General features: G+C 40.6%; 2 protein-coding genes and 1 pseudogene across 3 annotated transcripts; 1 reads left to right on the forward strand and 2 right to left on the reverse strand.

The window, feature by feature from the left end:
- Positions 1-7796: 7796 nt before the first annotated feature.
- On the reverse strand, positions 7797-8528 carry LOC128577962 (induced myeloid leukemia cell differentiation protein Mcl-1 homolog). Its single transcript, XM_053580311.1, has one exon. It carries the CDS (start codon positions 8511-8513, stop codon positions 7797-7799), a length of 717 nt encoding a protein of 238 aa, XP_053436286.1. The 5' UTR covers positions 8514-8528.
- Positions 8529-33466: 24938 nt separating this feature from the next.
- LOC128577408 (dynactin subunit 4-like) lies at positions 33467-35172 on the reverse strand (annotated as a pseudogene). The gene has a single exon (XR_008377571.1). The product of XR_008377571.1 is annotated as a dynactin subunit 4-like (transcript).
- An 18939-nt stretch (positions 35173-54111) lies between these two features.
- On the forward strand, positions 54112-56592 carry LOC128577462 (cullin-1-like). Its single transcript, XM_053579697.1, has one exon. It carries the CDS (start codon positions 54112-54114, stop codon positions 56434-56436), a length of 2325 nt encoding a protein of 774 aa, XP_053435672.1. The 3' UTR covers positions 56437-56592.
- The last annotated feature ends 15497 nt before the right edge of the window (positions 56593-72089 follow it).

The following is a 72089-nucleotide window of genomic DNA, read 5'->3' on the forward strand; positions in this document are numbered from 1 at the left end:
ACCAAATTTTTGGAACAAAACAATCAAGACACAAATTACCTGAACCTCTGGGATACTGCAAAGGCAATCCTAAGAGGGAAATTTATAGCACTGCAAGCCTTCCTCAAGAAAAAGGAAAGAGAGGAAGTTAATAAATTAATGGGACATCTCAAGCAACTGGAGAAGAAAAAACACTCCAACCCCAAACCGAGCAGAAGACAAGAAATAACCAAGATCAGAGCAGAATTAAATGAAATTGAAAACAAAAAATTATACAACAGACCAATAAATCTGAAACTTGGTTGTTTGAAAATATCAATAAAATAGATCAACCTTTGGCCAACCTAACCAGAAGAAAATGAGTAAAATCTCTAATTTCATCAATCAGAAATGGTAATGATGAAATAACAGAAGACTCCTCAGAAATTCAGAAAATCCTTAACGAATACTATGAGAAACTCTACTCTCAGAAATATGAAAATATGAAAGAAATCGACCAATTCCTGGAAGTATGCCACCTACCAAAACTTAGCCAGAATGAAGTGGAAGTGTTAAATAGGCCTATGTCAAGTTCTGAAATAGCATCAACTATACAAAATCTCCCTAAAAAGAAAAGCCCAAGAGAAGATGGCTTTACATAAGAATTCTACCAAACCTTTAAAGAAGAACTAGTACCTATATTACTAAGCCTCTTCCAAAATATAGAAAAAGAAGAAATATTACCAAACACATTCTACAAAGCAAACATCACCTTGATCCCCAAACCAGGGAAAGACCCAACAAGAAAAGAAAATTATAGACCAATATCACTAATGAATATTGATGCCCAAATACTCAATAAGATCCTAACAAACAGAATCCAACAACATATCAAAAAAATTATACACCATGACCAAGTGGGATTTATCCCAGGGTCTCAAGGCTGGTTCAATATATGTAAATCTATAAATGTAATTCAGCACATAAACAAGTAAAAATAAAGACTATATGATTCTTTCAATTGATGCAGAAAAAGCTTTTGATGATATCCAGCATCCCTTCATGACCAGAACACTTAAGATAATTGGTATAGATGAGACATTTCCTAAACTAATAGAGGCCATCTACAGCAAACCCACAGCCAATATCGTATTGAATGGAGTTAAATTGAAATCATTTCCACTTAGATCAGGAACCAGGCAAGGTTGCCCATTGTCTCCATTGCTCTTTAACATTGTAATGGAAGTTTTAGCCATTGCAATTAGGGAAGAAAAGGCCATCAAGGGTATCCATATAGGGTCAGAAGAGATCAAACTTTCACTCTTCACAGATGATATGATCGTATATCTGGAAAACATTAGGGATTCTACTACAAAACTTTTAGAAGTGATCAAGGAATACAGCAACGTCTCAGGCTACAAAATCAACACCCATAAATCTGCAGCCTTTATATATCTCAACAATAACCAAGCCGAAAAAACAGTCAAGGACACTATTCCTTTCACAGTAGTGCCAAAGAAGATGAAATATTTGGGAGTACACCTAACAAAGGACGTGAAAGATCTCTACAAAGAGAACTATGAAACTCTAAGAAAAGAAATAGCTGAAGATGTTAACAAATGGAAAAACATACCATGCTCATGGCTGGGAAGAATCAACATTGTCAACATTTCTATACTACCCAAGCAATATATAATTTTAATGCAATCCCTATTAAAGCTGCACTATCATACTGTAAAGATCCTGAAAAAATAATACTTCATTTTATAATGGAATCAGAAAAAACCTCGAATAGTAAAAACATTACTCAGCGATAAAACACAGCAGGAGGAATCACGCTACCAGACCTGAGACTGTACTTTAAATCGATAGTGATCAAAACAGCATGGTATTGGCACAAAAACAGAGAAGTAGATGTCTGGAACAGAATAGAGAACCAAGAGATGAATCCAGCTACTTACTGTTATTTGATCTTTGACAAGCCAATAAAAACATTCAGTGGGGAAAAGATTCCCTATTTAACAAATGGTGCTGGGTGAACAGGTTGGCAACCTGTAGAAGAATGAAAATGAACCCACACCTTTCACTATTAACTAAGATAGACTCTCACTGGATAAAAGATTTAAACTTAAGACATGAAACTATAAAAATACTTGAAGAAAGGGCAGGGAAAACTCTTCAAGGAATCGGCCTGGATGAATATTTTATGAGGAGTACTCCCCATGCAATTGAAGCAGTGTCAAAAATACACTACTGGGACCTGATCAAACTGAAAATCTTCAGTACAGCCAAGAACATAGTAAGTAAAGCAAACAGACAGCCCTCAGAATGGGAGAAAATATTTGCAGGTTATACCTCCGATAAAGGTCTAATAACCAGAATCCACACAGAACTCAGAAGTATTACCAAGAAAAAAACATGTGATCCCATATCAGGGTGGGCAAGGGACTTGAAGAGAAATTTCTCTAAAGAAGATAGATGCACGATCTACAAACACATGAAAAATGCTCATCATCCTTAATCATCAGAGAAATCCAAATCAAAACTACTTTGAGATATCACCTAACCCAGTAAGAGTAGCCCACATAACAAAATCTCAAAACCAGAGATGTTGGCGTGGATGTGGATTAATGGGCACACTTCTACACTACTGGTGGCAACGCACACTAATACGTTCTTTCTGGAAGGATGTTTGGAGAATAGTTAGGGACCTAAAAATAGACCTGCCATTCAATCCTATACTTCCTTTACTAGGTTTATACCCAGAAGACCAAAAGTCACAATATAACAAAGACATCTGTACCAGAATGTTTATTGAAGCCCAATTCATAATTGCTAAGTCATGGAAGAAGCCCAAGTGCCCATCGACCCATGAATGGACTAGCAAATTGTGGTACAAGTATACCATGGAATATTATGCAGCCTTAAAGAAAGATGGAGACTTTAACTCTTTCATGTGAAAAAAAAAAAAAAAACACTTTCATGTGTACATGGATGGAGCTGGAACATATTCTTCTTTGCAAATTATCTCAGGAATTGAAGAAAAAGTATCAAATGTAGTCAGCCCTGTTATGAAGCTAAATTATAGCTTCACATAAAGGCTATAACCCAAGTATAGTACAAGACCATGAGGAAAGGGCCAAGGAAGGGGAAGGGAGGGGGGAGGTTAGGGTGGAGGGAGGATAATGGGTGGGGCCACACCTACGGTACATCTTAGAATGGGTACAGGTGAAACTTACTAAAGGCAGAATACAAATGCCTACATACAGTAACTAAGAAAATGCCGTGAAGACTACGTTGAACAGTTTGATGAGAATATTTCATATTGTATATGAAATCACCACATTGTACCCCTTGATTGCACTAATATACACAGCTATGATTTAACAATAAAAAAAAATCTAATGATAATATGTTCCAGGGTTAATCTATAGATTCTGTATTCTATTCCATATATCTACATCACTATTTTTATGCCAATACCATGTTGTTTTGATCACTACAGATTTGTAGTATAACCTGATGTCTGGTAGTGTGATGCCTCCAGATTTGTTTTTATTTCTATGTAGTGTAATGGCTATTCAAGGTTTTTTCTAATTCCATGTAAAACGAAGTACTATTTTTTCAAGTTATTTAAAGTATGACATTGGCGCTTTGATAGAGATTGCATTAAATCTGTAGATTGCTTTGGGTAATAAGGACAGTTTAACAACGTTGATCCTTCCAAGACAGGAGCATGGTATGTTCTTTCATTTGTTAATACCTTCTGTTATTTCTTTTGTCAGGCTTTCTTAATTCTCTTTATATGCACTTCATTCTTCCTTATTGTTAAAAAATATTCCATCATATGAATATATCATATTACAGCTATCGAATCGTCTGTAGAAGAAGTTCTACTGAAGAAGTTAACTTCTAATCTTAGTTTCTTTTTATTGTTCTTGTTGCAGTTTTGGCCGGGACCTTCTGTATATGGGGCCGGTGCCCTACCCACTGAGCCAAAGGCACTGCCCCTAATCTTAGTTTTTTAATTGATGTTCTTTTTTTTATTATTAAATCATAACTGTGTACATAAGTGCAATCACCTGTACCCATTCTAAGATGCACCATAGATGTGGCCCCACCCATTACCCTCTCGCCACCAAAACCTCCCTGCTCCCTTCCCCTTCCTTGGCCCTTTCCCCATAGTTTTGTGCTATAGTTGGGTTATAGTCTTCATGCGAAAGCTATAATTTAGCTTCATAGTAGTGATGAGTACATTGGATACTTTTTCTTCCATTCCCGAGATACTTTGCTAAGAAGAATATGTTCCAGCTCCATCCATGAAAACATGAAAGAGGTAAAGTCGCCATCTTTTTTAAGGCTCCATAGTATTCCATGGTATACATGTACCACAATTTGCTAGTCCATTCATGGGTCGATGGGCACTTGGGCTTCTTCCATGACTTAGCAATTATAAATTGGGCTGCAATAAACATTCTGGTACAGATGTCTTTGTTATATTGTGACTTTTGGTCTTCTGGGTATAAACCTAGTAAAGGAATTATAGGATCGAATGGCAGGTCTATTTTTAGGTCTCTAAGTATTCTCCAAACATCCTTCCAGAAGGAACATATTAGTGGGCATTCCCACCAGCAGTGTAGAAGTGTGCCCCTTCCTCCACATCCATGCCAACATTTCTGGTTTTGGGATTTTGTTATGTGGGCTACTCTTACTGGGCTTAGGTGATATCTCAGAGTAGTTTTGATTTGCATTTCTCTGATGATTAAAGATGATGAGGTGTTTTTGATGTGTTTGTAGATTGTGTGTCTGTCCTCTTTGGAGAAGTTTCTCTTCAAGTCCCTTGCCCACCCTGAGATGGGGTCACGTGTTCTTTTCTTGTTATTACGTTTGAGTTCTGTGTGGATTCTGGTTATTAGACCTTTATCGGAGGTATAACCTGCAAATATTTTCTCCCATTCTGAGGGCTGTCTGCTTGCTTTACTCACTATGTTCTTGGCTGTGCAGAAGCTTTTCAGTTTGATCAGGTCTCAGTAGTGTATTTTTGATACTGCTTCAATTGCCTGGGGAGTCCTCCTCATAAAATATTCACACAGGCTGATTCGTTTAAGAGTTTTCCCTGCACTTTCTTCAAGTATTTTTATAGTTTCATGTCTTAAGTTTAAATCTTTTATCCAGTGAGAGTCTATCTTAGTTATTGGTGAAAGGTGTGGGTCCAGTTTCAATCTTTTACAGGTTGCCAGCCAGTTTACCCAGCACCATTTGTTAAATAGGGAATCTTCCCCACTGAATGTTTTTACTTGGCTTGTCAAAGATCAAATAACGGTAAGTAGCTGGATCCATCTCTTGGTTCTCTATTCTGTTGCAGACATCTACTTCTCTGCTTTTGTGCCAGTACCATGCTGTTTTGATCACTATGGATTTATAGTACAGTCTCAGGTCTGGTAGTGTGATTCCTCCTGCTTTGTTTTTATTGCTCAGTAATGTTTTGGCTATTCGAGGTTTTTTCTGATTCCATATAAAACGAAGTATTATTTTTTCAAGATCTTTAAAGTATGACAATGGAGCTTTAATAGGAATTGCATTAAAGTTATATATTGCTTTGGGCAGTATGGACATTTTAACAATGTTGATTCTTCCCAGCCATGAGCATGGTATGTTTTTCCATCTGTTAACATCTTCAGCTATTTCTTTTCTTAGAGTTTCATATTTCTCTTTGTAGAGATCTTTCACGTCCTTTGTTAGGTGTACTCCCAAATATTTCATCTTCTCTGGCACTACTGTGAAAGGAATAGAGTCCTTGACTGTTTGTTCGGCTTGGTTATTGTTGGTATATATAAAGGCTACAGATTTATGGGTGTTGATTTTATAGCCTGAGACATTGCTATTTTCCTTGATCACTTCTAAAAGTTTTGTAGTAGAATCCCTAGTGTTTTCCAGATATACGATCATATCATCTGCGAAGAGTGAAAGTTTGATCTCTTCTGACCCTATGTGGATACCCTTGATCGCCTTTTCTTCCCTAATTGCAATGGCTAAAACTTCCATTACAATGTTTAGGAGCAATGGAGACAATGGGCAACCTTGCCTGGTTCCTGATCTAAGTGGAAATGATTTCAATTTAACTCCATTCAATACAATATTGGCTGCGGGTTTGCTGTAGATGGCCTCTATCAGTTTAAGAAATGTCCCTTCTATACCAATTTTCTTAAGTGCTCTGATCATGAAGGGATGCTGGATATTATCAAAAGCCTTTTCTTCATCAATTGAAAGAATCATATGGTCTTTATTTTTAAGTTTCTTTATGTGTTGAATTACATTTATAGATTTACGTATATTAAACCAGGCTTGTGACCCTGGGATAAATCTGACTTGGTCATGTTGTATAATTTTTTTGATGTGTTGTTGGATTCTGTTTATTAGCATCTTATTGAGTATTTTAGCATCTATATTCATTAGTGATATTGGTCTATAATTTTCTTTTCTTGTTGGGTCTTTCCCTGGTTTGGGGATCAAGGTGATGTTTGGTTCATAGAATGTGCTGGGTAATATTCCTTCTTTTTCTATATTTTGGAAGAGTTTTAGTATTATAGGTACTAGTTCTTCTTTAAATGTTTGGTAGAATTCTGATGTAAAGACATCTGGTCCTGGGCTTTTCTTTTTACGGAGATTTTGTATAGTGAATGCTATTTCAGAACTTGATATAGGCCTGTTTTCCATTTCCACTTCGTTCTGGCTAAGTCTTGGTAGGTGACGTGCTTCCAGGTATTGGTCGAGTTCTTTCATATTTTCATATTTGTGAGAGTAGAGTTTCTTGTAGTATTCGTTAAGGACTTTTTAATTTCTGAGGGGTCTGTTGTTATTTCATCATTACCATTTCTGATTGATTAAATTAGAGATTTTACTCTTTTTTTCCTGGTTAGTTTGGCCAAAGGTTTATCTATTTTATTGTTCTTTTTTTTTTTTTGCATCGTTATGAATCAGCTTTATTCCACTTTAACTAGGTTGCATACAATTACATCAATTGGTTCAATTGTTTCAAAACACACTCTAGAACTAATCAAGACAAAGTTTAGCATAGAAAAGTTGTAAGAAATAGGTTCCTAAACTACAGAAGTTACAAAATTCAAAAAGAGCATGAAAAACTAAATTTGAGAACCCCCTTTATTGTTCAAAGAAATACTTTCTGTAAAAATATATGCAATTTTTACAGACATACAAGTTGTTTTTGTCTTAAAAACTGAGGATATTCCATACCTGTAAGTAATTATTAAGACTTAAATCAAGTATTCATGGTCATTACACTAGACTAATAAACTAAGAATCATTCAAATGAAGCTAAATCAAGTATTCGTGGTCATTACTAGGCTAATAAACTAAGAATCATTCAAATGAAGCTAAGGTACAACAGGTATGAAAGTCCTGAACACTTGAACTTTCTATTCCTCAAGAAAACAAGAATTTGTGAGCATATTTAATGAATTCTATGACTAATCCAACTACTCGCCACACTCCTGGTCTCAACAAGGAAATGTCTTTTCAGCCTACGGTCCTCATGAAATCTAAAAGTCCTCCTCCATGGCCCGTTTGCTTGTTGTTGAACTGAACTTTGCTTCTTTCAGAAAGTGACTCTTCAATCAAAGGGGACCACTTTTCCCATGTATTTATTCTTGTAAAAGTCACATTCCTCTTGCCACTTCCTTTTCTGGGTAGGCTGCTCTTGCAAATTACATACAGCTTAGGGTAGTTTAAGTCCAATTTCATAAATCCATTTGATTTCACAGGTGAATGTGGTTCTGGTGGCCGTTGTTGGTTAGAAGTAAATCATCGCACTTACAAGCCTATCTTATTAGATAGGCCAAACCAGCTCCTACTCCAGCGACACCTGCAAAAGCCAGCAGCACATTTCTGATGCTGCTTTCCAGGTCTTCCAGGTGGAAGAACTCCACAAAACCATCCCAGCCTCTTTGTTTCACTAGCCAGTCCCGTTTTGTACTTATAAGGACATTTGTGATATTTTCTGCTAATGGCTCGATGCAGCTTTCTTGGTTTATGCTCTTCAGGTGTTTGGCCACAAAGGCACCGAAAGAAATCAGAGTCACAATCCTGCCCCAGTTTGTTACACCGTAACTGAAAACATGGACCATCACTCCAGACAAAGATTTGACGTCGTTTGCGGTTTTGATGTCCAGCTTGCGAAGCATCCCTCGGAAGGCCGTCTGGTGGTTGCGCTGCACTTCGTCTCCCACGCGGCGCAAGGTCTCGAGAGCCTTCCTGCTGGCGGCTCCTGCCCTGCCCATTGGCTTCGCCTCCTTGGTGCCGGTTGCCTGCTCCCGAAGGTACCGAGAGATGATCTCCAGCGACTGCTGGTATAACTCATCCTCTTCTGCTGGGGGAGGTGTGGAAGGAAGTGACCCGTCAGTGTTGGGGCCATTACCAGCCTCCCCGGCCAACTCCAGCAAAGGCAGGACCTCCGGCTGCTTCCTGAGAGGCTCCGGCTCATACGCGTCCAGCTCACCTTCGGGCGACATGATGGCATCGGCAGCAGGGGCTTCCATCTCTGGTAGCGATGTGCGGAGGGTCGGCGCGAAGAACAGCAGCCTCGTGAAAGTGGCAGTGACGTCGGAGACCTGAGCACTCTATTTTATTGTTCTTTTCACAAAAAACAGCTTTTGGATTTATTGATCTATTGTATAATTCTTTTGTTTTCAATTTCATTTAATTCTGCTCTGACTTTGGTTATTTCTTTTCTTCTGCTGCGTTTGGGGTTGAAGTGTTCTTCTTTCTCCAGTTGCTTGAGATGTTCCACTAAGTTATTGACTTCCTCTCTTTCCGTTTTCTTGAGGAAGGCTTGCAGTGCTATAAATTTCCCTCTTAGAACTGCCTTTGCAGTATCCCAGAGGTTGTGGTAGTTCGTGTCTTGATTGTTGTTTTGTTCCAAAAATATGGTGATTTCCTTCTTAATCTCGTCTATAACCCATTTATCCTTCAGCATTAGGTTGTGTAGCTTCCATGTTTTTGTATGGGTATGCAGGTTCCTGTTGTTATTTAGTTCAACTTTTATTCCATGATGGTCTGAGAAGATGAAAGGAATAATTTCTATTTTTTTTAATTTGCTGAGGTTAGATTTGTGGCCTAGGATGTGGTCGGTTTTGGAGTATGTTCCGTGGGCTGATGAGAAGAATGTGTATTCAGTTTTTTGGGGATAAAATGTTCTGTAGATGTCTGTTAAGTCCAGATGTTGAATGGTGGAGTTTAAATCTAAAATTTCTTTGCTTAGCTTCTTTTTGGAGGATCTATCCAGGACTGCTAAAGGGGTGTTAAAGTCTCCAACTACTATGGAAGTGGAGGAAATGGAGTTGCTCATGTCTGTTACAGTTTCTCTGATAAATTGAGGTGCGTTCTGGTTGGGTGCATAAATATTAATAATTGAGATCTCATCATATTGAGTATTACCTTTAACAAATATGAAGTGTCCATCCTTATCCTTAATTATTTTGGTTGGTTCAAAGCCTATTGCGTCTGCAAACAGGATTGCAACACCTGCTTTTTTCTGCTTTCCATTTGCCTGGAATATAGATGACCATGCCTTCACCTTGGGTCTATATCTGTCTTTTAATGAAAGATGCGAATCTTGTATGCAGCAGATATCTGGGTTGACTTTTTGTATCCAGTCCGCCAACCTATGCCTCTTTAGAGGACAATTTAAACCATTCACATTAATTGAGAGTATTGTTAAGCCTTTCGAGAGACCGGTGTACATTTTTAATCCTTTTGCGACTGTGGAAGTTGGAATTTGATCAGAAATTTTTTGGGTCGGTTTACTTTTGTGGTGGAGAATTACGCTGGTCTTTATGGAGGATAGGTCTAAGAATGTCCTGGAGAGCTGGTTTAGTTGTGGCAAATTTCTTCAACATATGAATGTCATTGAAGTATTTAATTTCTCCATCATAGATGAAGCTCAGTTTAGCTGGGTACAGGATCCTGGGTTCAAAGTTATTTTGTTTTAGGAGATTAAAATTCGATGACCATCCTCTTCTAATTTGAAAGGATTCAGCAGAGAGATCTGCAGTTATTCTGATATTCTTCTCCTTGTAGGTAATGATTTTCTTTCGTCTGGCAGCTTTCAGAATTTTCTCCTTCATATTAACTTCAGTGAAATTGATTATGATGTGTCTGGGGAATGTCTTATTTCGGTTGAGTCATGCTGGAGTTCTGAAACTGTCTGATATCTGAATTTTGGAATCTCTTGGCATGTCTGGAAAGTTCTCCTTCATAATCTCATGGAGAAGAGACTCTGTGCCTTGTGAAGCCACTTGATCACTTTCGGGGATCCCTATAAGATGAATATTGGTTTCCTTCAAATTATCCGAGAGCTCTCTGAGAGAGTGGTCTGTTTTTGCTCTCCATTTCTCTTCTTCTTTGAGGGTTTGGAAGCATTCAAAAGCTTTGTCTTCAATGTCAGAAATCCTTTCTTCTGCTTGCTCCATTCTGTTACTGAGAGATTCTACTGTGTTTCTCAGATCTTTGAGGGATGCAACGTCTTGTCTCAATGTGTCAAATTCTTTGGTCATTTGGTCTTTGAATCCATTGAATTCTTGAGATAACTTTTGGAATTCTAATTCAATCTTATTTGCTATCCAGATCCTGAATTCAATTTCTGACATCTCAGCTATTTGTTTGTGCATGGTGTCTTGTGCTGTTTCTGCCCCATTGATCCTTGGGGGAGTTGATCTACTCTGATTATTCATATTGCCAGAGTTTTTCTGTTGATTTCGCCTCATGATTGTTTTTCACTGTTGCCTCTGGCTGACCTCAGAGTTGGGGAGGTGTCTCTCCAAGATTAGACCACAGCGGGATCACTCTATTGTTGCTGGATCTTTGTAGGGAGTGACCCTGGGTAGTTCCTCTGTGGCTTCTCTAGCTAGGGAGTTCTGGTTGTGGAAGCAGCTCTGGTTTGTGACACACCCAGATCCAGCAACAGGGCTGGGAGTGGTGCGCACGGTTCTGGGAGTGCCAGGTGCCCAGTGACTTTGGCACAGAGAGCCCAAGGCTCCAGCAGTCTCTGGCCAGGAAAAGAGCTCTGCAAAGAGGCAGGGAGGGCTCCAAAGGGCACACAGCTACCAGAGTCCCTGTCCAGATGAACGGCTGGGAGGACACAGGAGGGAGGATGCAGAGTTGCGTGGCTCCCGCAGTTCCTGGTCAGGGAATGTGGAGGCCCGGTGGGTGCGGGTCACCAGTCGGGGGTCACTGCACAGCTCTTATGGAGGTCTGGGCGGCACTAAGCCCAGGAGTTTGAGGTTGCTATGAGCTGTGACGTCACGGCACTCTACCCAGGGCAATAACCCAAGGCTGCAGTGTGCCAAAACAGTCTCACTCTGCCCCTAAGGATTGAGGCTGTAAGGTAGCTCAGTCCCCACCTTTAGGCTGCTCTGTCAGTAGGTTACTTTGACCCACCCAATCCTTGCTCTGAGACCCTGAGAGTGGAGCTTGCCGGGGCAGTTCTTTCACTATGGCTTCCTGCGCCCAGCTCAGTGGCTCAGTCTGGGGCCCCAGACAATGCCCAAAGTTCTCCACACTCCTGTTCAAGCTCTCCCCAAGGCAGTTCAACTGAGTGCCAAGTCCAAGAACGCTGAAACAGTTCACAGGTAAGGCCTTTCCGGTTTGCAGTGTCACTGCTGCTTGTACTTATGGTTGCCGGCGTGATTAGGTCGATCGAACACACGCAACCACTTGCCAGTTTTCCACTGTTTTTGTCCTCCTCTTGGGGTCCAGAAGTCCCTTGCTGGCTCCCTGTATCCTCAAAGGGATGATTATAAGCAGATCCCACCGACCAGAGATGCCTGGAGTCTTGTCTCCCCAGACTTGCTGTTCCCAGTTGCAGGGAAGCTGTTACTCGGCCGCCATCTTTAATCCCTTATCCTAATTGATGTTCTTCTTGATGATGTGTTGCATCTATGAAATGCCTTTTCTGTGTCTGTGGATGTGGACATGAGTATTTATTTTTTTTCAGACAGAGTCTCACTGTGTCGCCCTCGGTAGATTGCCATGTTGTCACAGCTTACAGCACCCTTAAACTCCTGTGCTGAAGAGATTCTCCTGTCTCAGCCTCCGAAGTATCTGTGACTACAGGTGTCTGCCTGGTCATGTTTTTTGTTGTAGTTGTCATTGTTGTCCAGCTGGCCCAGGCTGGGTTTGAACCCGCCAACTTCGGCATATGTGACTGGTGCTGTATCACTGTGCTACAGATGCTGAGCTGATCGTGTGGTTTTTATTATTTATTCTTTTATTGTAGTGTAGTCTACTAATTCATTTTCTCATATTCAACGAGACTCGCATTCCTGGTAATAAATCCCATTGGGTAAACATGTATAAAATAATTTGTATGCTCTTATACATTTTCTGCACATATATGGTATGTGTCTTATAAATTTGAGACTGTGTTTCTCCCTTTACCCCAACTGAAGTACAGTGGCATCATGATACCTGAGGGCAACACAACCTGCTTACCTCAAGTGATCCTCCTGCCTTTAGCCTCCTCAGCTACTGGGACTACAGTCACATGCCACCACAGCTGGCTGAGTTTCGCATATTTTTTTGTACAAATGGGGTCTCACTATGTTGCTCAGGCTGGTCTGGACCTCCTGGCCTCAAGTGATCCTCCTGCCAGGGCCTCTTAAGTGCTATGATTATAGGTGTGAGCTACAGTGCTCATTCATGCATATGTTTTATTGAGGATTTTTTTCAATTCTCATAATAGATAATATCCCATGCATTTAAAAAATAATAGCTTTGTTAAGATATAATTCACACACTCCACAATTTGCCCATTTGAAATGTACAGCTAAAGACCATACTTTTAGGGATCTCTTCTGTAGTTGGTTCGTTATTGGAGTAACGAGTAACAAGTTCGTTACTGGAGAAGTTTCCCTAAATGTGTAGAAGACAGGGAAAGGGAGAGAACAAAGGGAAGAAAGAAATAAAAGAGAGGCGGAAGAGAACAAGGAAGCGAGAAAGAGAAGAAGGAAGAAGTGAAGGGAGGGAGAAATGGAGGGAGGAAAAAAAAAGAGAAAATTACCCTGCTTGGTGGCTAACACATATAATGCTAGCACTCTGGGAGGCTTAAGTTAGTATAATACTCGAACTTGGGGGTGCCTTGCTGAGAGGAGACTGACCAAGAGTCAGACTCTGTCTCTATTAAAAAACAAATCAAACAAAGAAACAAAAACAGCCAGGCCTTGTGGCGGGCACCTCTAATCCCAGCTACTTGGGAGCCTGAGGCAGGAGGATTGCTTGAACCAAGGATTTTCAGGTTACTGTAAGCTAGGCTGAGGGTGCAGAACTCTAGCCTGGACAATAGAGGGGGACTGTATCTCAAAAATACACAAGGACACACATGCACAGACAGACAGACAAACAAACATTTTCATCATCTAAAAAGACCATAAATTACATTGATTGTTCAAGAAAACAAGACATGGTTTAAGATCTGTGGTGCTTTGAACAAATTGAGGCTACAGCCACCCATAACAAATTTCTAAGCTAATATAAAATGGATCTTTGGGGATATGTCTAGAAAGAGGTCCTTGAAATAGTGTCCCACATAAGTGACTCTGTCCAGTTGTGTAAGCTGTGTTGCTGCTTGGGTAACAGAGGTGTACAAAATCCCAGCTGTTGTGCGAACCTAGTGCCAGGAAACTCAACTGTCGTTACAATCAATAAGCCACAAGTTGGAGAAGATTTCTCTCTCTGTGAATGTAGGGCTAACAGGTTACCTGTTCATTAACTTCAGGCAAAACAGCTTAGGTTAGCAGAAAATGCTGATTAATAATATCTTTGACTATAAGCCTGGATCCAAGCCCATTAGAGTATGAAGTCACTACAGGGTCACAGTTGATGACATCACAATGGTTTTTGCCCTCTGAAACCAGACTATCTTCAAGCTTGGGCTTGCTTCTGCTAAAGGTGTGCAGTGGCTGGAAGGGTTCATTGTTGTTGTTCTTGTGTTTCCAACTATTTCTTCACCCTAAATTCCTACTTAGTAAAGTTGTTTCGTATGTGTGGCAAATGTATTCATCACTTTCTTTCCTTTTCAGATCACAGATTTGTAAAACAATCGAAGAGTGTGGTTTACTCCTACCGCTGCCCTGTATTCGTGAAGACCCACACTCCAAGCTCAAAGATCAGACGCTAATTTCTCACACTTAACAAGTATGTAACACAATTCTCAATTCCACTTTCATTGTATTTTACTCCCTTCTCTTAGAATAAGCTTCTTTTTAAAGGTAGCTGTCTCACTGACTGCCCTCTCTTAACATCTGGTTAGTCACTGTGTCCAGTAGTGTACTCAATAGCTTTGGTTGTTTATGATGATCACGAGAGTTCTCCCTCAGAAATTGGAAAGATCAGCCTATCTGGAACGTTCCAACATTCCTGACCTCAGTTCCAGGGGTATCCAATGTTGTGGCTTCTGTTGGCCACATTTGAAGTAGAATAGTCATATTGGGCCCCACATTAAATACACAAACACTAATGAAAACTGATGTGCAAAAGGAAGGATCGCGCATAATTTGAAACTTCTACCAGGGATCTACTTTTAAGCAGATACGCAAAAAAAATCTCACATAATCTTCATGTGGTCTGCAAGCCTATGGACTGGATACTTCTCCTAGCACTCTGGGAGGCTAAGGCGAGTGGATCCCTTGAGCTCAGGAGTTCAAGACCAGCCTGAGCAAGAGTGAGAACCCCTCTGTACTAAAAATAGAAAACCTAGCCAGGAGTTGTTGCAGGAGCTTGTAGTTCCAGGTACTCAAGAGGCTAAGTCAGTAGGATTACTTGAACCCTACACTTTGAGGTGCCTATTAGCTTGGCTGTGGCCAGGACACTCTAGTGTCAGCAACAGAGTGAGACTCTGTCTCAAAAAAAAAAAAAAAAGTTTTGGTATTCTCAGTTTTCAAGAGGGAAATTGCCAAGATGCATCAGTAGGCAGAGGGAATAGGGGAAAACATAAAGGAGCACCTTTAATATTACCTCTGTGGGAAGAAATGAGTGAGTCAGGACAATCAGGTTTGATACTGGTTAGTTTTTGAATGCTGATAGTGGGTCTGAAGTGTAGGGATTGTCCAGAGATGTCTGGTACGTGGCCTTGGAGTGATTTGGGGCAAGGTAATATTGGCCCAGACTGGCTCGGCACCTGTGGCTCAAGCAGCTAAGGCACTAGCCACATACACCTGAGCTGACAGGTTCAAATCCAGCCAGGGCCCACCAAACAACAATGACGGCTGCAACCAAAAAATAGCTGGGCATTGAGATGGGCACCTATAGTCCTAGCGACTTGGGAGGCAGAGGCAGGAGAATTGTTTGAGCTCAGAAATTGGAGGTTGCTGTGAGCTGTGATGCTACGGCACTCTACCAGGGTGACAGCTTGAGGCTCTGTCTCCAAAAAAAAAAAATATATATATATATATATGTGTGTGTGTGTGTGTGTGTGTGTGTATTGGCCCAGATTGAAAGAGTCAAACAGAGGAGGTGGAGGGGACACTCTGGATTGGTGAGTTTGCATACAAAAAGCCTGATTTTAGGCCAGAATTCCCTGGAGGTGGGCAGTTTCTCAGGGGAATGAAAGAAACCAGGATGCCAAAGGGTCAGAGTTACATAATATAAAAAGGCATGATTAAGACAACTTTTAGGAAAACAATTCCCATTTTATATAATAATTTTCCTCATCCAATCTTGAGGTATCATTTCAAATGTAGATCCCTGGTAGAAGTTTCAAATGAGGGGTAAGTCCCAAAACAATGGTTTTATTTATTTATTTATTTATTTATACACAGTCTCACTTTGTCACCCTTGATAGAGCGTCCTGACATCATAGCTCACAAAAAACTCAAACTGTGGGCTCAATTGAACCTTTTGCTTCAGCTAGGACTACAGGCACCTGTACAATGCTGGGCTATTTTTTATTCTTTCAGGATGGGAAGGGGGTCTCACCCTTCAGTTGGCTGGTCTCCAACTCCTGAGTTCAGGAAATCCACCTGTCTGGGCCTCCCAGAGTGCTGGGATTACAGGCATCAACCACCATGCCTGGCCCAAAACAATGGTTTTAAAAATATCACAACATCAAGCCCTGGAGCAGGGGCTCACACCTGTAATCCTAACACTTTGGGAGGTCGAGGCACGTGAACTGCTTTAGCTCAGGAGTTCCACACCACCCTGAGCAAGAAACTCTGTCTCTACTAAAAAAATAGAAAAACTAGCCAGGTATTATGCCAGGTTCCTATAGTTCTAGCTGCTAGGGAAGCTGAGGCAAGAGGATTGCTTGAAGCCAGGAGCTTGAGGTTGCTGTGAGCTAGGCCGATGCCAGGGCACTCTAGCCTGGGCAACAGAGGGAGACTCTATCTTAAAAATACACACACACAGAAAAAAAGCAAAAACAATTTTCACCTCTGCACACAAACCTTTCAGCCCCCTTAACCCTAAGTGACCACTCATCTACTTTCTGTCTCTGTAGATTTGCTTATTTTAAACATTTCATGAGAAGAGAACTATAAAATACATGGTGTGTAGGGTTTGGCTTCTTCCACTTAGTGTTATGTTCTCACAGTCCATCTGTGCTGTAACATGTATCAACATTTTATTCCTTTTTAAGGCTTAATATACTGTTGTATACACATACTCCATTGTAGCTTATCAGTTTATCCTACCTATGGTAGGACAGTTTGCCTACCATAAGTAATGATGCTTTAAATGTTCATGTACAAGTGTTTGTGTGGACATATTTTTGAATTCTTCTCAGTATATATCTAAGACTAGAATTGCTGTATCATGTGATAACTTTATGTTTAACATTTCGAGAGTGTGTCAAAGAGACTCCACCATGTTACCTTCCCACCAGGAATGTAAGAGTTTCAGTTTGTCCACCTCCTCACCTATCCTGGTCATGATCTGATTTTTGGTTATAGGCATCCCAGTGGCTATAAAGTAGTATCACTCTCTTATTGTTGTAATTTGCATTTTTCTAGTGGCAAATAATTTCTTTTTTTTTTTAAGTTTCTCATCCATATTCTTTTTTTTTTAATGAAATCATAACTGTATACATTGATATGATCATGGGGCATCATACACTCGCTTCATAGACCATTTGACACATTTTTATCACAATGGTTAACATAGCCTTTCCGGCGTTATCTCAGTTACTGTGCCAAAACATTTACATTCTACGTTTACCAAGTTTCGCAAATACCCCTGTAAGATGCACCACAGGTGTGATCCCACCGATCCCCCTCCCTCTACCCACCACACCCCCCTCCCTTTCCCACTTCCCCCTATTGTTAGGTTGTAACTGGGTTATAGCTTTCATGTGATGCCCATCGATCCACGAATGGATTAATAAATTGTGGTATATGTACACCATGGAATACTATGCAGCCTTAAAGAAAGATGGAGACTTTACCTCTTTCACGTTTACATGGATGGAGCTGGAACATATTCTTCTTAGTAAAGTATCTCAAGAATGGAAGAAAAAGTACCCAATGTACTCAGCCCTACTATGAAACTAATTTGGGGCTCTCACATGAAAGCTATAACCCAGTTACAACCTAACAATGGTGGCAAATAATTTCAAGCATCTTTTCATGGTTTATTCACCATTTGGATTAGTATACCTCTTTTGAAAAATGTCATGTGGGATCCTTTACCTTTTTTGTTGTTTTGCAGAGGCAAGGTATTGCCCCAGCTAGAGTGCAGTGGCATCCTCACAGCTCACTGCAGCCTCATTCATACTCCTGGGCTCAAGTGATCCTCCTGACTTCCTGCCTCAGCTCCCTAAGCAGCTGGGACTACAGGTGGGAGCCACCTTGCCTGGCCCCCTTTGCTTTTATACATGCACAGACATAGACACACACACATATACTTTGTTGCTGTTTTGTTGTTGTTAGTAGAGACAGGGTCTCACTCTAGCACAGACCCGTGTGGAACTTCTGTGCTCAAGCTATCCACCTGTCTCAGCCTCCTGTCATAGTGATAAGATTGCAGTTGTCTTTTCCTTATTTTTTGATTGGGTTTTTGCCCTTTTACCCTTGAGTTTTAAGTATTCTTTTTATACTCTTGATAAAACTAGGTGATCCTCCTGCCTAAGCCTCCTGATTAGCTGGGACTACAGGTGTATACCATCATACCTGCCTAGTTTTTTTTTTTTTTTTTTCTATAGAGATGGGGTGAAGCTATTGCTCAGGATGCCCTTTTGATCATTCTATATGTCTGTGGCTTGGAGAATTATATCAAAGTTCAGGTAGTTTTCTCTTGGTTCCCCATTCAGCCAGGAACTGGCTCCCTTTTTCGATGTTCTTAACAGGATTCATCCCTAGAAACACACATTCTTCCAAACTTCCAGCGGAGATGGTGATATTAACAGCTTCATTGAGATATAATTTTCATATTATACAGTTCATAGATTTAAAATGTATAATTAATGCTGAGCATGGTGTCTCACACTTGTAATCCTAGCAGTCTGGGAGTCTCAGGTGGGTGGATTGCTTGAGCTCAGGTGTTCGAGACCACCCTGGGCAAGAGGGAGACCCTGTCTGTAAAAATAGCCAGGCATTATAGTGGGTAGCTATAATCCAAGCTACATGGGAGGCCAAGGCAAGGGGATCACTGGAGCCCAAGAGTTTGATGTTGTTGTCAGCTATGATGCCATGACATACTATCGGGGGCAACAAAGTGAGACTCTGTCTCAGAAAAATAATGTATACAATGAAATTATGTTTAATATATTAACAAAGTTGTACATCCAAGGCCACAATTAGTATTAGAATATTTTAATTACCCTGGAAAGTAACTTTATACCTGTTGTGATACAGGATGAACCATAGTGCTTTTTCTTCTATATTCAGAATACTTCATATGGTATAACATCTGTGACCCCAGATTTGTGGAAGTTGTTTCTCTATATACCAAGCAAGAACTTCTCTAGTGGACATCAGTTGTATGTCCTCTAAGTCAACTCAATTCTTATACTATTTACCTGAAGAGAGTAAATAGTACTCGACTGCAAGCACCAGTCAGGGCCTTCTGCCAGATCAGCTATAATTTTTTTTTTTTTTTTTTTTAGATAGAGTCTCCCTTTGTCACCCTCAGTAGAGTACTATGGCGTCTTAATTCACAGCAACCTGAAACTCTTGGGCTCAAGCAATTCTCTTGCCTCAGCCTCCTGAGTAGCTGGGACTACAGGCATGGCCACAACACCTGGCTATTTTTAGAAACTGAGTCTTGCTCTTGCTCAGGCTGGTCTTGAACCCATGAACTCAGTCTATCTGCCTTGTTCTCCCACAATGGTAGGATTATAAGCATGAGCACCATGCCCATATTAGCTTCACATTTGTATTCCTATGACCTCCTTTTTGGGTTTGATTATTTAGCTTAAGTGCCTCACAGACGTCAAGAAAACACTTATGTTTACCCATTTATTAGAGAGGATATTGCAAAAGATACTGGTGAACAGCAGGATGGAAGAGATGCTTAGAGCAAGGTTTTTGGGAAGAGGTGTGGCATTTCTGAGCCTTCTCTGGGCGCACCACCCTCCAGGCACCTCCATGTGTTAGGTTATGTAGAAGCTCTCCCGAACCCTATTCTTTGGGCTTTTATGCAGGCTGAATTATGTAGGCAAAATTGATTAACTCATTGGTTATTTGGGATGAACTCAATCTTCAGCCCCTTTTCCATCCCCTGTGGTGAGGGGGATGAGGATGAAAGTCCCAAGCATCTAATCATTTCTGGTCTTTCCTGTGACTAGTTCCCATCCTGCAGCTACCTAGGGGCTGCCACCTGCTAGTCGTCTCACTAGTAAACAAGAGACACTCTTAGGAGTTTTAAGTCAGGAAACTGGGACTTGATGGCTAAATTACCCTATCTATATTTCATAATATCACAGTTCTCTTTAGCTGTCACCTCTTAACCCCCACACCAGCCTTAGGCATCCATTAACCTTCTTTGTTCTCTACAGATTTTCCCATTCTGGATATTTTATATAAACAGAGCAATACAATATATGGTTCTTTGGAACTGCCGCTTTCACTTAGTACATTTACACAGTTTGTCCTTGTTCTGGCATATATCAGTACTTCATCCTTTTTGATGAAAAGTATTTCATTGTAAAAATATACATATATGGGCGGCGCCTGTGGCTCAAGGAGTAGGGCGCCGGTCCCATATGCCGGAGGTGGCGGGTTCAAACCCAGCCCTGGCCAAAAGCCACAAAAAAAAAATATATATATATATATTTTTAGACAGAGTCTCACTTTGTTGCCTCAGAAGAGTACTCCCTGGCATCATAGCTCACATCGACCTCAAACTCTTGGGCTGAAGTCTCAGCTACTCCTGAGTAGCTGTGATTACAGGTGCCTGCCATAACACCCGGCTATTTTTAGAGATGGGGTATTGCTGTTGCTCAAATTGGTCTCCAATTTGTGAGCTCAAGCAGTCGACCAGGCTCAGCCCCCACAGCATGCTAGGATTAGAGGCGTGAGTCACCCCACATGGCCATACAACAATTTTTTTTATTACTTCACCTTTTGCTTGGACATTAAGAATGTACCTACTCTTTGACTATTATGGAAAATCCACTATGGGAGCCAGGTGATATGACTTATGCCTGTAGAATATAATCCTAGCACTCTGGGAGGCTGATGCAGGAGGATCCCTTGAGCTCAGGAGTTTGAGAACGAGCCTGAGTAATAGGGAGACCCCGTCTCTACTAAAAAAGGAAAACTTAGCCAGGTATTATGACCAGGTCCTGTAGTCCCAGGTACTGTAGTCCCAGGTACTGAGGAGGTTGAGGCAGGAGAATGACTTGGGGTTTGAGATTCTGTGAGCAAGGCTGATGCCATGGCGCTCTTGCCTGGGCAACACAGTGAGAATATGTCTCAAAACAAAAGCTGCTGTGATTTTTCATGTAGATTTTTTTGTATGAACGTATGCTTTCATTTTTCTTAGGTATCTATCTAAGAGTAAAACAGCAAGGTCATGGTAATTCTATGTTTAACTGTGTGAAGATCCACTAGACTTATGTCCAAGGTGGCTGTAACATCATACATTCTTACCAGCAGTGTGTGAGTGTTCTGGTATTTCTAAGTGCTCATCAAAAGGTTTTATCTGACTTTTAGATTATAATCATCCTAGTGGGTTTAAAGTAGTATGTTTTTGTAATTTTTGATTTTTTATTTCCTTGATGACTAATAATGATAACTATTAATTATAAGTGCTTACTGGCCATTTGGGTATCTTCTTTAGAGAATGTCTTTTCAAATGTTTTGCTTATTTTAACATTGAGTCATTTTTCTATTTATTTTTGAATTGTAATTGTCTTTCATATGTTCTAGATTCAAGTTCATTATCAGGTATATGATTTCCAAAAATTCTCTCCCATTGTGAGTTGTCTTTCAATTTTTTGATAGTGTTCTTTGAAGCATGAAAGTTTTAAATTTGGATATTATCCAATTTATCTATTTTATCTTCTGTTGCTTGTGCTTTTGGTGTTTGTGACTTTGTTTTGAAGAGTGGCTTCCTACTCAGAGCAGCTCATTATTCAGTCAACCTTTTGGTGATTAGAGCTTTTTATTAAACTCTTTGTGCCAGTGACTTATGAGTCCTGTGTTGATGAGTTTGTATTTGGCTTGGGAAATGGTTTTATGTCTCCCTCATGTCTTACTCTACTGTTCATTCCTGAATGGTTATAACCATGCATTATGTGCACAGATTTCCCTAAAACCAGAGTCTGTTGTGATCCACAGGATCTCTTTTCTTGGTTCTCTCTATGAAATGTCTGGCTCATGTGCTATTTTGCTTGATCAGAGCTACCAGTCTTCTTCTAACAGCTCTCTTTTGGCCAGGTGCAGGGGCTCATGCCTATAATTCCACCACTCTGGGAGGCTGAGGGCTGTAGATTGCTTGAGCTCAAGATTTTGAGGTTGCTGTGAACACAACAACACTCTCCCCAGGGTGACAGAGTAAAACTCTGTGTTAAAAAAACAACAACAACAAAACTATTCCTCTTCAAGGCCTACATTGGCGACAAATTTCTTCACTCTTTTCTACATAAAGTTTAGACGAAGCAGCAGAGCTCTTCATCTTTATGACCTACGTTTTTCTCCTTGAAAATCCCCATGACATTCTACTTGCCTAGGGCCAAAGGACTACTTTTCGTAAAATGATAATCTATTCTAAGAATGGACAGTGAAGGGCTGTAGCAACCTTTACTCTTCATGGTTTGCCCATCCTGTTGTGGAGCAAGGATGATGTTTATAGTGTCCCATTATTCCTGGGTGCTACCACTTCTCAAGTCCCTTCTTCTACTACTCCTGGCCACTAGGCTAGTGTTAAGTGGGAAAATATTTGTAGTAGAGATTGGAATGACAATCTATAGTATTTATTGTGTATCCCAGTGACTATACCACTTACCTGAAGTGGGGGAGGCATGAACTTCTGAAAACCAGAGGAGAATGTTCTTAGCCTTTGCCACTTGCTCAGGGAGAACCTACTTGGTCTCTTCAAGAAGGGGCCCTTGTTATCTGTTTTATGGTTTTAAATAAGTCCTATTAGAGATGTACCCATTTGATAGGTACTTTCAGTGCCACAGTGAAAAGACCTATGTATAGCTGGGCGTTGTGTTGGGGGCCTGTAGTCCCAGATACTTGGGAGACTAAGGCAAGAGAATCACTTAAGCCCAAGAGTTTGAGGTTTCTGTGAGCTGTGATGCCATGGCACTCTACCCAGGGTGGAAGTTTGAGACTCTGTCTCAAAAAAAAAAAAGACTTATGTAAAGTTTCAAATATTTTCCATTGACTTGTAGCAGGTAATAGTTAAAGTCTATTTCTATTTTGTAGCCAGCCTGATGGAAGTAGTGAATAGCCTCTAGATAAAGCCTATTCATTTTCTTTTTGGATATAATGAGGCATGATTCTGAACTGATCCCTTCCAAATGAGGGGTGCCAATGGGGAATTTTTCCCTTCTGTGCTGCCATTTTTGCCTTTATCAGCAAGTTGGTTACCTTCAGAAATATCATCTAAGGTTTTTTGGTGTCCCTTACAATGAATAATTGCTACTTCTTGCGGAGCATGAACAGCTTGTAATAACCTGTTTATTTCATAATGATAATTTATGGGGGAGCCATTGGAAGTTAGGTATCATCTTTCCTTTCATATGGGAGCATGTGCATGTAAAATGAGGAAGGCATATTTTGAGTCAGTGTATACATTGACTCGTTTATCTCTCCCAATTTCTAAAGCACAGGTTAAAGATATTAGTTCAGTTAATTGCACACTGTTTCCTGAAGCGAAAGACCCACTCTCAATTACAGCATACTGAGTGACTACAGCAGAGCTTGCTTTGCGAGTTCCTTGTTCTATGAAAGAACTTCCATCTGTATACAAAACCATGTCTGGATTGGGTAGAGGAGTTTCCTGTAAGTCTTCTCTAGCTGCATAGCTCTGTGCTATAATTTATTGTCAGTTATGCCCTATTTCCTCCTTGGATTCTCCTTTGGAAAAAAAGGTATACAATCCTCCTGCAAAATGATATTCACCTAAAGAATTATGTATAAGATAGAAGGGAAAAGGAGGATAGCCCGTGATGCCACCACTCAGAGATTTAGATGAGGAATGTTAAATATAGGATTGTATCATCCCAGGACCTTGGTGTCTAAGGACAAGAAGAAATGCAAATAAAAATGGCTTTAAAAGAATAGTCTTACACATTGCTATGCTGAGGCAGGAGCATCAGATTAGTTGAGCCCAGGGGTTCTAGGCCCAGAAATTCTAGGCTGCAGTATGCTGTGATCCTACCAGTGCACTCAAGCCTAGGTGACAGAGCTAGACACTGTCTCACAAAACAAACAAACAAACAACAAAAAAAAACTCTAGTGAGCACTATAAGCCCATGGGTACCTGTGTAATACTTGGATAGTAAATGTTTGACTATGAAGACATAGTTGTGGAGCCTTTTTACTTCCATTGACAAATGTAATCTTGATTGATTATTTTTCTGGAAAAAAATCTTCACAAATACATTGTTTCAAGGGAGAAGTGAAGTTGCCCCTGCTGGAAACCACTACCCTGCCCAGTGTAACCACCAGTAAAAATTCTTGTGTTACTCGTGTACTGAGTTTCCTATTTTTATGAAGTTATTTATATACAGAGAATACAAAAAGTGCTGTATATATTTTAAGAAAGAAAAAACTGTATTAAAATTGTAATACTCAAGTCACCTGTGTCTTCTACAATTCCAAGAGATACAATATAAAAAATAACCATTGTTATCAGTATGTATTGAGTACTACAATTTTAATTCAGATTTGCTTTCCTAAAATGTGTATACACTTTTGTGAACCTCTGTATGTATTGAAAACATGTTTAAAGAAAATCTCAGCTAGAAATTGTAGGCCACTCAACTGACCATTGACTGCCTTCAAATCCTCAGAATGTCCTTCCTCCATTCTGCTCCTCCACTGCTGACTTTCCCATGCTCAGGCCCCCCAAGATGATCACCTGCTGGCCAGCTACTCCAAGCCTTGGGCTCAGGCCCTCACTCACAGCCCTTTTGCTGTTGGGGGAGAGGCAAGACAATGAGGGCAATTAGGCTCCTGAAGTGCTTTGTTCTGGACAGATAGCTTCCTTATTGCATTTCAAGCCTTGAATTGGTGGGGGACTGGTTGGAAGGGTGGTTTAATGCTGTGCCAAAACTTTCACACTTCAGAATGAGTGGAGAAGAAAGAGACCTTCCCCACCTCCTTCCCAGGTCAGATCCTCTGACAAAGCCCTGGGCTATATATCTCAGCTTCTCCTCTATGAATTTCAGGGAGAAATGTCCATTCCCCCATGCAGAGAACCAATTCACAGCCTTTTTGTGTCCCTTCCCTAGACAAACACAGATTCAGTAAGTAATCATTGTGCGAGGAAACTGAGGTCCACAGAGGCTAAATGGCTTTGCCAAGGTGGACCAGGGTGGCCCAGGAGGGATTCACACATTCAGGGCTGTCATGCTGCAATGTCTCTGTTTTCTGTATACAAGAAAACATACTCAACAACCTTAATCATTAGAAAAATACTTATCATGGTAAGGTGCGGTGGCTCTCGCCTATAATCCTAGCACTGTTTGAGGCCAAAGTGAGTTTATTACTTGAGCTCTGGAGTTTGAGACCAGTCAGAGCAAGACCTCATTTCTACTAAAAATAATAAAAATAAGATAGCTGTCATCATATAGGTGCCTATAGTCACAACCACTCTGGAGGCTGAGGCAAGAAGATCACTTGATTCCAAGAATTTGAAGTTGCTGTGAGCTATGATGATACCAAAGCCCTGTACTAGGGCAACAGAGTGAAACTCTGTCAAAAATGCAAACAAACAACAAAAACACAAAACCTGAGGGGATACCACTTCATACCTCCTTGAACTTCATTACTACTTCAACTACTAGATTAAACATTAAAAGGAAAGAAGATTTAAAGAAATTGTAAACTGCATACATAGCTGGTGGGAAAATAAAATGATACAGACAGGCAAAGTGAGGTGGCTCACACCTGTAATCCTAGCAGCCTTGGTGGCTGAGGCTGGTGGATTGCCTGAGCTCAGGAATTCCAAACTAGCCTGAGTCAGAGCCAGAGCAATACCTCATCTCTCAAAACATACCAGTCATTGTGGTGGGAACCTGCCAGCTACTTGGGAAGCTGAAGCAAGAGCATTTATGCTCAAGAGCTAAGGATGCTGTGAGCTGTGATGCCACAGCACTTTACTGAGGGTGACAAAGTGCCACTTTGTGTTAAATAAAAATAAAATAATGCAGCCACTGTAGAAAGCAGTTTGGCACTTCACAAAAAGTTAAATATACAGTCAGGCATGGTGGCTTTCACCTGTAATTGTAACACTGTGGGCAGTCTTGGTGGACGGATCACCTGAGGTCAGGAGTTCCACAACAGCCTGACTCTGAGCTGGACCCGATCTCTAAAAATAGCTGGATGCAGGGGAGGACTCCTGTACTCCCAGATACTTGGGATGCTGAGGCAGGTCCCAAACCTAAGAGTTTGATGTTCCTGTGAACTATGACACTATGGCACTCTGCTGAGGGCAACAATGTGAGAATTTGTCTAAGAAAAAAAAGAGAGAAAGAAATGGTAGATGAGCCGTTACTGATTAAAAGAGCATCAGCAGGTATTTCAACCAATGTGAAGAATGATACTGGTTTAGGTCTTAATAAGTGGATACCTCAGATTTCAGAGGCATATTTAGGACAATCAAGGAAATTTGACAATGATGTATTCATGAGGCATTAGGAAATAATTGTAATTGTTGTTAGAGACGATAATGGTATTTTGGTTATTTTTAGCTATTAAATTCTACGATAAAATAGAGTGTCTGAAGCACATTACTTCTTAGGATACCTAAATCACTACAAAAGCTTTGAAGCAGACTGTGTTATGGTCCATTATTTCCCTTCCAAGAAACACACTCAACAGGAGTCATTCAAAATGGCTGTATAGGTTTCAAATTGCCTGGCTTATGGGTGTTGCTAGAAAGGCTTCCTTTCTTTCCATCCCTGTGGATTTTATGTTTTTTGATTTTTGTGTATCTTGAAACTGTCCTAATGACCCACGTATATGAATAAGCCACATGGTACCTTCCAAGTATATTTAATACTTGGAAATACTACAGGAGAAACTCAAATAAGACATAATTAGAAAAATGTTAATGATCGTGGAAGCTGCTTGGTGGGTGTATGGAATTATTGTTCTTTTTTATTATTAAATCATAGCTGTGTACATTGGTATGATCATGGGACATCACACACTAGCTTCATAAACCATTTGACACATTTTCATCACACTCGTTGACATAGCCTTCCTGGCGTTGTTCAGTTATTGGGCTAAGACACTTACATTCTACATTTACTAAGTTTCACATATATCCTTGTAAGATGCACTGCATCTTACTGGTGATCCCACCAGTCCCCCTCATCTACCCACATCCCCCCTCCCTCCCCTCCCTTTCCCCCTTCCCCCTATTCTTAGGTTGTAACTGGGTTATAGCTTTCGTGTGAGAGCCCTAAATTAGTTTCATAGTAGGGGTGAGTACATTGGGTACTTTTTTTTCCATTCTTGAGATACTTCACTAAGAAGAATATTTTCCAGTTCTATCCATGTAAACATAAAAGAGGTAAAGTCTCCATCTTTCTTTAAGGCTGCATAATATACCCAACAAGAAAAGAAAACTATAGACCAATAACACTAATGAATACAGATGTAAAAATATTCAATAAGATCCTAACAAACAGAATCTAGCAACACATCAAACAAATTATACATCATGACCAAGTCCGTTTTATCCCAGGGTCTCAAGGCTGGTTCAATATACATAAATCTATAAATGTAATTCAGCACATAAACAAATTAAAAAACAAAGACCATATGATTCTCTCAATCAATGCAGAAAAAGCCTTTGATAATATCCAGCATGCCCTCATGATCAGAACACTTAAGAAAATTGGTATAGAAGGGACATTTCTCAATCTGATAGATGCCATCTACAGCAAACCCACAGCCAACATCATATTGAATGGAGTTAAATTGGAATCATTTCCACTCAGATCAGGAACCAGACAAGGCTGCCCATTGTCTCCATTGCTTTTTAACATTGTAATGGAAGTTTTAGCCACCGCAATTAGGGAAGAAAAGGCGATCAAGGGTATCCATCTAGGGTCAGAAGAGATCAAACTTTCACTCTTCGCAGATGATATGATTGTATATCTGGAAAACACTAGGGACTCTACTACAAAACTCCTAGAAGTGATCAAGAAATACAGCAGCGTCTCAGGTTACAAAATCAACATCCATAAATCGGTAGCCTTTATATACACCAACAACAGTCAAGTTGAAAAAGCAGTTAAGGACTCTATCCCATTCACAGGAGTGCCAAAGAAGATGAAATATTTGGGAATTTACCTAACAAAAGACGTGAAAGATCTCTATAAAGAGAACTATGAAACTCTAAGAAAAGAAATAGCTGAAAATGTTAACAAATGGAAAAACATACCATGCTCATGGCTGGGAAGAATCAACATTATCAAAATGTCCATACTACCCAAAGCAGTATATAATTTCAACGCACTCCCTATTAAACTCCGCTGTCATACTTAAAAATCTTGAAAAAACAATACTTTGATGAGGGTGTCATAAAGCACTATTTTCAAATCTTTGTACTGGCTAACGATCTCATGGATCACATAGTCGGCATACACACTCTCCAAGTGAAGGTGGCTAGCTGGTTCATGGTTCAGCAGACACTGGATTCTTGTATCATGTGCAGGTCCTTATGACTATGTTCTGTTAGTGAGAAGCATTGAGGCAGAGAGAGAGAAGGGGACCAGGTGAGAGGGGCTGGTTGGTCTCATATACCCATTATGACCTCACCAAGTTGGCACTCTGATTTTGAATCATTTACTTCTTTAGCTTTTTAATAAATGAAATAAATGAATGGTTCCTAAGTTTTTGTGGTTAAGGATCTTGTTGATGTGCTGATGAATAGTGTGCAACTTTTTTATTGATTAATTGATTCTGCATCAGAGTCACATTCTGTTGCCCTGGGTAGAGTGTCCTGATGGGCTAGGTTTTCTATTTTAAGATGAGAGAGGTCCTTATTCTTGCTTCAGATGGTCTCTAATTCCTCTTCTCAAGCAATATTCCCACTTCAGCATCCCAGAGTGCTAGGATTACTGGTGTGAGCCACTGTGCCCACTAAGGGATTTTTTAATGCATATATGCACACACACACAAACATTCAGAAACTTGGAAGAAGCCTATGGTGCACCCATAGAAAATGAGATCCGTCTTTTCCCATTTAACTCACATATTTGATTCTAGAGTTTTCCATCATTCAATTGCTCATCATTCAATCATTCACCATCTCCATTGATCAGGCCCCTGCCCAAAACTCTCCAATTTATTCCCTTTAAATTAGAATCAAAAGGCCAGCTAAGGCCAGCCGTCCACAAGATCTGACTACTTTGCCATCTTCAGTTACTACTTTCCTCCTTAGTAGCTGTACTTCAGACAAACAGGGGAACTTTCATTATTTCTCTATCCTCCTTTCCTTTTTACATCTTGGAGAAGTCAGTTATGCTCCCTTTTTCACCTCTTAATGAGGCTTTCACATAGGTTCTGACCTCACCTCATGCATTCATGTGAAGGAAGTAGGAGAACTGACTATGGTCTGTAAGAACTGCATTCAAATCTTTTTTTTTTTTTTTTTTAATTTTTCGAGGCAGTCTCACTCTGTCACCCTGGGTAGAGTGCCATGGCATCATAGTTCACAGCAACCTCAAACTCTTGGACTCCAGTGATCCTCAGGGTCAGCCTCTTGAGTAGCCGGAACTACAGGAACATGCAACAATGCTCGGCTAAGTTTTCTAATTTTGTTAGAGGAGGTGTAGCACTCTTATTCAGGCTGGTTGTAAACTCCTCAGCTCAGGCAGTTCTCCAGCCTCAGACTCCCAGAGTGTTGTTTTAAGTATTATAGAATTGTTCATCAGATTGATGGATGTGTAACATATCAATTTTAATGACCCTTTGTATCAGAATTTAAATTTGTGGAAGGAAATCCTGAAAGAAGTACACTGTAGTATTAAGTGTAACCTCAGAGAATTGCATGCAGTTTATGGTTGGTCATCAAATGCAATTTGCATTAATTCCTTCCACAAACATTTGTTGAGCACCTGCTATAATGCCATATTTGTTTTTAACGCTGACACATCATGAAAGGCACACAGAAAATCTCTGCTGCATGCACCTCACATTCTAGTAGGGGAGTCTTAGAAAATGAAATTGATAGGATACGTACATATCATGATGGTCAGGCTACACAATGAAATGAGCAGGGAAGGAGGGAAGGGAAATGGAGTGGGGTTAATGTGGGATTGGTATCATCAAGTAGTTTGTGCAGCTAAGGGCTCTTTGAGAAAGTGACACAGGAAGAAAGGCCTAAGGGAGGTGAAGGGCAAGCTGTAGAAATCTGAAGATGGAAGGTGGAATGAGAGAGTGTCCTGAGCTTCCAACTGATTTTTCTCAGTAAATTAGTCACTGATGAACAGTAATGTCCCCCAAATGTTTATGGAAAAGATGCTATTTTGCTGTCCTTTGGCAGATACAAATTGGTCAGGTTTAAGACCAGAATTACCTTGATATTTCAAGCAAATGAGACATGGCTTAAAACCTGTGATGCTTTGAACAAATTGAGGGTATAGCCAAGCATAGTAAATTCGTAGGCTTCCATAACATGGATCTTTTTGGATATGTGTCAACACATGTCTTTCCAGTGCCCTGCCACTTAAGTGGTCTGTCCAGTTTTGTAAGCTGCATTGCTGCTGGAGTAACAGTGCTGTACAAAATCCCAACTGTTATGTGAAACTGTTGTATGCCAGGAAGCTCAACTGTCATTAGAATTAATAAGCCACAAGTGGGAAAACATTTCTGTCTGTGGATGTAGGGCTAATAAATTTCCTGTTTTATTTTTAAATCTTCTATTATGTATTTTATTTATTTTTATTTGAAATTAATATGGGGATATAAATTATTAGGTTACATTGTTGTCAATTCCAGGTTAAAGATCCTATTGTAGAAGAGCACCTCACCCAAGGGGCTTGTTATACACCCTCACAATGTGCACACTAGGTGAGATCCTGCCTCATGCCTTCCCTCTTTCTGTCAATTGTCTTCCCTATACCTTGTCCCCTGGTCCCATACAAGATTCTATCTTACTATTACTTCTAGTAGAATTTGGCCTCTTTCTTCCATTAGTGGAATGCCTCAACTGGATCTTAAAAGGTTGCCAGTTTTCATCTTTTGAGCTTCTCAGAGGTTTTGAATGCTCTGTGTCAATTCATCTTTTGGTATTCCTACCTTTGGAATTCTTCCTCTGTCCATTTAGTGATTAGTGTGAAGGTGAAGTTGTAGACCATAATGGATATTCATGAGGGGATCCTTTCTGCTGGCTTGGCTTCATTTGTTCTTTACCTACTCTTTCTGAAGCTGTAATGCTAATAACCTGTTCTGTTCTTCTTATTTATGTCTTTCAAAAAATAGATGTTCCCAATATATCGCTTTTTGGGTAAAGTTTCTTTCTTTTTTCTCTTAATCAGAGGAAGATTTGGAAAACATTTTCCTTCTTTTTCCAGAAAAGCAAGAATCCATAACTGCATTAAACAAAGATTTCTCATTTGTTCTTTTAGAAATATCCTTACTGATCAGGTGAGACTCTTCATTTTTTTGTCTCAATGGTGTTGTTTCCAATTATCTGCATCCCACTTGATAGAGCACACCCGCTCTCTGTCTTGCCACAAGGCTTATCTGTGGATTCTTTTGTGTAGGGAACTCTGGTTTAAGGTTCCTCATGATTTAAGCCACACAAATATGCTTTCAAAATCAACAACAAAGACCAACATCTTCAACAGAATCACGTATGCCATGGTTATGTGTCTACAGTGCAGAATGATGCCTTGAAGGAAAAGTCAAAACAAGACCAATAAAAGTCCCATTTTTAAAATCTATGCATTATACATATTCATGTATATTTATGTATTACAATGTATCACATCATTTTATAAATGTGCTTTTTAATTAAAAATGCATCCTACATCATTAAAAAAAAAAACAAGACCAAACAATCATGATGAAGAGTTATGTGACTTATAACATGTTAAGCAAAATCTAATAAGCAGTTTTTCTCTACTTTGGTAAATACTGGTGGGGGGTTGGGGCTGGGCTTGTCTCTTTGTTGCTCAACCTTGTGTCAGACACCTAAGGTCAGGTGATCCACCCACCTCCAGGCACCCACCAACATGACCTCTTCTTTTCGAAGACCAGTTTTTTGTTTCACTGATCTTCCAAATGATTGTTTTGTTTTCAGTTTCATTTAATTATATAATTTTGGTTATTTCTTTTCTTCAGCTGTGCTCGGGGTTGGATTATTCTTCTTTTTCTAGTTTTTTGAATGGCCCCATTAGGTTGTTAACTTGTTCTCTTTATGTTTTCTTGATGAAAGCATCTAATGCTATGAATTTCCCTGTTAGGACTGCCTTAGTAATATCTGACAGTTTTGTTGTTGTTGTTGTTTTTGTTTTGTTGTTTTGAGACAGAGCCTCAAGCTGTCACCCTGGGTAGAGTGCCATGGCATTACAGCTCACAGTAACCTCCAACTCCTGGTCTCTAGCAATTCTTCCTCCTCTCAAGTAGGTGGGACTACAGGCACCTGCCACAACACCTGGCTATTTTTTTTGTTGCAGCCATCATCATTGTTGTTTGGTGGGCCTGGGGTAGATTCTAACCCTCCAGCTCGTGTGTATGTTGCTGGGGCCTTAGCCGCTTCGGCCACAGGCGCTGAATGGCCACAGTTTTTTTTTTTTTTTCCTTTGAGACAGAGTCTCACTTTTTCACACTTCATAGACTGATGTGGTGTCATAGCTCACAGCAATCTCCAACTCTTGGGTTCAAGTGATCTTCTTGCCTCATCATCTTAAGTAGCTGGGACTAGAGGCCCCCACCAAAATGCCAGGTATTTTGTAGAGATAAGTTCTTTTTCTTGCTCAGGGTGGTCTAGAACTCCTGAGCTTAAGCCATCCACCTGACTCAGTATCCAACAGTTAGTTGGATAGTTTCTGGCTTCATTGTCATTTTGTTCATAAAATTGAATTATTTCCTACTTAATCTCATATTTGACCCAATTATCATTCAGTATAAGGTTATTTAGTTACCCTGACTAACTAGTTATTTTTGCATGATGATCTCTGCTGCTTTTGAGTTTAACTTTTATCCTGTGATTTTCTGAATAGATACGAGGCATAAATTCTATTCTTTTGTATTTGTGGAAGTTAGACTTTTGTCTGAAGATATGATCAATTTTAAAGATTGATCCTTGGGCTGATGTGCAGGGAGAAACCCATTCTTGGCAAGGGAAAACAACTCCAGAAAAGGGGGAAAACAGTGAAATAAGCTGAGCAAGGTGGAATAAAAAGTTTGTTTGTTTTTTTTTTTTTTGCTTGCTTCTCAAATTCTTTTTAAATGAAAAAGTTCCACAGTCTAGGGGGAAGGAATTTAAAAGCAACTAATAAATGTCCTAACATATTCACTTAGAAGAGGGCAAATAAATGAAAGCGGCTTAAGAACTTCACAGGTTTTTCCAATCACACAGCTAAAGACACTATGACAATCCTACACTTCTGTCAAATAGAAATATATGGCAAAATGGGAGTAATCAGGCAAGTGAAGGGATATGTTCTAGATTTCTTAGTTTATACTTAGTAGCAGAGAGCAGTTGGTACATTGAGACCAATGCTGGATCATTAATAGCAGGTCTACTTTTGGGTTATCATTTTTAAGTTTCTTCTGTGAGACTGTGATCCTTTGAGAGATTAGATTAAGAGTAGTATTGTCAGAGTTTCTCAGGTGATGCATCTAATGCCACTCCAAGGAATAGCCATTCCCTTTACTGGGATGGAACTAAACTGTTGTTATTCAACGTGCAGGGCTCAGTGAGGGAGACACAGACTTATCAATGTGTCACCAGAGGTGACAACAAGAGGAGCACAGCAGTTACTCTGTGTTCCTAATGTCTGGCCCCTCCTCCCACTTTCCTAGGAACAGGCTTCAGTAGTGTATGGGTACATTGTTATAAACAAGGCCTAAGGAAGCAGTGGCTTCCACATTTTCACACAGGTTTATGGTAACACTGTCCTTTGGGATCTGCTTGTCAGGGAAACCTTTCAAGGTAGAAGTGGGCCCAGGCTGAGTTCCACATGCTGGATGAGCCAGATGATTTCTGTGCCCTGGTCACTTTCTTCAATGGGGCGGATGGGAGCTGCCAGGTTTTTAAAATCATGCTTCATCTTAAAGCACACGGTCACTTCACCCTCCTCATGTTGTGGGGTAACTTTGATGAAAATACCTACTTTGTTGGCTTTTCTGAAGGCTATAATGTCAGGATCGTCCTGAAAATCTTGGGGTTCTGCCAACTCATCATACTCTGCGGCTGCATCCTTGCCAGCTAAAACCAGCTCTTTGAGAGGCACCACCACCTTAGCAGTGCTATTGACATTATCGGGGTCTCCCTCCTCACACTCCATCAGAGTCACATGGGTGAGGTTCTCCACTGGATTTGTAAGAGTCAGGAGGACCTGGCTCTCTTTCATGTAGCAAAGGTTGGGAATTGACATGATTCTCACTTCTGGAATATAATTGACAGCAACCAGCTGGATTTTGAATTTGATAGATGTTGGATTAAATTCAGGCTTGCTCAAATTATGTTCACATTTCCAGCAAAGTAGAGACTGTTTGATCAGAAGATGTTTGTGGCAAGGATAGAGCATGAAGCACAGATTGGCTGGAAGTCAGGCTGCAAGAGATGCTGCTGAAGGGTGGTCACCTCTGTTAGGTTTACTGGTCTTGTATAATAGTCTTCAGGTAAAGGTTCTACTTCATCTACGGCCTGAGCTGGCTCAATCTTTATCTCTTTCAGGTCTTCACCTTCTTTAAGGGAAAGTCCGACAAGGGTACTGATAGATGTACCAGCTCATGGTTGCTGAAGCCTGGTTCCAAGACCATATTTGTCCACTACATGAGTAGTGTGTTGCAAAAAAGCTAGAGGCATATAGTTTCTACGCTGTGCCAGTTTCTTGCGATCTCGCTCAACTTTCTCTTTCTGAGCAAGCTGCTGGTAATATTCAATCAATTTGTTCATCCGTTGGTTGTGACGATTTTCAGGTTCCTGCCAACCACCACTAGCAACATATTTGTCTGCCATGCTCACATCTCTAGACGTCCAGCGACAAAATCCACAGGCCAGGTAATAGGCTTTCTTCATGGTGGTCTTGGCTGGGTCATCTGGAAGCTGTGTGGAGATACTTGTTGCCCGGGTGGAGAGGGTATGCATACAGCTGGGACAGTCAAAGCAGTTGGCACATCTATTTTTTTTAAGTTTGGCTTCAGCCGATGGCATATTTTCTAAGCAACTGGGACAATAATGAGAGTCCACCTCGTGAAACACACATTCCAGCGACCGCAGCTCGCTACAATAGCAGCAGAAGTAGAGCTAGGAGAGCGGGGCCCGAACCTTTTTTTCTCCCTGGACCAGGTAGAGAACCCTCTCCGACTGCAGCAAAGACACCATCTTGGAGAGGGAGGAGCCAACGACCGGAATAAAAAGTTTTGCTTGCTTACTTTTAAACTAGCAGTTAAATTACTTGTCTGAGCAGTACTTGCTTTTACTAGAAGCCTGGACTGTAAGGGATACAGCTTGCAAAAACTCTGCTGGGTCTTTAAACACTCTGAAGAACAATGGCTATAACAGAAGTATATGCAAGGCCTAGGAGGAAACATTAATCAGGCCATCCCCCGCTCCATTGATAGTCAAAGCAAATGCCCATTGTGGAAATTTGAATTATGACCAGTGCAGAGATGGAGGGAACACCCCAAGCCCTGAAATATGGACAGGAGACCTTGTACCCTAATCATGGAAAGAAATGCCTCTGGGTGGAGATAAGGGGAAAATTCCTCCTTTCCACTGATTCTTCAGAGGAAACCTGACACCATTGTGTCTGCTGCACAGAGATACTGGAGGGGTTTAACCTCCTCCAAGGAATTTATGTGCATGACCACAGACAGGATTCTGCCCCACACAAGGCTCAGGTTTTGGATTCCTCAATGCTGCCCAGAATCTTAACGTTAATGATTATAGATAGAATAAGAACTAACATGCTTAGTCAGAGAAAATGTTAACATTTTTATTCCCTTCCTTAGCTTAGCCTTTCAGCTAAATGATAAAATAGCCTTCAAAAAGCTGAGTGTAACAAACACTCTGGACCACTCATTGGAACCCACAAGCTAGTGGTGGTCCCTTATGTTCCCACCTTTTAAAACTCTATTCTGGGGCAGCACCTGTGGCTCAAGGAGTAGGGTGCCAGCCCCATATACCAGGGGTTCAAGCCTGGCCCCGGCCCAAAACTGCAATAAATAAATAAATAAAATAAAACAAACAAACAAACAACCCTCTATTCTGCATGTCCTCTTTGTCTCTCACTGCTTTTAACTTTATTTTTCTTCAGTTGATAGACACCAGTTCCACAGGTATTAAAGGACCCCGCCTCAGGGGTGGGATCCTGGCACTGATGAGGAGAATGTATATTCAGTTTTGTGATGATGAAATGTTCCTTATATACATGTTAAATCCATTTGTTCTGGTTTCTTATTTAAGACCATTATTTCTTTGTTCAGTTTCTCCTTGGAGGATCTATCTAGTTTTGTCAAATAGATGTTAAAAATCTCTATTATAGTGTAGGAAGTTATCATATGGTTCAGATCACTTAGGCTTTCTTTATAAATCAAGGAGTATTCAGATAGGATGCATAAATGTTAATTATTGAAATCTCTTTATGTTGTGTGTTTTCCTTGACAAGTATGTTGTGTCCATACTTATCTTTCCTTATTTTTTGCTTTTAATCCAATTATATCTGCAATTAAGTTTGAAAACCCAGTTTTATTCTGCTTTCCATTTGTCTGGATTATTGTTGTCCATTCCTTTACCCTGAGTCTTCTTTTATCCTTTGAGGTTATCTGTGTTTCTTAGATGCAACAGATATTTGGCCTAAGCTTTTGTATCTAGTCAGCCACCCTGTGCCTTTTTAGAATGGGATTCAAGCTGTTCACATTCGTAGACAGAATTGATAGCTATGGTGGAGTTTTGGTCATCTCACTTGTCAGAGATCCAGAGCTTATTTCTGTCCCTTTCATCATTGTGGAAACGAGGCTTTTTTACTTAATTTTAAGTTGTGTTTAACTTTGTGATGGACCATTATGCTGCTCCTTATGAAGAATGGTTCCCCTTACTTTCTATAGAGCAAGTCTAATTGTGAAAATTTTCTCAACATTTAGATGCTAGTGAAATATTTGATTTGTCCATCACAAATGAAACTTAGTCTTGCATGATACATGATCCTAGGCTGAAATTTGTTTTGTTTAGGAAGGTTAAAGGCTGATGAACATCATTTTCTGCCTTGAAAAATTTCAGCTGAATGAGCTTATGGTCATCTTGATATTTTTCTCTTTGTGGGTGAGACTTTTCTTATACCTGGCTTCTTGCAGGGTTTTCTCCTTCATATAACCTTTGGCAAAGTTAATTATTCTGTGTCTAGAAGATGTTTGTTTGGGTTGAGTGGTGCTGGGGTTTTGAAACAATCTACTGTCTGAATTTCTCTTATAATACTTGGAAAATTCTCTACCATAATGTCTTGGAGTACAGCTTCAGTGCCATTAGGAGCACCCTCTTCTCTTTGAAGAATCCCTATAATTTGGATTTTTTTTTTTTTTTTTTGCAGTTTTTGGCTGGGGCTAGGTTTGAACCTGCCACCTCTGGCATACGAGGCTAGCACCCTACCCCTTGAGCCACAGGTGCTGCCCAATTTGGATCTTTTATCTTTTGGCATGATCCATATATTTCTCAGAAAATATTCTGGATTTTTTTCACCTTTGCTCCATTCCTCTGAATGTTTGGGATAGTTAAAAAGTGTTGTCTTCAATTTCTGAAATTTTTCTTTTTTATGTTCTACTCTATTATTGAGGATCTCTAGTTTGTTTTGAAGTTTCTCAAATGCCTCTTTCAATTCCTTAAGTTTGGCTATATCTTTCCTTATTATGTCCAAATCCTTGGTGACTTTGCCTTTGAATTTATTAATTTATTTAGACAACTTTTGAACTATTTTATTGATTTCTATTTCCATCTTCTCATCAATTTCAATCATTTTATTTGCTGTCAACATTTTAAATTCTATTTCTGACATTTCAGCAATTTCTCTATGCATGATATTTTCTGTTGTATATCCCTTGTAATCTTGTGTGGGAGTTAATCTACTCTGATTTTTCTTGCTGCTAGAGTTCTGCTTGCTCCTCCCGTGAGTATTTTCATCTTTTAAAAAAATACATGAATTATACTTCTTTTGTTGAAATGATAGGATGTCCATGAATACTTATTTTTTTTCCACTTTAATGAATTTTATTTTATTCTATTTTATTTTTATTAAATCATAACTGTATACATTGATATGATCATGGGGCATCATACACTCGCTTCATAAACCATTTGACACATTTTTATCACAGTGGTTAACATAGCCTTTCTGGCGTTATCTCAGTTACTGTGCCAAAACATTTACATTCTACATTTACCAAGTTTCACAAATACCCCTATAAGATGAACCACAGGTGTGATCCCACCGATCCCCCTCCCACTACCCACCACCCCCTTCCCACTTCCCACCAATGGTTAAGTTGTAGCTGGGTTATAGCTTTCATGTGAGAGTCCCAAATTAGTTTCATAGTAGGGCTGTGTACATTGGGTACTTTTTCTTCCATTCTTGGGATACTTTACTAAGAAGAATATGTTCCAGCTCCATCCATGTAAACATGAAAGAGGTAAAGTCTCCATCTTTCTTTAAGGCTGCATAGTATTCCATGGTATACATATACTACAATTTATTAATCCATTCGTGGATTGATGGGCACTTGGGCTTTTTCCATAATTTAGCTATTATGAATTGGGCTTCAATAAACATTCTGGTACAAATATCTTTGTCATGTTGTGATTTTTGGTCTTCTGGGTATATGCCCAGCAGAGGAATTAGAGGATTGAATGGCAGATCTATTTTTAGATCTCTGAGTGTTCTCCATATATCTTTCCAAAAGAAATGTATTAACTTGCATTCCCACCAGCAGTGCAGAAGTGTTCCCTTTTCTCCGCATCCACGCCAACATCTCTGGTCTTGAGATTTTGTGATATAGGCTAGTCTCATTGGAGTTAGATGATATCTCAAAGTAGTTTTGATTTGCATTTCTCTGATGATTAAAGATGATGAGCATTTTTTCATATGTCTGAAGGCCGTGCGCCTGTCTTCTTCAGAGAAGTTTCTCTTCAAATCCCTTGCCCAGCCTGCGATGGGATCCCTTGTTTTTTTCTTGATGATGCGTTTGAGTTCTCTGTGGATTCTGGTTATTAAACCTTTGTCAGAGATATACCCTGCAAATATCTTCTCCCATTCTGAGGGCTGTCTGCTTGCTCTGCTTACTGCGTTCTTAGCTGTGCAGAAGCTTTTTAGTTTGATCAAGTCCCAGTAGTGTATTTTTGAAGCTGCTTCAATTGCCCGGGGAGTTCTCCTCATGAAATACTCACCCAGACCAATTTCTTCAAGGGTTTTCCCTGCATTCTCCTCTAGTATTTTTATAGTTTCATGTTTTAAGTTTAAATCTTTAATCCACTGAGAGTCTATCTTAGTTAATGGTGAAAGGTGTGGGTCCAATTTCAGTCTTCTGCAGGTTGCCAGCCAGTTCACCCAGCACCATTTGTTAAATAGGGAATCTTTTCCCCACTGAATGTTTTTAATTGGCTTGTCAAAAATCAAATAGCGGTAAGTAGCTGGATTCATCTCTTGGTTCTCTATTCTGTTCCAGATATCTACTTCTCTGTTTTTGTGCCAATACCATGCTGTTTTGATCACTATCGATTTGTAGTAAAGTCTGAGGTCTGGTAGTGTGATTCCTCCTGTTTTGTATTTATTTCTGAGTAATGTCTTGGCTATTCGAGGTTTTTTCTGATTCCATATAAAATGAAGTAATGTTTTTTCAAGATCTTTAAAATATGACACTGGAGCTTTAATAGGGAGTGCTTTGAAATTACATATTGCTTTGGGTAGTATGGACATTTTGATAATGTTGATTCTTCCCAGCCATGAGCATGGTATGTTTTTCCATTTGTTAAAATTTTCAGCTATTTCTTTTCTTAGAGTTTCATAGTTCTCTTTATAGAGATCTTTCACGTCTTTTGTTAGGTGAATTCCCAAATATTTCATCTTCTTTGGCACTCCTGTGAATGGGATAGAGTCCTTAACTGCTTTTTCAATTTGACTGTTGTTGGTGTATATAAAGGCTACCGATTTATGAATGTTGATTTTGTAACCTGAGACGCTGCTGTATTCCTTGATCACTTCTAAGAGTTTTGTAGTAGAGTCCCTAGTGTTTTCCAGATACACAATCATATCATCTGCGAAGAGCGAGAGTTTGATCTCTTCTGACCCTATATGGATACCCTTGATCGCCTTTTCTTCCCTAATTGCGGTGGCTAAAACGTCCATTACAATGTTGAAAAGCAATGGAGACAATGGGCAGCCTTGTCTGGTTCCTGATCTGAGTGGAAATGATTCCAATTTAACTCCATTCAATATGATATGGGCTGTGGGTTTGCTGTAGATAGCCTCTATCAGTTTAAGAAAAGTCCCTTCTAGACCAATTTTCTTGAGTGTTCTGATCATGAAGGGATGCTGGATATTATCAAAAGCTTTTTCTGCATCAATTGAGAGAATCATATGGTCTTTGTTTTTTAATTTGTTTATGTGCTGAATTACATTTATAGATTTACATATATTGAACCAGCCTTGAGACCCTAGGATAAAACCAACTTGGTCATGATGTATAATTTTTTTGATGTGTTGCTGGATTCTGTTTGTTAGGATCTTGTTGAATATTTTTGCATCTATATTCATTAGTGATATTGGTCTATAATTTTCTTTTCTTGTTGGGTCTTTTCCTGCTTTGGGGATCAGGGTGATGTTTGCTTCATAGAACGTGTTGGGTAGTCTTCCTTCTTTTTCTACATTTTGGAACAGGTTGAGTAATATAGGTACTAATTCCTCTTTAAATGTTTGGTAGAATTCTGACGTGAAACCATCTGGTCCCGGGCTTTTCTTTTTAGGGAGGTTTTGTATAGTTGATGCTATTTCTGAACTTGATATGGGTCTGCTCAACATTTCAACTTGATTCTGGTTAAGTCTTGGAAGGTGGCGTGCTTCCAAGTATCGGTCTATTTCCTTCAGATTTTCATATTTCTGAGAATAAAGTTTCTTGTAATATTCATTAAGGATTTTTTGGATTTCTGATGAGTCTGTGGTTATTTCGACTTTGTTGTGTCTGATTGATGATATTAGGGATTTTACTCTTTTTTTCCTGATTAGGTTGGCCAGAGGTTTATCTATTTTATTGACCTTTTCAAAAAACCAGCTTTTTGATTTATTGATCTGTTGTATTATTCTTTTGCTTTCAATTTCATTTAATTCTGCTCTAATTTTGGTTATTTCTTTTCTTCTACTGGGTTTGGGGTTGGAATGTTCTTCCTTTTCCAGTTGCGTGAGATGTCCCATTAAGTTGTTAACTTCCTCTCTTTCCGTTCTCTTGAGGAACACTTGCAGTGCTATAAATTTCCCTCTTAGAACTGCCTTTGCAGTGTCCCAGAGGTTCTGATAGTTTGTGTCTTCATTGTCGTTTTGTTCCAAAAAATTGGCGATTTCTTTCTTAATCTCATCTCTGACCCAGCTATCATTCAGCATAAGGTTATTTAACTTCCATGTTTTTGTATGGGTATGCAGATTCCTGTTGTTACTCAATTCAAGTTTTATTCCATGATGGTCCGAGAAGATGCATGGAATAATTTCTATTCCTTTAAATTTACTGAGGTTAGACTTGTGACCTAAAATGTGGTCAATTTTGGAGTAAGTTCCGTGGGCTGATGAGAAGTATGTGTATTCAGTTTTGTTGGGATGAAATGTTCTGTAGAGGTCTGCTAAATCTAAATTAGCAGATGGTTAGGTTTAAATCTAAGATTTCTTTGCTCAGCTTCTTTCTGAAGGATCTATCCAACACTGCCAAGGGAGTGTTGAAATCTCCGACGATTATGGAGCTGGAGGAAATCAAGTTGCTCATGTCTGTTAGAGTTTCTCTTATAAATTGAGGTGCATTCTGGTTGGGTGCATAGATATTAATAATTGAGATCTCATCATATTGAGTATTACCCTTAACAAATATGAAGTGACCATTCTTGTCCTTCCTTACTTTTGATGGTTTAAAGCCTACTGTATCTACAAATAAAATTGCAACACCTGCTTTTTTCTGATTACCATTTGCCTGAAATACGGATGACCATCCTTTCACCCTGAGTCTGTATTTGTCTTTTAAGTTGAGATGTGACTCTTGTATGCAACAAATATCTGGCTTGAGTTTTTGTATCCAGTCAGCTAACCTATGCCTCTTTAGAGGACAGTTTAAGCCATTCGCATTGATGGAGAGTATTGATAAGTCTGTTGGAATTTTGGGTATCGAGTTTTTCAAAGGTCCAGTGGACATTTTTAATCCTTTCGCCAGTGTGGAAGTTGGAGTTTGATCCGAAGTTTCTGAGTCAGTTTACTTTTGTGGTGTAGGATTGGGTTGGTCATTGTGGAGGATAGGTCTGAGAACATCCTGAAGAGCTGGTTTACTTATGGCAAATTGTTTCAACATACGAATGTCATTGAAATATTTAATTTCTCCATCATAGATGAAACTCAGTTTAGCTGGATACAAGATCCTGGGTTTAAAATTTTTTTGCTTTAGGAGATTAAAAGTTGATGACCAGCCTCTTCTGGCTTGAAAAGTTTCAGCAGAGAGATCTGCAGTTATTCTAATATTCTTACCTTTGTACGTTATAGTTTTCTTTCGCCGGGCTGCTTTGAGAATCTTCTCTTTCATGTTAACTTTAGTGAAGCTAATTATGATATGTCTGGGGGATGACTTATTGGGGTTGAATCGTGCTGGGGTTCTGAAGCTGTCTGCTATCTGAATTTCAGTTTCTCTAGGCATGTCTGGAAAATTTTCTTTCATAATTTCATGCAGAAGGGCCTCTGTGCCCTCGGAGGCCACTTCATCGTTCTCAGAAATTCCTATAATCCTTATGTTCCTTTTTTTCGAATTATCTGAGAGTTCTCTGAGTGAGTGATCCGTTTTTGCTCTCCATTTCTCTTCCTCTTTGAGAGATTGGGAGCGTTCGAAGACTTTATCTTCAATGTCAGAAATCCTTTCTTTTGCTTGCCCCATTCTGTTACTGAGGGATTCTACTGTATTTTTCATATCTTTCAGGGCTGTAAGTTCTTGCTTCAGTGTGTCTAAGTCTTTGGTGGTTTTGTCTTTAAATTCGTTAAATTCTTGAGACGATTTTTGAATTTCTCCTCGGATTCCTAATTCCATTTTATTAATCTTGTCTGCCATCCAAATTCTGAATTCGATTTCTGATATCTCAGCCAGTTGTTTATGAATGGGATCTTCAATCACATCTGCCGTGTCTTTTCTTGGGGGGGTTGATCTATTCTGGTTATTCATGTTACCAGAGTTTTTCTGCTGATTCCGCCCCATGGTTATTTTACTCCCTTTGGTTTTTCCCCTGGGGTTTTATCGAGGGCCAGTACAGTGTTGTGGCCTGAGAAACTGGGGTCCTGTCTGGTGTGGTGGAGCAAAGTGGTTCTGTCTTATTTTCAGCTGGTTTCTGTTCAATCCTATTGCAACTTCTACTCTGGCTTGAAGTCTCAGCTGTGTGGAAAAATCAGCAATTAAGTCACCCCGCCTGCGCACCTCTGGCCCCAGTTGGAAAAGGAGAATCAACCTTCCTACAACCATAGACCCAGGGCACCGCCTGAAAAGTCCTCAGTCTATTAGCCCAGTTCAAAAGGTCCAAATCAACTGTCTCAATCGGCACTTGTCTCAGGTGAGAGAGTTCAAGAGGTCTCTGGGAACTGGATCACAGGGGCCTGGTGACTCCTCTGACACGGCTCACCCCAGTGCAGCGTGGAGTCAGGAGGAGCCACCCAGCAAACAGAGCAGTCTAGGAAGGTTGACGTCTCCTTCCCCACTTTGCCCCTTCGTCAGACCCAGTCACTGGTATCTCTGCAGATGGCTAACCCAGTTGCCTGCAGTGAACAGACACTCCAGGGGTTTGCACCTGCCTGAATCGCAAGGAAGTCTGCCAGGCCCCCATAGACTGCCGCTATCTAGCAGGAGGAGATGGGGCCTGACATCTATGAGTGTTTGATGCAGGTGATGGGAGGGAGGTGTTCACTCAGGCTTAGCCCCATCCCTGATGGATGCTGCTAACAGAACAGAACAGAGCAGAACAGACAACTTTGCGGGGTTCTGTCTCTGTTCCTGTCGAAATCGCCTACAGAAGACGAGCTGTTTTGAGTTCAAACGTCTTTGGTGTTGGAGGTTTGAGTCCGATCACCTCTCTGGGTCAGCCCCGCCCTGGAAGCTTCCCGGGTTTGTGAGCAGTGTCAGGAAATCCCCCGCTCACCGGTGGCCTCCTCTGGTTGTCCAGGGAGACAGGGGGTGTGGCCTCAGAATATCCAGAAGTGACCGTTCTGCTGTTAAAGAAAAAACGGCTGTTGATCTACCTCCAAGGGGGTTCCGAGCCGTAGGGAGCCCAGTCGACAGCGAGCAGATTCAGTTTCTCCCAGTCTGTCGCCCGGTTGTACTGCCGCAGCTCAAGTCTTCAGGCTTCAGAGTGGGGGCGGGGTGGGAGGGAGCGGCTGGAGCCCAGAACCGCTGGTCAGTTCCCTGCCCAGCCACATGGCAGGTGTTCAGGTCTCCGGACCACAGAGTGAGGGCGGGGGAGCGCCTGGAACTCAGAGCCAGCAGGGGCTCCAAGCCGTAGGGAGCCTGGTCGACAGCGAGCAGATTCAGGTTCTCCCGGTCTCTCTCCCGGCAGCTCAAGCCTTCAGGCTTTAGAGTGGGGTCGGGGTGGAGGGAGTGGGTGGAGCTCAAACCGAGCAGGTCTCCGGACCCCAGAGCAAGGGCGGGGTGAACGCTGGGAGCCTGGAGCCAGAGCCCAGTCTGCAGTGAGCAAATTCAGATTCTTCCGGTCTCTTGCCTGGTTATACCGCTGCAGCTCAAGCCTTCAGGCTTCAGAGTGGGGGCGGGGTGGGAGGGAGTGGCTGGAGCCCAGAATCCCTGGGCAGCGAACAGACTCGGCTATCCCCAGTTCCCTGCCCAGCCACACGGCAGGCGTTCAGGTCTCCGGACCACAGAGTGAGGGCGGGGGAGCGCCAGGCACTCCGAGCCAGCAGGGGCTCCGAGCCTAGGGAGCCCGGTGGACAGCGAACAGATTCAGATTCGCCTGGTCTCTTGCCTGGTTGTACCGCCGCAGCTCAAGCCTTTAGGCTTTAGAGTGGGGGCGGGGTGGAGGGAGTGGCTGTAGCTCAGAACCGAGCAGGCGTTCAGGTCTCCGGACCACAGAGCGAGGGCGGGGTGAACGCCGGGAGCCCGGGGCTCTCGGCAGCAAGGAAATTCAGATTCTTCCCGTCTCTCCATAGCTCAAGCCTTCAGGCTTCAGAGTGGGGGCGGGGTGGGAGGGAGCGGCTGGAGCCCAGAACCGCTGGGCAGCGAACAGACTCGGCTATCCCCAGTTCCCTGCCCAGCCACACGGCAAGCGTTCAGGTCTCCGGACCACAGAATGAGGGCGGGGGGAGCGCCAGGCACTCAGAGCAGCTGGTAGCGAGTTCGACTCAGCTATATGCTTGGAGGTATTGTTGCCCAAGGAGGGCTGCTGCACCTCGCCTCGGGGAAGTGCCGCCCTGGTGAGGGTCTCCCTCCGCTGACTGTCCTAACCTCTCTCCCGTGCCCCAGAATCAGCGCTGACCAGCCACAGCTCAGGGACTGTCCTCTCCCCTTTAGGAGCCACCCAAGAATCCGAACTCCTGGGGGACAGGCTTTCAGACCTCAGAGAGAGTGGAGGGAAGTGCTGGGTACTCAGAGTCACCGGCAAAGGAAATTTACAGATTTATACAGTTTTATGCCTGGCAGGATAACGCCTAGGCCTCCTAGTAAGGGAGGTAGGTCTAGTTTGTAGTAGGTCTTTCCCGTGAAGTGTAGTGGGATGGCCTTTGATTTCTGCCCTTTTGTTTGTGGGGCCCTTAAGCCGATCAGGTGGGGAGGGAGGACTCCCGTCCGCTTGGTGATGGGTTTTGTACCTTTTGTTTGCTTCCTTGTGATGGCAGCTCTCCTCAGCGGGGTTGATGTGCGTTCTTCAACTTTCTCGCTTGGTGTTGCTGGAATCCATCAGGTTATTTGCTAAATTTTCGTCCCCTAACTCTCCTTCAGGACAGGAGCCTCTATGGAAAGCTGGCTTCAGTCCGCCATCTTCCCATCATCCTATTTTCCCTCCCTGAATACTTATTGAGAGATAATCTAGTTTGGTACCCTTAGGAAACACTGTAGCATCCTCTTTTGCAACATAAAATTAGATTGGATCAGGAGGTCACTGCAACTGGAGCTAACCATCCCTTCTCCAATGAGCTGGAACTTGTAATTGTGGCCTTCTCCCTGCTGCCTTGCAAAGGTATTTTTCAGAGCTATTGGCAGAGTCTCTGAAGGCCCACTTCCTGAGATAGCACGACCTGGCTTTGTCTTGATGCCAGCCTGCTCTATACTCAATTCTAATGAGTCTCAGTATTTCACTGGAATTTCTGCTAGGCAAAGATACACACATCTACAGCCACACCCCTTACCAGCAATAACCGAAGGAAGGGAATCTACAGACAGACCTGCTGAATTGACTCTCACTGCTGCAAACTATCCCCCCACTACTGCTCAAACAAAGTCAAACAATGTTGAACCCGCAGGCAAGATAGTGGAGAACAAGAATCCCAGACAGCTCTGGGTGAGAGTTCCTGTCAAACTCTCACAGGCAGCATAAGCGACACTCACTCAAACAATTTCTGAGAGTCAGCCACTGGGCACATCTGCTTGAGAGTTCCTTGAGGCTGGAGAATGGTCTTTTCTAGTGGATAGGGGGGTCAGGAGAGTTCATCTCTCTTTCTGCCAAAGTCAGAACTACAGTGCCACTGTTTCTGTTTAACACCTCAGGGGCTCATATAATGCACCAGCCTCTCAGTTAACTCTCCAAACACTTCAGTGTCTGTAGTGGGCAGTTTGACAGGTGGATTGCAGACAGAGATTATTCGTTCACCTTTTTTGCCAAGCAGAATGGGATCTGTGCTCTGAGGTAGAACCTTTTGTGGTGTAGGAGTACTGAGACCTCACAACTCTCTCCCATTGGGTGAGGTAAGAGGTCCTTTGTAACCTGCTCACTTGGAATAAGCCTGCCCACCTGGTTGGGGGAGGTATCTCCTGTCTCCTTGGCAATAGGTGCCCTCCAACTAATCTCTATCCCTGATCATTGTTATCTTTCCTCCTCTTTCTTAGCCTCTCAACTTCTCTCAAGGGAGATGATGTACACCTCACTTCTGTCTCCCTCACTTCTGTCTCCCTGTGCTCAAATCCCCACCTTTGGCTGCTCCAAGTCCATTTCACTCCAATTTATCTCCTTCTGGACAGGAGCCTCTGGTGAAAGCCTCTTCTACTTGGCCTTCTTGACCCTTACAGTCCATGATATTAATGTAGCACATTGTTTAACCATGTAAATATTTTTTGGGGGGGTTTCAAATGATCCTTTATTGAAACATTTTCCTTTGTACTTTTTAACTAGCTGGCATTCCACAGCACCACTGTTGATGTCATCTGTGATGTTGTGAGGGTAGCAGCCATCAACATTACAGCCCACGGACTAGGCCGTCCCCAGGATCTCTTTAATGGTTCCAGAGAGTTCTCTGGCTAAAGATCGGTGCCACATCTGTCTGGCAATGTTGACAATCTCACCGAAAGTGATATTTCCATTGTGTTTAATGTTTTTCTGTTTCTTTCTCTCTCGGCTGTTCCTTGAGGGCTTTGATGATGAGGGCAGAGGCAGAAGGTACCACTTCAATCTGGGCCTGTCTATTCTGGTTAGTTACTTTCACTGTAATCCTCAGACCCTTCTAGTCATCGGTTGCCTTGGCAATGTCATCACCAAGCTTTTTTGGAGACAAACCCAGGGGGCCAATCTTGGGGATCAGAGCAGATATGGCACCGACTTTGCCACCGGTGCACCTAGGTACACGACTTTGATCTCATTGGGGTCAAACTTAGGTGGCATGGTGGAGGTATCTGGTGTTGGACGAACCCGAATTTAGGACGACCAAAGAAACTTGCACCTTGGCCTCCTCTGAGCAGAAAGCCAAAAGCTAACCATGTAAATATTGAAGGATATTTTGGTTGTTTCCAGGTAGGGATGATTAAAAATAAAGCTGTAGTTCCTAAAGCAAAAATCCTTACCACAATCATATCCTTGCTCACATAAAATAATATTCACATGTTCTAGGGAATAAGACATGGGCATATCATTTCAGAGGCCACCAATAATTCCACTACAATAATATAGAAAAATATATCCTCTGAATAAAAAGTGACTTTGATTCTTTTACCCTTTCTAACTTTAATTGGTATAGCATTCTTATTTATAATAAGTGTTTTCTTATTATTGATACTTATGTGTTATTGATATTATTGTTCATAGAGAATTATGTTTCAACTGAGTTTTAAACTTTTAGGTTGTGTGGAATAGATGATAACATTCTATGGTAACAGCAACTTAATTGTTTTTGTTGTTGTTGTTTATTTTATTTTTTTTTGTGTGTGAGATAGAGTCTCACTCTGTTACCCAGGCTAGAGTGCACTGGCATCGTACAGCTTACATCAACCTCAAACTCCTGGGTTCAAGTAATCCTCCTACTTTAGTTTCCCAAGTAGCTGGGAGTATAGGTACATGCCACCATACACAGCTGATTTTTCTGCTTTTAAGAGAAAAGTGGTCCCACTCCTATTGAGGCTGGTCTAGAAACCTTGGCCTCAAGTGATCCTCCAGCCTTGGTCTCCCAGAATTCTAGAATTACAAGCAGGAGCCACCATGCCTGGCCCTCCAGTTATGTTTTGATATGGTGTGTTGAAGTGGCTTTTTCCTGAATATTTTGATTGATGACCATAAAACAATATGTTTTTCATTATGGTAAAACAGACATAACACAATTTATCATTTAAACCATTTTTAAGAATTAATTCAGGGACATTATGTACTTTCAAAGTGTTGTGGAGCTATTACCACTTTCCATTTCAAGAACTTGTTCACAATCCTGAGCAGAACTCTGTAGCCATTGAACAAAAACTCTTTCCTCCTCCTCCTCTAATCCTTTGGTAACCATTATGCTTTCTGTTTTGATGAATTTTCCATTTCTCAGTATCTTATAAAAGTGAAATCATAGAACATTTGTCTATCCGTGTTTGGCTTATTTCACTTTACACAAGTGTAAATGACCCAGAGCTAGTTTCTAATAGTCAGGATATCCTTTGCCATCGGATCCTGATGATAGCAAACCAAGATTTGAGTCAACTTATAGAGAATACCATTAATCAAAATGCCCTATTTCTCTAATTTAACTCAAAAACAAAAGGCACTTAAACCTTCTAAACTAACAATTAGTAAAATGACACCAGACCACAAGTAAATATCTGAGTATCTAGTCAAAGAGAAAGAGATACCACTTACAAGGTTCCAGGTAATCAGTGGAAGGCCCATAACCAAAAGTAAATGTTTCCTTTTTTTATATTCTAAATACTTTTATTGAAACATCTATAAATGTGCATAGTTCTTACAAATATTCTCTTAAGTATACATAGACAATAGACTTGACCTATTAAAAACTTTATTATTCTGAAATATTCTGGGTGACTTTATCATTATTTTTCATCTTAAATTTCTTTTTAATTTCTGATTAATATGAGGGTACAAACTATTAGTTTACAATGTTTACATTTGTTAGGTAAAGTCCTTATTGTAGTTGTTTCCTGCACCCAGGAGGTGTGTCATATACCCTTACATTGTACCAATTATGTGAGGGCACACCAATCCTCCTCCCTTATCCCCTCCTCCTCCACCGCCCAACTTGAATTGAATTGAGTTTTTCTCTTGTGTGGGCATGTACTACTTCCTCTGCCACCTTCCTCCTTGCAATGAGTACATTTGGTATATGCTGGGGCTACAAACACCTGTACAATGTCCATCTATTTTATATTCTTTACAGACAGTGTTCTCATTCTTGCTCAGGCTGGTCTTGAACACATGAACTCAGGCAGTCCACATGTCTGGGCCTCCCAGAGTACTGGGATTACAGGCATGAACTACCCTGTCTGGCCTGAAACAATGGTTTAAAAAATACAACAACTTCAAGGAGCAGGGTCTCACACCTGTAATCCTAAACACTCTGGGAGGCTGAGGCAGATGGTAAAAAATAGGTAGGCATTGTGGGGGGCACCTGTAGTCCCAGCTACTGAAAAAGCTGAGGCAATAGGATGTCTTTTTATTTTGAGTCTCACTATGTCACCCTTGGTAAAGTGTCGTGGTATCATAGCTCATAGCAATCTCAAACTCTTGGGCTTAAGTGATTCTCTTGCCTCAGCATCCCAAGGAGCTGAGACTACAGGCACCCACCACAATGCTCAGCTATTTTTGTTGTAGTTGTCATTATTGTTTGGCAGGCCCAGGCTGGATTTGAACCCACCGGCTCTGGTGTATGTGGCTGGTGCCCTAGCCACAGAGCTACAGGCACCAACCTAGCAATAGGGTCTCTCGAGCCCAAGAATTTCAGTTTGCTTTGAGCTGTGATGATGCCAGGGTGCTCTACTGAGAGTGAAAGAGTGAGACTCTGTCTCAAAGAAAAAAAAAATTCATAGCTTGAATACTGTGCAACAATGTGCCTTCCATATCAATTCATGGTAGCCTGAATGTGAGCAGGGAGATATGGGTAACTGTCTCCTTAGGGACTCCCACTACCGATACTTCTTATCCTGTATTTTGAGTACCTAAGCTTTTAGAAAATTATCTTAAAATAACTTTACTGAGATAGGTAGTTCGCACTTTTAAAGGGTACAATTCTTTGTTTCTTAGAATATTCACAAAATGATGCAGCTAAAACCACCATCTAATTTTAGAACTTTTCCTTCTCCCTCCACCTGAAGAAAGTCAATACCTGTTAGCAGCCACTTTCATCCTCCCCACCTCCCCTCTAGCCCTAGGAAACAACTGGCCTACTCTTGATGTTTTCTTATAAAGTGAAGTCATACTATATGTGGTCTTTTGTAACTGGCTTTTTCCCCTTATCATAATATTTTTAATGTTCATTCACATGGTAACCTAAATATGCCCTTCATTCATTTTTAATGTTAAAAAATATTCCTTCATATAAGTATAACACATATATCTATCCAATCATCTGCAGATGCACTTTACCCTTCTAATCTTAGTTTCTTAAATGATTTTCATCTTGAAGATGTGTGGCATCTATCAAATGCTTTTCCTTTGTCAAGCTGAGCACGTGGTCTTTGTTATTTATTCTATTAATGTAGTGTATTCTAATAATTCATTTTCCCATATGGAACTAAACTCACACTCCTGGTAAAAATCCTACTTGGTGAACATGCATAAAATATTTTGTATGCTCCTGGACATTTTCCACACATACATAGTATACCTCTTGTATATTTGAGACTGTGTTTCCCCTTTCGCCCCAGCTAATGTACAGTAGTATCATCATATTTCACAGAATCACAAGATGCTTATCTGAATTGATCCTCCTACCTTCATCCTCCTCAGCAACTAGGACTATAGGCACATGCCACCATAGCTGGCTAAATTTTGCATTTTTTGTACAAATGGGGTCTCACTATTTTGTTCAGGCTAGTCTGGAACCCCTGGCCTCGTGTGATCCTCCTGCCTTGGCCTCTTAAGGTGCTAGGATTACATATGTGAGCTATGGTCTTCAGCCAGGCTTATGATTTGTTCAGGATTTTTCTCTACTTTCATAATAAATAACAGCCCATACATTTAAAAAATAATAGCTTTATTAAGGTATAATTCATACACTCCACAATTCTCTCATTTAAAGTATATAGTTCAAAACTATACCCTCAGTGATCACTTCTATAATTTGCTCATTTGGTACTAGAGATGTTTCCCTGAATGTGTAGAAGAGAGAAGAAAGAAAGGGAGGAAACAAAAAAAAAGAAAGGAGATAGAGAAGCAGAGGTAGAATGGGGGAAGGAAGGAACAAAGGGAGGGAGGGAGAGTGGGAAACAAAGAAGGTGAAAATGACTCAGCTTGGTGGCTCAGACCTATGATCCTAGCATTCTGAGGGGCTGAGGCAAGTGTAATGCTAGACCTTAGAGGTGCTAAGATCAGACTGAACAAGAGGCATACCCTGTCTCTCCTAAAAAATAGAAAAACTAGCCAAGAGTTATGGCCGGCACCTGCAGTCCTAGCTATTTGGGCAGTTGAGCCATGAGGATTGCTTGAACCCAGAAGTTTGAGGTTGCTGTCAGCTTGGCTGAGGCCATGGAAATCCTGGGCAACAAAGAGAGACTGAATTTCAAAAAATATACACACACAGACACACATACACACACACGTAGATGAACAAACAAAAACATTTGTATCATCTAAAAGACAAGAATTATGATGATGGTTCATGCAAACCAGACATGGTTTAAGGCCTGTGATGCTTTGAACATTTTGAGGCTATAGACAGGCATAGCAAATTTGTAAGCCTCTTTAAAATGAATCTTTTGGGATATGTGTAAAAACAGGTTCTTGCAATAGCGTCCCACTCAAGTGGCTCCATCCAGGTTTGTAAGCTGTGTTGCTGCTTGTGTCATAGTGCCGTACAAAATCCTAACTGTTGTATGAACCTAGTGCTGAAAACTCAACTGTCATTAGAATCAATAAGCCATAAATGGGAGAACATTTCTCTCTGTGTGGATGTAGGGATAACCATTTACCTGTTCCAATAACTTCAGGGACAACAGCTTAAGTGAGCACAAAAGGACAATTAGTATCTTTGACCTTAAGCCTGGATCCCAGCACATTACAGGATGAAGTCACTACATAGTCACAGTGGATGACATCACAATGGGTGTTGCCCAGTGATATTCAGACCATCTTCAAGCTTAGGCTTATTCCTGGTAAGCATGTGAAGTGGCTGTTCTTCTTGTGTTTCAAAGTGTTACAAAAGAGTGGGGTTCTTTTCTCCACACTAAATTCCTACTTAGTAAAGTTGCTTTGTATCTGTGGCAAAGGTATTCAACAGCATTTTCTTTCGTTTTGGGGTCATGGATTTGTAAGAAAACTGAGGAGTGTAGTGTACACCTTCTGCTGCCCTGTGATGGTGTAGACCCAATCCCCAAGCACAAAGATCAGACGCTGATTTCATGTACCTAACAGGTATGTAAGACAATCCTATGGTCTACTTTTATTGCATTTTACTCCCTTCTGTAGAATATGCTTGTTTTTAAAGGTAGTTGATACACTGAACTTCCTCTCTTAGTATCTGGTTAGGCACTGTGTCCAGTAGTATACTCAATAGCTCTGATTATTTCAGATGATCATGAGAGATCTCAGAGACTGGAAAGATCAGTCTATCTGGGAATCTCCAACACTCCTGAGCCCAGTTCCAGGGGTGTTCAAACTTTTGGCTTCACTAAGGCCACTTTGGAAGAAGAGTTATGTTGGGCTACACATTAAGTCCACAAACACTGATGAAAACTGATGAGCAGGCTACTTTTCAAAACAACTGAGAGTGTACTATAAATGGCTTACCACAAAAAATAACTAAGTGAGGTAATGGAAGTCACTAAACAGTCACAGTTGAAGACATAACAGTGAGTGTTGCCCTGTGATGTCCAGACCATCTTCAAGATTATACTTATTCCTGGTGAGCATGTGTAGGGTCTGGAAAGGTTTATTGTTGTTGTTCTTGTTCTGTTTTTTTTTTTTTTTTGTAGAGACAGAGTCTCACTTTATCACCCTTGGTAAAGTGCCGTGGCGTCACACGGCTCACAGCAACCTCCAAATCCTTGGGCTTAGGCGATTCTCTTGACTCAGCCTCCCAAGTAGCTTGGACTACAGGCGCCCGCCACAATGCCTGGCTGTTTTGTTTGTTGTTGTTGCAGTTTGGCCGGGGCTGGGTTTGAACCCGCCACCCTCGGCATATGGAGCCGGCGCCCTACCCGCTGAGCCACAGGCGCCGCCCTCTTGTTCTGTTTTAAACTGTTGAAAAAGAGTGGGGCTGTTTTCTCCACACTAAATTCCTACTTAGTAAAGTTGCTTTGTATCTGTTGCAAAGGTATTCAACAACACTTTCTTTCATTTTTTGGAGGTCATGGATTTGTAAGAAAATTGAAGAGTGTGGCTTACATCTACTGCTGCCCTGTGATGGTGTAGACCCAGTCCCCCAGCCCATCTAATGGAGGACTGGCTGTATTTTGAATAAGGATTGCTGTGCTGGGCGGCTTTAGGACATCCTTCACAATGTTCTCAACCATGAGCCCGAACCCACAGGGCCTGAAACAGATCAGCCTGGACCAGATCTGGGATGACCTCAGAGCTGGCATACAGCAAGTGTACACCCGACAGAACATGGTGAAGTCCAGATACATTGAGCTCTACACCCATGTTTATAACTACTGTACTAGTGTACATGAGTCAGACCAAGTGCAAGGAGCTGAGGTCCCTCCCTCTAAATCCCAAAATGAGCAGACACCTGGAGGAGCTCAGTTTGTTGGCCTGGAATTGTACAAACGGCTTAAGGAATTTTTGAAAAATTACTTGGCAGATCTTCTCAAGGATGGAGAAGATTTGATGGACGAGAGTGTACTAAAGTTCTACACTCAACAGTGGGAAGATTATCAATTTTCAAGCAAAGTACTGAATGGGATTTGTGCCTACCTCAGTAGACATTGGGTTCGCCGTGAATGTAATGAAGGACGAAAAGGAATATATGAAATTTATTCCTTGGCATTGGTGAATTGGAGAGATTCTTTGTTCAGGCCATTGAATAAACAGGTAACAAATGTTATTTTAAAACTGATTGAAAAGGAAAGAAATGGTGAAACCATCAATACAAGGCTGATTAGTGGAGTTGTACAGTCATATGTGGAATTGGGGCTGAATGAAGATAATGCATTTGCAAAGGGTCCTACATTAACAGTGTATAAAGAATCCTTTGAATCTCAATTTTTGGCTGACACAGAGAGATTTTATACCAGAGAGAGCACTGAAATCTTACAGCAGAACTCAGTTACTGAATATATGAAAAAGGCAGAGGCTCATCTGCTTGAGGAACAACGAAGAGTTCAGGTTTATCTTCATGAAAGCACACAAGATGAATTAGCAAGAAAGTGTGAGAAAGTCCTCATTGAAAAACACCTGGACATTTTTCACTCAGAATTTCAGAATTTATTAGATGCTGACAAAAATGAAGACTTGGGGTGCATGTATAATCTTGTATCTAGAATCCAGGATGGCCTAGGAGAATTGAAAAAACTGCTGGAGACACACATTTATAATCAGGGTCTTGCAGCAGTTGAAAAGTGTGGAGAAGCTGCTTTAAATGACCCCAAAATGTATGTACAGACAGTGTTGGATGTTCACAAAAAATACCATGCCCTGGTAGTGTCTGCATTTGATAATAATGCTGGCTTTGTGGCTGCTCTTGATAAGGCTTGCGGGCGCTTCATAAACAGCAATGCAGTTACCAAGATAGCCCAGTCATCCAGCAAGTCCCCTGAGCTGCTAGCTCGGTACTGTGACTCCTTATTGAAAAAAAGTTCCAAGAACCCAGAAGAGGCAGAGCTGGAAGACACACTCAATCAAGTGATGGTTGTCTTCAAGTACATAGACGACAAGGACGTTTTTCATAAGTTTTATGCAAAGATGCTGGCCAAGAGGCTTGTACATCATAACAGCGTGAGTGATGATGCTGAAGCAATCATGATATCCAAATTGAAGCAAGCTTGTGGTTTTGACTATACCTCTAAACTTCAGCGGATGTTTCAAGACATTGGTGTAAGCAAAGATTTGAATGAGCAATTCAAAAAGCACCTGACACATTCAGAACCACTGGACTTGGACTTCAGTATTCAGGTTCTCAGCTCTGGATCTTGGCCCTTCCAGCAGTCCTGCACATTTGCCTTGCCATCAGAGCTGGAACGTAGTTACCAGCGGTTCACAGACTTCTATGCCAGTCGTCACAGCGGCAGAAAGCTGACCTGGTTGTATCAGTTGTCTAAAGGAGAGTTGGTAACTAATTGCTTCAAAAACAGATATACTTTGCAGGCATCTACATTGCAGATGGCAATCTTATTTCAGTACAACAGAGAAGATGCCTATACTGTGCAGCAGTTGGCTGACAGCACGCAAATTAAAATGGACATTTTAGCACAAGTCCTGCAGATTTTATTGAAGTCAAAGTTATTGGTCTTGGAGAATGAAAATGTCGATGAGGTGGAACTGAAGCAAGAATCCTTAATAAAATTATATCTTCCTTATAAAAATAAGAAATTAAGGGTTAACATCAATGTGCCAATGAAAACTGAACAGAAGCAGGAACAAGAAATGACACACAAAAATATTGAGGAAGACCGCAAACTACTGATTCAGATGGCCATCGTGAGGATCATGAAAATGCGGAAAGTTCTGAAACACCAGCAGTTACTTGGAGAAGTCCTCACTCAGCTGTCCTCCAGATTCAAACCGCGGGTCCCAATGATCAAGAAATGCATTGACATTCTAATTGAGAAAGAATATTTGGAGCGAGTGGATGGTGAAAAGGATACCTACAGCTACTTGGCTTAACCTTTCTAGAAGGGTCTGACCATGTGACCCGCAACAAATAGTTCATCATGGAAAGAATGAAAACAACTCAAGTTCATAGCACCTAGCCTGCCACCATTTGGACCTCCCTTTTTAAAACTGAGACCAAGATTCCCATCACGTGGTCTCAGATTAACATCAGAATTGCTCAGAATTGATACCTTTGAAGTCGGTAAATATGGACACCAACACCATTTAACCTAACATAAGAACAGAGGGGAACTGAAACATCCATGCTGAGGGCTGCATGCTACTGCATTTAAGTCAATACATTGGCTGCCTGATTAACAGTCATCCCAGGCAGCACTTATAATGGTGGCAGCACTTTGAAAGCAAGTCTGAATGGACTCATGTATAATCTGCTATGAAAAAAATTTCTGTAGTGCGTTTCATTTTTTAATGTGTGAAAATAAAGAAAATCAAAGGATTCTGACAAGTTGCATTTGGTTTTTGTTTTAAGTTTTACTAATTTTTTTTGTTATGCTTTGCAAGTTTTATTTCATTGATTTTTTATAATATACAAGGATAGCAGCAATTTTTGTGGTAGATTGTCAAGATAAAAACAGCATTACTGGGCGGCGCCTGTGGCTCAGTGAGTAGGGCGCCGGCCCCATATGCCGAGGGTGGCGGGTTCAAACCCAGCCCCGGCCAAACTGCAACAACAACAACAAAAATAGCCGGGCGTTGTGGCGGGCGCCTGTAGTCCCAGCTGCTCGGGAGGCTGAGGCAAGAGAATCGCGTAAGCCCAAGAGTTAGAGGTTGCTGTGAGCCGTGTGACGCCACGGCACTCTACCTGAGGGCGGTACAGTGAGACTCGGTCTCTACAAAAAAAAAAAAAAATTAAAAAAAACCCCAGCATTACTGATGATTTCCAACTACATCTACACAATCAAGCAATAACATACATACTAAAACTCCTACTTCACAAATGTAAAAATTAGGCGTATAATTTTATTTGACATTTAAAAAGGAATTTCTGGGGGTTAATCTGTGCTGAGATTATGTCCATTTTCTTTTTTTTTTTTTTTTGTAGAGACCGAGTCTCACTGTACCGCCCTCAGGTAGAGTGCCGTGGCGTCACACGGCTCACAGCAACCTCTAACACTTGGGCTTACGCGATTCTCTTGCCTCAGCCTCCCGAGCAGCTGGGACTACAGGCGCCCGCCACAACGCCCGGCTATTTTTTGGTTGCAGTTTGGCCGGGGCTGGGTTTGAACCCACCACCCTCGGCATATGGGGCTGGCGCCCTACTCACTGAGCCACAGGCGCCGCCCTATGTCCATTTTCTTAAATAACGTATGCATCTTGCCATTGCCCATCCCAGTTGCTGCCTGTTGGCCACAACTAATTTCCATATATAAATAAAATATAATTGTGCAAAAAAAAAAAAAAAAGCAATAGGAACTCTGCTTTACCGTTGCTGTGAGAACAGCACGTGAACACTGGCGATCCAATATCCCAGCACCCTGCCCCATTTCCTGGGGCTTATTGGATGGCTCCCCTAGTCTCTTCTGTCAGCAAAAAGACTATACCTGGAGGTGGGACCACAGGAAGGAGACCAGGGCTAGTGACAACATGACAGCTTGCCCAAACCGCACTTCCCCAGCAGAGAACTCTAACAAGTTACCTGTTTCATTAACTTCAGGGACAACAACTTAAGTGAGCACAAAAGGCCAATTAGTGTCTTTGACCATAAGCCTGGATCCCAGCACATTACAGCATGAAGTTACTACAGGGTCACAGTTGATGACATCACGATGGGTTTTGCCCTCTGATGTCCAGAACTTCTTCAAGCTTAGGCATATTCCTAATAAGAGTGTGTAGTGGCTGGAAGGGTTTATTGTTCTTTTTGTGTTTTAGACTGTTACAAAAGAGTGGGGTTCTTTTCTCCACGCTAAATTCCTGCTTAAAATTTCTTTGTATCTGTGGTAAAGGTATTCAATAGCACTTTCTTTCCTTTTCCGGTCATGAATTTGAAAGAGAATTGAAGAATGTGGTTTACACCTACTGCTGCCCTGCCATGGTGTAAACTCAGACCGGAAGCACAAAGATCAGACATTGATTTAATGAACCTAACAGGAATGTAACACAATTCTCAGTTCTACTTTCATTGTGCTTTATTCCCTGCTCTAGCATAGACTTGTTTTTAAAGGTAGTTGCCCCACTGAACATCCTGTCTTTCATCAGGTTAGGCATTGTGTCTAGTAGTGTACTCAATAGCTCCGGTTATTTATGGTGATCACCAGAGCTCCCCCTCAGAGGTTGGAAATGTCACCCTATCTGGAAAGTTCCAGCATTCCTGACCTCAGTTCCAGGGGCGTCCAACCTTTTGGCTTCTCTGTGCCACATTAGAAGAAGAGTTATGTTGGGGCATACATTAAATACACAAACACTAATGAACATTGATGAACAACAACAACAAAAAAAGGTCCATGCACAATTTGTGTGATATCTGCCACAACAGAGAACCAATAAAGTCCCCACATAATCTGCATGTGTCCTAGGGGCATGTGGGTTCGACACTCTTCAAAACCCCAGAAAAGGTCATTTTTTATCTAGAGTTCAAGGAATTTTCCAAGCATGACTGAAATATTTGCATCCTCTGGCACGCCAAGGCAGGTGAATCCCCTGGGCTCAGGAGTGGGAGATAAGCCTCAGCAATAGTGAGACACACCCATATCCCAGCCCCCATTCTGTCTCTACTAAAATAGAAAAGCTAGCTAGGCATGTGGCACATGCCTGTAGTTCCAGCTACTCAGGAGCCTGCGGCAGGAGGACCACTTGAACCCAAGTATTTGAGGTGGCTGTGAGCTAGGCTGAGGCCATGACACTCTAGTCTGGGCAACAGAGTGAGACTCTGTCTCATCAAAGAAACCAAATTTGGGGCTCAGTGCCCATAGCACAGTGGTTACGGTGCCTGCACCGTACACCAAAGCTGGCGGGTTCAAACCTGGCCCGGGCCAACTAAACAACCACAACAAAAAAATAGCCAGGCATTGCAACGGGCACCTGTAGTCCCAGCTACTTGGGAAGCTGAGGCAAGAGAATTGCTTAAGCCCAGGAGTTTGAGGTTGCTGTGAGCTGTGACGCCACGGCACTCTACCAAGGGCGACATGAGACTCTGTCTCCAAAACAAACAAACAAACAAACAACTCAAATTTGCTATTCACTGTTTCCATGAGGGAAACTACCAGGGTGGGTCAGTAGGCAGAGGGAATAGGTTACAGCATAAAGTCGCACCTTTATTGTGGCTTCTGTGGGAAGAAATGAGTGAATCAAGGTAAGCAGGTTTGGGACTGGTTAGTTTGAATAACATCAGTGGGTCTGAAGTGTGGGGGTTGTCCAGATGTCTGATACTTGGCCTTGGAGTGACTGGGGCAAGAGAATATTGGCCAAGATTGAAAGAGCCCAGCAGAGGAGGTGGAGAGGGCACTCTTGATTGGTTAGTTTGCATATGAAATACCTGATTTTCGGCGAGAATTCTGGGAGCAGGGCAGTTTCCAGGGGACTGCAAGAACCCAAGAGGGCAAAGGGTCAGAGTTACATAAAATAAAAAGACAGGATTAATGCAGACTTTAGGAAAACAATTCCTTAATTATTATAATAATTTCTCTAATCGATATCCAATCTAAGGGTATAATTTCAAAACAAGATCCATGGTAGAAGGTATTAATGAGAGATAATTCCCAGAACAATGGTTTTATTTATTTATTTATTGAGACAGAGTCTCACTCTGTCACCCTCCCTAAAGTGCCCTAGCGTCATAGCTCACAGCAAAGCAAACTGTGGAGCTCAATTGAATCTTTTGCCTCTACTATGACTGCAGCTGTCTGTACATCAGGCTATTTTTTATTCTTTATTTTTTTTTTATCGTTGGGAATTCATTGATGGTATAAAGAACCAGGTTACACTGATTGCACTTTTTAGGTAAAGTCCCTCTTATAATTGTGCCCTGCCCCCAAAAGGTGTTTCACACACCATGACCCCCCACCCCCTCCCTCCTTCCCTCTCTCTACTCTTCTCTTTCCCCCCTCCCTTCTTCCCTCTCTCTGCTCTCGGCTTCCCCCACTCCCCAACATGTATTACGTCATTAACTGTCTTCCATATCAAAATTGAGTATATAGGATTCTTGCTTCTCCATTCTTTTGATGCTTTACTAAGACTAATGTGCTGCACTTCCATCCAGGTTAATACAAAGGATGTAAATTCTCCTTCTTTTTTAAGGGTTGAATAGTATTCCATGGTATACATAGACCACAGCTTGTTAATCCATTCCTGGTTTGGTGGGCATTTAGGCTGTTTCCACATTTTGGTGATTATAATTGAGCTGCGATAAACAGTTTAGTACAAGTGTCCTTATGATAAAAGGATTTTTTCCCTTCTGGGTATATGCCCAGTAATGGGATTGCGGGATCAAATGGGAGGTCTAGCTTGAGTTCTTTGAGGGTTCTCCATCCTTCCTTCCAAAAAGGTTGTATTAGTTTGCAGTCCCATCCGCAGTATAAAAGTAATAATCCCTTTCTCTTCACATCCATGCCAGTATCTGCAGGTTTTTTTTTTTTTTTATTGTTGGGGATTCATTGAGGGTACAATAAGCCAGGAGTATCTGCAGTTTTGAGATTTTGTGATGTGGGCCATTCTCGCCAGGGTCAGATAATATCTCAGGGTGGTTTTCATTTGTATTTCTCTAATAATTAGGGATGATAAGCATTTTTTCATATGTTTGTTAGCCATTTGTCTGTCTTCTTTAGAGAAGTTTCTATTCATTTCTCTTGCCCATTGATACACGGTATTGTTGGCTCTTTTCATGTGAATTAATATGAGTTCTCCGTAGATCCTAGTTATCAAGCTTTGGTCTGATTTAAAATGTGCAAATATAATCGCTGTCTGGTTTAGAAGTATCAATGTGAACTTTTAATTTATTTAAAAATAGCAGATGTTTTGCTTAGTGAATTTAGGGGTACTCTGGGGAATATACTTGGAGTCCCTTTTACCCAGTAACAGTTATAAAGATTCTAGGTTAAATAAGAAGAAATTTTATGCAAAAAAGAATAAAATAAAATGTGAAAATATCCTTTCCCATTGTGTAGGTTTTCTGTTTGCTTTGGTTGTTGTCTCCTTAGCTGTACAGAAGCTTTTCAATTTAATTAAGTCCCATTTGTTTATTTTTGGTGTTGTTGCAATTGCCACAGAAGTCTTCCTCATAAAGTCTTTACTCAGGCCAATACCTTCCAGTGTTTTCCCACACTTTCTTTGGGGATTTTAATTGTTTTGTGCCTTAGATTTAGGTCTTTTCTCCAACTTGAATTAATTTTTCTGAGTGAAGAAAGATGCAGGTCCAGTTTCAGTCTTCTACATGTGGCTATCCAGTTCTCCATTGTTGAATAGGAACTCTTTCCCCCAGTATATGTTCTTCTTTGGTTTATCAAAGATTAGGTGGCTGTAAGATGTTGGTGTCATTTCCTGGTGGTTTTCTTTCTTTCTTTTTTTTTTTATTGTTGGGGATTCAATGAGGGTACACTATGCCAGGTTACACTGATTGCATTTGTTAGGTGGAGTCCCTCTTGCAATTATGTCTTGCCCCCAGAAGGTGTGGCACACACCAAGGCCACACCCCTCCCCCTCCTTCCCTCTCTCTGCTTTTCCTCCCCCCCATGACCTTAACTGTCATTAATTGTCCTCATATCAAAATTGAGTACATAGGATTCATGCTTCTCCATTCTTGTGATGCTTTACTAAGAATAATATCTTCCACTTCCATCCAGGTTAATACGAAGGATGTAAAGTCTCCATTTTTTTTAATAGCTGAATAGTATTCCATGGTATACATATACCACAGCTTGTTAATCCATTCCTGGTTTGGTGGGCATTTAGGCTGTTTCCACATTTTGGCAATTTTAAATTGAGCTTCAATAAACAGTCTAGTACAAGTGTCCTTATGATAAAAGGATTTTTTTCCTTCTGAGTAGATGCCCAGTAATGGGATTGCAGGATCAAATGGGAGGTCTAGCTTGAGTGCTTTGAGGTTTCTCCATACTTCCTTCCAGAAAGGTTGTACTAGTTTGCAGTCCCACCAGCAGTGTAAAAGTGTTCCCTTCTCTCCACATCCACGCCAGCATCTGCAGTTTTGAGATTTTATGATGTGGGCCATTCTCACTGGGGTTAGATGGTACCTCAGGGTGGTTTTGATTTGCATTTCTCTAACATATAGGGATGGTGAACATTTTTTCATATGTTTGTTAGCCATTTGTCTGTCTTTAGAAAAGGTTCTATTCATGTCTCTTGCCCGTTTATATATGGGGTTGTTGGCTTTTTTCATGTGGATTAATTTGAGTTCTCTATAGATGCTAGTTATCAAGCTTTTGTCTGATTGAAAATATGCAAATATCCTTTCCCATTGAGTAGGTTGTCTCTTTGCTTTGGTTGTTGTCTCCTTATCTGTACAGAAGCTTTTCAGTTTTATTAAGTCCCATTGTATTTTTGTTGTTGTTGCAATTGCCACGGCAGTCTTCTTCATGAAGTCTTTCCCCAGGCCAATATCTTCCAGTGTTTTTCCTATGCTTTCTTTGAGGATTTCTATTGTTTCATGCCTTAAATTTAAAGTCCTTTATCCATCTTGAATCAATCTTTCTGAGTGGGGAAAGGTGCGGGTCCACTTTCAGTCTTTTACATGTGGATATCCAGTTCTCCCAACACCATTTATTGAATAGGGAGTCTTTCCCCTAAGGTATGTTCTTGTTTGGTTTATTGAAGATTAGGTGGTTGTAAGATGTTAGTTTCATTTCTTCGTTTTCTATTCATTTCCAAGTGTCTATGTCTCTATTTTTGTGTCAGTACCATGCTGTCTTGACCACTATGGCTTTGTAGTACAGACTAAAATCTGGTATGCTGATGCCCCCAGCTTTATTTTTATTACTAAGAACTGCCTTAGCTATACGGGTTTTTTTCTGGTTCCATACAAAACACAGAATCATTTTTTCCAAATCTTGAAAGTACGATGTTGGTATTTTGATAGGAATGGCATTGAATAGGTAGATTGCTTTGGGAAGTATAGACATTTTTAACAATGTTGATTCTGCCCATCCATGAGTATGGTGTGTTCTTCCATTTGTTAAAATCCTCTGCTATTTCCTTTCTGAGGATTTCATAATTTTCTTTATAGAGGTCCGTCACTTCCTTCATTAAGTATATTCGTAAGTATTTCATTTTCTTTGAAACTATGGTGAAGGGAGTTGTGTCCTTAATTAGCTTCTCATCTTGGCTGTTATTGGTGTATACAAAGGCTACTGACTTGTGGACATTGATTTTATATCCTGAAACATTACTGTAATTTTTGATGACTTCTAGGAGTCTTATGTTTGATTCTTTGGGGTTCTCTAAGTATAAGATCTTGTCATCAGCAAAGAGGGACATGACCCTCCTCTGCTCCCATTTAGATTCCCTTTATTTCCTTGTCTTGCCTAATTGTATTGGCTAGAATTTCCAGCACTATGTTGAATAGTAAAGGTGACAGAGGACAACCTCGTCTGGTTTCAGTTCTAAGAGGAAAAGCTTTCAGTTTCCCTCCATTCAGTAAAATATTAGCTGTGGGTTTGTCATAGATGGCTTCAATCAGTTTTAGAAATGTGCCTATGCTATACTATACTATGCCTATGCTCTTCAGTGTTCTAATTAGGAAAGGATGCTGGATTCTATCGAATGCTTTTTCTGCATCTATTAAAAGGATCATATGATCTTTATTTTTGCCTCTGTTAATATGGTGGATAACGTTTATGGACTTGCGTATGTTAAACCAGCCTTGTATCCCTGGGATGAAACCAACTTGATCATAATGTATGACTTTTTTGAAGATAAGTTGTAATCTATTGGCTAGGATTTTGTTGAGAATTTTTGCATCTATATTCATGAGTGAGATTGGTCTGAAATTCTCCTTTTTGGTTGGGTCTTTTCCTGGTTTTGGTATCAGGGTGATGTTTGCTTCATAGAATGTGTTGGGGAAGATTCCTTCTTCCTCAATTTTTTGGAATAACTTCTGCAGTACAGGAATAAGCTCTTCCTTGAAGGTTTGATAAAATTCTGGAGTGAAGCCATCTGGACCAGGGCATTTTTTGGTTGGAAGCTTTTTTATTGTTTCTCTAATCTCAGTGCTTGAAATTCGTCTGCTCAGGAGCTCTATTTCTTCCTGCCTAAGTCTAGGGAGTGGGTGTGATTCCAAATATTGATCCATTTCCTTCACTTTGTCAAATTTCTGGGCATAGAGTTTCTGGTAGTATTCAGAGATGATCTCTTGTATCTCTGTGGGATCAGTTGTTATTTCCCCTTTATCATTTCTGATTGAGGTTACTAGAGATTTTACTTTTCTATTCCTCGTTAGTCTGGCCAATGGTTTATCTATTTTATTAATTTTTTCAAAATACCAACTCCTTGTTTCATTAATTTTCTGAATGATTCGCTTGTTTTCAATTTCATTGATCTCTGATTTGATTTTGGAGATTTCTTTTCTTCTACTGAGTTTAGGCTTAGATTGTTCTTCTTTTTCCAACTCCATAAGATGGCTTGTGAGTTTGTTGATGAGCTCTCTTTCAGTTTTTTGAATATAGGCATCTAATGTGATAAATTTTTCTCTCAAAACTGCTTTCGCAGTACCCCACAGGTTTTGGTAGCTTGTGTCTTCATTGTTGTTATGCTCAAGGAAGTTAATGATTTCCTGTTTTATTTCTTCCTTCACCTGTCTGTTATTCAACAGAAGATTGTTTTTTTTTTTTTATTAAATCATAACTGTATACATTGATATGATCATGGGGCATCATACACTCGCTTCATAAACCATTTGACACATTTTTATCACAGTGGTTAACATAGCCTTTCCGGCGTTATCTCAGTTACTGTGCCAAAACATTTACATTCTACATTTACCAAGTTTCGCAAATACCCCTGTAATATGCACCACAGGTGTGATCCCACCAATCCCCCTCCCTCTACCCACCCCCCCCTTTCCCACTTCCCCCTATTGTTAAGTTGTAGCTGGGTTATAGCTTTCATGTGAGAGTCCCAAATTAGTTTCATAGTAGGGCTGTGTACATTGGGTACTTTTTCTTCCATTCTTGGGATACTTTACTAAGAAGAATATTTTTTAATTTCCATGTCTTTGTGTGGGGTCGAACGTTTTTGTTAGAGTTGAGTTCCACCCTCAGTGCCTTATGGTCTGAGAAGATACAAGGTAAAATTTCAATTTTTTGATTTTGTTCATATTTGTTTTGTGTCCCAGGATATGATCAATTTTGGAGAATGTTCTATGGGGTTATGCGAAGAATGTGTATTCTTTATCTTTTGGATGGAGTGTTCTATATGCATCTATCAAGCACAGTTGTTCTAGGGTCTCTTTTAAATCTCTTATATCTTTGTTTAATTTCTATTTAGAGGATCTGTCCAGGTCTGTAAGGGGAGTGTTAAAGTCCCCTGTTATTATGGTATTATTGGATACCATATTGCTCAGACTGAAGAAAGTCTGTTTCAAGAATCTGGGAGCATTTAAATTGGGTGCATAAATATTTAGAATTGAAACATCTTCTTCTTGTATTTTTCCCTTGGCCAATATAAAGTGACCATCTTTGTCTTTTTTGACTTTAGTTGCTTTAAATCCACATGTATCTGAAACTAAGATCACAGCTCCTCTTTTTTTCTGAATTCCATTTGCCTGAAAAGTTGTCTTCCAACCCTTGACTCGGAGCTTTAATTTGTCTTTTGAAGCCAGGTGTGTTTCTTGCAGACAGCAAATGGATGGCTTGTGTTTTTTAATCCAGTCAGCCAATCTATGTCTCTTCAGTGGGGAGTTCAAGCCATTAACATTTATTGAGATAATTGATTAGTGTGATAGTAGTCTATTCATCTTATTTTGTGAGAATCCATTGCTTAGTTTTATCTTTTGCATCAGTGTGGAGGTTAGGTTCTGTCCCGTAATTTCTGGTTTTTACTTTGATGCTGATCCATTGTGATGGTCAGTGTGTAGATCAGGTTGAAGTATTTCCTGTAGAGCTGGTCTTCTTATGGCGAATTTCCTCAGTGTTTGTATATCCGTAAATGATTTGATTTCCCCATCAGTTTTGAAGCTTAGCTTAGCAGGGCACAAAATTCTGTGCTGGAAATTGTTCTGTTCAAGTAGATTAAAGGTAGATGACCACTGTGTTCTTGCTTGGAAAGTTTCATTAGAGAAGTCTACCATCACTCCGATGGATTTGCCCCTGTAGGTCAACTGGCGCTTACTCCTGGCAGCTTGCAGAATCTTTTCTTTTGTCTTGACTTTGGACAGGTTCATCACAATGTGTCTTGGAGAAGCACAGTTAGAGTTGAGGTGACCTGGGGTCTGATATCCCTCTGAAAGTAGTGTGTCAGAATCTTTGGTGATATTTGGGAAATTTTCTTTTATAATATTCTCTAGTATGGCTTCTATTCCTCTGGGGCATTCTTCTTCCCCTTCTGGGATTCTTATAACTGGTGTGTTGGAACGCTTCATAAAGTCCCATAGTTCTGACAGTGAACATTCTGCTTTCTCTTTCTTCTTGTCTGCCTGTTTTACTATCTGAGTTATCTTAAGAACTTTGTCTTCTACCTGTGAAATTCTTTCTTCTGCATGGTCTAACCTGTTGCTGATACTTTCCATTGCATCTTTAAGTTCCCTAATTGACTGCTTCAGTTTTTTCAGCTCTGCTACATCCTTTCTATATTCTTCACATCGTTCATCTCTTATTTGATTCTGTTTTTGGATTTCATTTTGGTGTTTGGTGATTTTCCACTTTATTAGCAGTTTCCTTCATTGTTTCCATCATTTCCTTCATTGTTTTCATCTTGTGTATTCTACATTCCCTTTCTGTCATTCCTAACAGTTCTTTATAGGTGGAATCATCTGCAGTAGCTACCTCATGGTCCCTTGGAGGGGTTGTTCTTTACTGGTTTTCATGTTGCCTGGAGTTTTCTGCTGATTCTTCCTCATGAGTGATTTCTTTTATCTGTTTCCTCGCCCTAATTTTCCTTTCACTTCCTCTTGCTCTTTAAGTTCCCATGTCTGTGGACTAAGGTTTTGATGAGTCCTTTTGTTATAGGACCAGAAGGATGAGAACGTTGAAAAGTAAGAAGAGATGAAAGAAAGAAGGAAAGAACGAAATGAAAATAGAGAAAGGAGAGGGGGTGTGTAAAAGGAATATTGATAAAAAGAAGTGAGGCACAGAAAGAGGAAGACAGAGCAATATAGGTGTACAGTAGGGTACTTTGACACAACCTTAAAACACAAAACCAACCTCTGGTGGTGCTCGGTTATGTGGTTCCCTTGAGGTCAGCAACTCTTTGCTAACCTGATCAGACACAGTACCCCACCTCCACCAAGTAGAGAGGAAAGACAAAAATTCTATAAATCAAAATAAAACAAGCAACAGAAAACTTTATGGGATAAAATTGGCTGAAAAACCAAATCATAGGGGTAGAAACACTAGCAAATATGAAGTTCTAGTTATTGAAAAAGGCAGCAATGGGAAATTGTATTTATACTAGAAAACTGGAGAAAGAAAAGGAAAAATCTGTATGGAAAAGGTTGAAATTAAAAAACAAAACAACAACAACAGCAACATCAAAATAAACAAAAAACAAACAAAACAAAACAAAACAAAACAAAAAACAACCCCAAACAAGGCAGTATATATATCTTGTTGAATATTTCTGGGCAACAGGTGGTCTTCTGGGGTATGAGATGTTAATTACAATGCTGATACGACTGGAGGCCTCCACTGATTTCTCAATCCCCACAGGGTAGACACCCTAAGTCTCTCTTCAGCCCTCTTAAAAGGCACTTTAAGATTCTAAACCTGCTAAGAAGAAGCTTTCCCAGGAAAGTGCTTGTTGCTAGAATCACTGGTGAAGTGGTTATCCACTTACCCAATGTGCCAAAACCTGTCTCACTCTGCCCCTGAGGGTTAGGGCTGTAAGGTGGCTCAGACCCCGCCTTTAGGCTGCTCAGTCTCTAGGTTACTAGGTCCTGCCCAATCCTTGCTCTGCAACCCCTAGGGCAGACCTTGTTAGGGCAGTTCTCTCACAATGGCTCCCTGCCGCCCACAGCCAAACACTATTAGCTCCTTCCGTCTGGCTCAGCGGCTCAGTCTGGGGTCCCAGACAACACCCAAAGTTCTCCAAACTCCTGCTCAAATTCTCCCCAAGGCAGTCCAACTGAGTGCCAAGTCCAAAAACACCAAAACAGTTCACAGGTAAGGCCTTTCTGGTTTGCAGTCTCGCTGCTACTGCACTTACAGCTGTCGGCGGGATTAGACCCATCAAACTCGCGCATTTACTTGCCAGTTTTCCACTGTTTTTGTCCTCCTCTTGGGGTACAGAAGTCTCTCACTGACTCCCTGTATCCTCAAAGGGAAGATTATAGGCAGATCCCACCAGCCAGAGATGCCTGGAGTCTTATATCCCCAGACTCACGGTGCCCAGACACAAGGGAGCTGTTACTCAGCCGCCATCTTTCCTAATTCTCCATTTCCTGGTTTTCTATTCAGTTCCAGATGTCTATGTCTCTATTTTTGTGCCAATACCATGTTGTTTTGACCACAATGGCCTTGTAGTACAGCCTAAAGTCTGGTAGGCTGATGCCCCAGCTTTGTTTTTATTACTAAGAACTGCCTTAGCTAAGCATGGGTTTTTCTGGTTCCATAAAAAATGAAGAATTATTTTTTGCAAGTCTTGAAGTACAATATTGGTATTTTTATAGGGATGGCACTGAATCTGTAGATTTCTTTGGGAAGTATAGACATTTTAATAATGTTGATTCTACCCAGCCATGAGCATGGTATGTTCTTCCCTTTCTTAATGTCCTCTGCTATTTCTTTCCTTAGCATTCTGTAATTTTCTTTATAGATGTCCTTCAGCTCCTTTGTTAGGTATATTCCTAGGTATTTCACTTTTTTAAAGCTATTGCAAAAGGAATTGTGTTCTTAATTAGCTTCTCATCTTGGCTTTTCTTGGCATATACAAAGGCTACTGACCTGTGGACATTGATTTTATATCCTGAGACATTAGCGTATTTTTTGATGACTTCCAGGAGTCTTGTGGTTGAGTGTTTGGGATTTCCTAAGTATAAGACCATATTGTTAGCAAAGAGGGAGAGTTTGACCTCCTCTGCTCCTATCTGGATGCTCTTTATTTCCTTCTCTTGCCTGATTGCTAGAAATTCCAATACTATGTTGAATAATAGTGGCGATAGAGGACAACTTTGTCTGGTTGGAGTTCTAAACGGAAAAGCTTTCAGTTTTACTCCACTCAGTAAAATATTAGTCGTGGGTCTAGCATAGATGGCTTTGATCAGTTTAAGAAATGTGCCACCTACCCTGTTTCCCTGAAAATAAGACATCCTCTGAAAATAAGACCTACTTATAGGAAAGATAAGACGTCCCCTGAAAATAAGACCTAGCGCATCTTTGGGAGCACACCTTAAAATAAGACTCTGTCTTAGTTTTGGGGAAACAGGTATGCCTATACTCTCCAGTGTTCTAAGTAGAAAAGGATGCTGGATTTTATCAAAAACTTTTTCTGCATCTGTTGAGAGGATCATATGGTCTTTGGCTAAGATTTTTTTGACAACTTTTACATCTATATTCACTAGTGAAATTGGTCTGATGTTCTTTTTAGTTGTTTTTTTTCTTGGTTTTGGTATCAGGGTGATGTTTGCTTATAGAATGTGTTGGGGAAGATTCATTCCTCCTCAACTTTTTGGAATAATTTCTGCAGTATGGAAATAAGCTTTTCTTTGAAGGTTTGATAGAATTCTGGTGTGAAGTCATCCGTACCAGGTCATTTTTTTTCTTTTTTTTTTTAATTAAACCATAGCTGTGTACATTAATGCAATCATGGGGTACAATGTGCTGGTTTTACATACAATTTGAAATATTTTCATCAAACAGGTTAACATAGCCTTCACAAGCATTTTCTTAGTTATTGTGTTACGACATTTATATTCTACACTTGATAAATTTCACATGTACCCTTGTAAGATGCACTGTAGATGTGATCCCACCGATTACCCTCCTTCCACTCATCTTCCCCCCTCCCCTCCCCTCCCTCTAACCTTTCTGTTTCTTCTTGGGCTATAATTGGGTTATAGCTTTCAATTGGTTTCATAGTAGGGGTTGGTACATTGGATACTTTTTCTTCCATTCTTGACATAATTTGCTAAGAAGAATATGTTCCAGCTCCATCCATGTAAACATGAAGGAGGTAAAGTCTCCATCTTTCTTTAAGGCTGCATAATGTTCCACGGTGTACATATACCACAATTTATTAATCCATTCGTGGGCATTTTTTTTGTTGAGAGTTTTTTTATTGTTTCTTTGATCTCAGTGCTTAAAATTGGTCTGTTCAGGAAATCTATTTCTTCCTGGATAAACCCAGGGAGAGTGATTCAAAACGTTGATCCATTTCCTTCACATTGTCAAATTTCTGGGCATAGAGTTTCTTATACTATTCAGAGATAATCTCTTGTATCTCTGTGGCATCTGTTTTTATTTTCCCTTTATCATTCCTGGTTGAGGGTGCTAGAGATTTTACTTTTCTATCTCTAGTTAATCTGGATGAAGGTGTATCTATTTTATATATTTTTCAGAAAAACAACTTGTTTCATTAATTTTCGAATGATTCTTTTGTTTTCAAATTCATTAATCTCTGATTTAATTTTGGATATTTCTTTTTTCTGCTAGGTTTAAGTTTAGATTGATCTTCTTTTTCCAATTCCATAAGATGGCTTCTGAGTTTTTTGATGTGCTCTCTGTTTGTTGAATGTATGCATGTAGAGTGATAAATTTTCCTCTTAGGACTGCTTTTCCTGTATCCCACAGGTTTTGGTAGCTTGTGTCTTCATTATTGTTATGCTCAAAGAAATTAATGATTTCCTCTGTCATTTCTTACTGTACCCAACTTTCATTCAGCATAAAGTTGTTTAATTTCCATGCCTTTCTTTGGGGTTGAGTGTTTTTTTTTTTGGAGCTCAGTTTCAAATTTAATGTCTTGTGGTCTGGGAAGATACAAGGTAAAATTTCAATGCTTTTGATTCTGTTGAGGTCCATTTTTGTGTCTTAGGGTATGATCTATTTTGGAGAATGTTCCATGGGCTGATGAGACGAGTGTATATGCTTTACCTTTGGGATGGAGTGTTCTATATATATGTACCAAGAACAGTTGTTTTAGGGTCTAATTTAAGTCCTTTATAGCTTTGTTTAATTTCTGTTTAGAGAATCTGTCAACTCTGTAAGGGGAGTGTTAAAGTTCCCTATTATTATGGTGTTATAGGATGTCATATTGCTCAGACTAATTAAGGTGTGTTCCAAGAATCTGGGAGCATTTAAGTTGGGTGCATAAACATTTAGAATTGAAATGTTTTCTTTTTGTATTTTTCCCTTGACCAATATGAAGTGTCCATCTTTTTCTTTTTTGACTTTAGTTGCTTTAAATCCACTTGCATCTGAAAATAAGATTGCAACCCCTCTTTTCTTCTTAATCCCATTTGCCTGAAAAATTGTCTTCCAAGACTTAACTCTGAGTTTTAATTTTAAGCCTTTGAGGCTAGGTGTGTTTCCTGCAGACAGAAAACAGATGGC

The sequence above is a fragment of the Nycticebus coucang genome, chromosome X (genome assembly GCF_027406575.1).
Source record: "Nycticebus coucang isolate mNycCou1 chromosome X, mNycCou1.pri, whole genome shotgun sequence".
In the NCBI taxonomy this organism is placed as follows: domain Eukaryota; kingdom Metazoa; phylum Chordata; class Mammalia; order Primates; family Lorisidae; genus Nycticebus; species Nycticebus coucang.

Excerpts from the sequence above, each read along its gene's own strand:
- LOC128577962 (XM_053580311.1), bottom strand. The coding sequence starts at position 8,513 with ATGGAAGCCCCTGCTGCCGATGCCATCATGTCGCCCGAAGGTGAGCTG.
- LOC128577462 (XM_053579697.1), top strand. The coding sequence starts at position 54,112 with ATGTTCTCAACCATGAGCCCGAACCCACAGGGCCTGAAACAGATCAGC.